This window comes from Stegostoma tigrinum, chromosome 43 (genome assembly GCF_030684315.1).
Source record: "Stegostoma tigrinum isolate sSteTig4 chromosome 43, sSteTig4.hap1, whole genome shotgun sequence".
Classification (NCBI taxonomy): domain Eukaryota; kingdom Metazoa; phylum Chordata; class Chondrichthyes; order Orectolobiformes; family Stegostomatidae; genus Stegostoma; species Stegostoma tigrinum.
In genome coordinates, this window is record NC_081396.1 from 15,115,681 (window position 1) to 15,187,769 (window position 72,089).

Sequence of the window (72,089 nt, forward strand, 5' to 3'; positions counted from 1 at the left end):
TGGATCCTTCAGAGCATTGAACTGCAGAGAGCCCATGTCCATAGCTCCCTTAAAAGTGTTTAACAGAATGGGCAAAGTGATTACAAAGGCTGATGACATGCTTGTCTTCGTCGGTCGGGAAATTTAAGCTTAAAGTTGGCAAGAGAAATCGCAAATGTTGAAGAGTTTGATCAGGCCAAATTTGGAGCTCTGTGCACATTTTAGCTCATTGGTCGTTAGGAAAGATATGGAGGTTTTACAGAGAGTGTGGAAGTGTTTCAGCAGGATGTTGGGAAGACTGGAGCGTATCAGCGATCAGGAGATGTTGGACAAACTTGGATTGTTGAGTTCAAGCATCAGAAGTGAAGAAGGCGAAGTGATTAGAACATTTAACATGATGAGAGCCATGGATAAAGAGGATAGTCACATTCTCCGCAGGGTGGAAATGTCAAATACTAAGGGAATAGGTTTGGGTTGAGAGGCAGAAAGTTCGAAGGAGAAGTGTGAGGCAAGTGTTTTCACACAGTAAGTAGTAGGTATTTGTAATCTGCTGCCAGGGGAGCTGGCATGAGCAGATATGCGAGCAGTGTTTTAAAGGCATTGAGACAGATGCCGGATCAGGCAGAGAACAGAGGGATGTGGACCATATGTAGGCAGACAGGAGGTCATTTAGAATAACATCATGGTTGGCACAGACATGCTGTGCTGAAAAGCCAATTCCTGTACCCAACACTTCTCTGTTCTCTGTTCAGATCATACCGTTTTATGGCATCAGGCCCCAATGTATTACTCTGTCTATTTTCCATCTCTTACTCCTTGCACCTACTTCATGTGATGTTCCCTCTTCTGCCTCTGTCAATGTTAGGAATTTTCATGCCTTGCCCGTCTTCCATATTCCCGATTGGATGCCTGTTCGTGGGTCTGCCTGAAAGCCTCGAACACGTTGCTGTCATTTCTGCTCTGATCAACTCCTGTGCCAGCACCTTGGAGCCACATATTGACCTCTGTGATGAGTACAGTTCATGGATAGCCACAGAATCATAGAGCCACACAGAATGGAAACACTCCCTTCTGTTCAACCAGTCCATGCTAAACATAGTTCCACCTGCCTGCTCCTGGCCCATATGCTTCCAAACCTTTCAAGTCAATTTTGTATGCAGCTTTGGAAATCACCATGGATCACATATTACTTAAATTTCTGCGTGAGCCGATAGTGAGGGGCTTTGTCAAATATTTTATTTCAATCCGTGTCCTTTACAAACTAATTCCCCCGGCGTCTGACCTACCACGTGCATCTTCTGACAGTTGTCTGAAGTAAATTCCATCATCCCTATGTATTCATCCAAATGCCTTTTATATATTGTAATTATGCCCACATCCACCATTTCCACTGGAAGGTCATACCCCAGGCGAACTACCTTCTGTGCAAAAGCTGCTCCTCATATATTTTCGCTTCATCTCACCTGAAAAAAGGCATCCCTCTCCGTCTGAGAGTACCCCTTCGAAGGGAAAGATTACCGACCATTAAAACTATCTATATTCATCATGATTAATGAACCTCTATAACCTCACTTCTCAACATTTTATAATGCAGTTTAAAAAGCCCCAGCCTAACCAGCTTATATTTCTAATTCAATCCTGGCAACATCTCAGTACATCTCTTCCAAACCCTCTCCAACTCCACATTATCCTTATTAAAACTGGGCAACCAGAACTGGACACACTACTCCAGAAGAAGCCTCACCAACGTCCTGTACAAGGTCACATGATATCGCAACTGCCCACTCAAAAAAAAACTGAGCAATGAAGACAAGTGTGCTAAATGCCTTCCAACTATCCTAAGGACCAGTGACGCAAACTGCAAATAATTATGCACCTGAGCCACTGCCCAAGGCCGTGCCATTATTTATATCAGTTTGTCCAGCCATGTTTTTTGTACCCAAATGCAATCCCTTGCATTGCTACCAAATGCGCTTCATCTGACATTTTGAAGCCCATCGACGCATTTGATCAAATTGCCTTTGCTATCTTTGAAAATCTTCTTTACTGTATTCGATACCACCAAAGTTGGTGCCATTTGCAAGCATACTAACAATGCCTTCTATATCCTCATCGAAATCGTTTATACGAATGAGAAGAGAGCTTGGGATTTAGGTAGATGCTTTTTTGAAAGTGGCATCACTCTTCGATAGGGCATTTAATAAGACATTTAACACGCCTGCCTTTATTGCTCAGACCATTGAGTTGAGGAGTTGGGATGTCATGTTGTGATTGTACAGGATGTTGGTGAGGCTATTTCTGATTACCCTGCTGTAGGAATGATATTATTACATTGGTGATGGCTCAGAAAAGATTTGCCAGGATGCGGGGATTTGAGTGAAAAGGAGGTGCTGGTCGGCTGAGACGTTTTCATTGCAGCATTGGAGATTAATGGGTGCCTTCGAGAGGTTGATGCAAGCATGAAGAGAATTGTGAAGGTGAACAGCAAAGGCCCTTTCTCGAGGATAAGGGAGTAGAAAACTAGATAGCGTATTTTTCAGAAGAGAAGAGAAAAATTTAAAAAGGATGTGGTCGATGCAGATACAGTTGGAACATTATGAAGTCGTTTAGACAGCTACATGAATGGGAAAGGAGTAGAGGAATGTGGGCCAAATGCAAAAAGTGGGATGAGGTTATTTTGGGAAACTTGTTCGAAATGAACGAGTTGGGCTGAAGTGACTGTTTCCATGCTGTATGACTCTATGACTCCAGCTCGTTTAAACACTCAATGTCTCACCTCAAGATTATGTCTCCCTCCCAAATTTACCATTTCCATGCTGGGTGAGAGTGAGGACTCCAGCTGTCCCCCTCATCCATGTCTCTTATCGTTGTAACAGATCGCCCATCACCCTCTGACACTCCAGTGAAAACAGTTAAGTTTGTACAAAGTTTCCTCGTAGCATGAAATCCATTCCAGGCGTCGTCTCCCGGATCAGTGTGAGGTGATGCATTTTTGGAGATGAAATGAAACAGGAAAGTATACATTAATTGTCAAGTCCCAGTCAAACATTGATATGCAGAGGGAGCTTGGGCTCCACGTCATATTGTCCCAAAAGCGAAAAAACCAAGTGGATAAAGCAGTGAAGAAGACGTATGTAACAGGTCTTAATCAATTAAAGTATTGAGTATCAAAGTTGGAAAGCAATGTTGTAGTTCTATAAGGCTTTGCTGAAATCACATTTGGAGCGTTGTGTGCAGTTCTGGCCACCAAATGATAGGAAGGATGTGGAGGCTTTGGCGAGTATGCAAAAGAGTTTTACTAGGACTCCATCTGCCAGTTCTCTGCCCAACTTCCCAACTTATCCATGTGCTGCTGTATCCTTTCATGATCTTTGTTACCATCCAAAACTTCATCAACTTTGTCATTGTCTGTAAACCTATTTGCCAGTCCAGTGACATTTTCATCCAAATCAGTGATATTTGAAGATTATAAACATCGAAGGTCCTGGCTCTGTAATTCTGCTTTCTCTTCAGAGATGTTGCCAGACCTGGAGAGTACTTCCAGCAATTTCTGTCTTTGTTTCTGATTTCCATCATTTGGAGTTATTTATGTTTTGTTCGAAAAAAATCCATCCGAAGATTGTATACAATGTTCAAGAAAAAGTGGGTGACAAATAATGAAGAGGATGATCTTTAAATGATGAAACATGCAGATAGGACACTCTACTTCCAAGGGTGCAAACAGTTTGTTGCTGGGACGGAATACTTTGGCAATGAATTGAGTTTGGACAGAATGGGATTGTTTCCCTTCGGAGCAGAGGAGACTGAGTGAGGACATGATTGCAATGTTAGAAATTATGAGGGGCTTAAAGAGAAATGAAATCTTCCCCTAGTAGTGGGATCACTGCCGAGGGCCGTAACATTTAGGAAAGGGGTGGGAGAGGAAGAAGGGATGTGAGTATAATATTTTCACCCAGGCAATGGTGGTAACCAGGAGCATACTGTTTGGGAGGGTGGTAGGGGCAATGCATTGACTAGCATTTAGGTCATATCTCTGTGGACTCGTGTGAAGCCAAGGCACACCAAGCAGCAAGCCTAGAGCTGGACAATTGGGTCAGAAATCCTAGATGCTTGTTATTGATGGGTGCACATGCTGTGTATGTGGGACTTTTCTCTGTGAGATGGACCTCTTTTGCCTCTGTGACGCTAAGTTGGACCTGTTCTTCATGGGAGAAGGAGGCATACTGATCTGCGACAGGATTTCGAAACAATGAGAGGACTGGACTGAGTAGGTGATGACAACTGATCCCTGCTTGAGAATGAGGAGCAAGAAGGCAGAGACTGAATTCATCTGTCAAAGAGGCTCAGGCGAAATGAGTGTTTTCCTCACACAGCAGGATATTACGATCTGGAGGGAACTGCCTATAATTCTAGGGAAGGCAGCTTCACAGAATCGATGCCAGAAGGCAGCGGAAATTTGTTTAAAAATACGTGCATGGTTGCAGGAATAAAGCAGAGCCCCGGCACCATGTAATCCTGTCGGTTCAAAGAGCAGGTGCTGCTCCTGCTGGCCGAACTGCCTCATTCCACGCAGCAACACCACTGCGACTCAGTCATTGTTTGATTTACAAATTCTCTTCAAATATACAGGGTCGTTCTTTGATCTGAGTGCGCGGTCTCCAAACTCATTTATTCTGACACGGTGAAATTTTGTTTCACACGTTTGCGTTCCTTTAACGACGTTACTGCAATTGTGTCTGTGCATTCAGGACGTAAGGCTTTAATAAGTTTACATGTTCACAGTTGTTGTGATCTTTGTGCTGAGATATGATGTGACCCGGAACAATAATCAATGGGATTATACCAAGCCTGAACGTTAATTCGAAATTCACTCAAGGTTTTCGCCTGTAATTTTTAACTTGAAAAGGGAGCCAGGCGACAGAACTTGAGTATAGAATTTACCACGGTGCCAGGTGTTTCCTGTTGATTCAACAGAAAGGCAAGGCGCACAGCGACGGTTCACTGGTTCTGCAGACTGTGAACTGTTTTCACACACTGAGCCTTCTATAAATCTTGCCGAATTCCAAGGTATAATCTACACTGAAATATGCTGCCACAGGTTTTCAGGGAATACGCCGTGTCTCACCTAATGCACATCAAGGAGAGGGAATGCCCAGCATTTTCCAGGCAGCCTGTCTGCTCGTGCATTTAACTTCTCTCTGAAAGATCAGATTTCCTCAGTTCGTTGGCATGTTTCCCTCAATCGCAAGACGACCAAAATGCAGCCTGAAATTCAGCACAATATCTGTGAAACATTGCTCTGGGAAAGTCACGTCGACGGATGAGCAAATCAGCTCAAATTAAACTGGGATTTGGTTGGTAATGTGAATGAACATCACCGGACACACTAAAGTAGTTCCAGATCAGTAACCATGGGAATGCAGTCAAAATTCTGAGCTGGTTGGAAGTCTGAATTAAGAATAGATAAGGCTGCAGAAGCTTGGGGGGATACATGGAGTTAACGCTTCCTGACTATTGACTGTGAATCAGAACTAAAGAGGAATAGGATAGTTCTGGTTTGTATGTCAGTCATCCATGATGTGCGATGGAAAGATATGGCGAGTGTAACCAGAGCAAAACATCAACACAGATTTTCTAGCAGAAATGAAGGGATGTGGATGCTAAATCTGTATCAAGGATAAGTGTGACTATTAAGAAGTTACTCATCAAACCACCAACATTTTCAAACACATCACTTATGTATAGTTCGGACAACTGAGGTCTGAGCACTGATCCTCGTGGAACAACACTGGTCGCAGGCCTTCAGTGAAACAAAAAAAAAGGAACACACTTCCACAAATTCCCAATGCCTTCGTTGACCCAACCATTTTACATGACATACAACGTGTTCTACACCTGAACAAAAAGCGGTTACCTGGTGTCAGGTAATTGGACACGTTGAATCTTGTTTCAGTCTCTCAGTATTTGTAGTGTCCACAGTCAGTGTGCAAAGATGCGCACATCTTTTCTTACATTAACGGCAGGTTGAAGCCAAACATGTCAAGCATTGTCTCAACTGCGTACTCTCAATCAGCAGTAATGTGATTAAAGGGGTAGTTAACAGTACATATACAGCAGTGCTTACACAGCAATAAACTTCACAGTGATGCCCAGTTTGAGTTTTCCTGGGGCACATGGCTCTCAGCCAAGCACAAAGATTGTCCAGCTGTTTGCCTGTGTGAAGTGAAAGGCAGAGTGATTTAACCCTCTCTGTATTGCCTGGGCGTGTGCCCCAAAAAGCCTCATGAAGCTCCACGCCATTCAGGACAAATGAGCTCGTATTATTGGCCCCACATCCACATCCATCCACTGCCTCCACCAACACTCAATAAAAGGAGTGTACTATTGTCAAACTACACTCCGCAAATTCAGCAACGCTCTTCATCCAGAAGCTCAGGGAGCTTTATTGCAAATCACACTATGGCAAATGGAGGAATTTCAAATTAATTACGAAAAACAAGAGCTGAGCTCTGACCACCAATCAGCTGTCATATTGGTCTGCTAAACAGACCGAGGGAATGATGTCTGGCATACTTATTCAGTCTTGTCCATTCCTGAAGCTCGAGCTGTAACACTGGAAAGCAATGGTCTTTCAACAGATCTTTGAATTTGCTGAGCAAGGTGAATTCGGAGTGAATAGCATTCCTGGGCAAGCTTGGGAATTCTAAGTCGCATAAAAAATGTTTAAACACATGAACAAACCACTGTGTTTGTCTGTCCAATTGTTTTGCAGAGGATAGTTTAAAGGGGAATGGTAACTGAAGCAAAGTTGGCTGAGCATGTTACATTCAAACTAACCTTCACGTAGACAAATACAAAATAGCAGCAGGGCTGGGTTATTTGATCCGACATTCTGTTCCATCACCCAGTGTGTGAGAGCAATGGGTTTATATAAGCAAGGTATCATGTTTGCTCATACTAACAGGGATCACCTCAGTGTGAAAGGATTGAACAGAATGGAAGTTTTAAAATGTATCTGATGTATCACCTTGTGTCACTTTGCGGGTGGCCATGCTGAAGATGTGGCACTGCTAGACCTAATACAAGGGAATGTAGATGTTCAAGTGATCGAACTGTCTCTGGCCGAGCATTTTGGGGACCATGTCCATGAATCTATAAGTTTCAAAGAAATGATGGAAAGGGACAAGGATAATGCAGAAATTTAAGTTCTTCAGGTGAAGTAAGGATAACTTCAATATTAGTAGCCAGGGTGTGGAGCTACTTGACTTGGAGCAGCTACTTGTCGGCAAGATTTCATATGGAAAATGGGAGTCTCTTAAAAGTCATGCAATGAGCATTTATGGTCAGCGTGTTTTCTATGACTATGGGTCAACAGGATATTAGTCTCGGGAACCCTGGAGTTCAAAGGATTTCAGTTTGACAAAGAAAAATATGGAACAATGTGTTTGGTGCAGAGCATTGAAAATAAAGGACAGACCCTACAAAGGAGAGAAAAGAGTGTGTGTGTTTTCTGGAAAAAAAAAAGGAATTAAGAGGCCATAGAGAGGGGGGTGACATATCCCTGGCAGAGAAGAATAAGAAAATCATATGGATCTACCACCCGCCACACCCCAGCATTTCATACGTATATAGTTTGGAAGAGGGGAGGAGTGCAGTCGATGAGAGAGCAAACGTGCAATCTGTGTGTGAAGCCAGAGGACGTGGTTGAGGTGTTAAATGAATATTCCTCATCTGTATTCAGAAAGGCAAGGAAATTAGAGCTTTCGTTTGGGATGGCGAGGTTCTGGAACATGTTCAGATTAGTGAGGAATAGGTGATTAATACTGTGGCAGTCATGAAGGTGGATAAATCCCAGGGCCTGATGCTTTGTATCCAAAAGCTGCTATTCGATGCAGGAGAGGAAATTTCTGGGGAGATACACTGAATATTTTGTCGGCTGGAGGTGAAGTGCTAAATGACTGGAGGATAGATAATGTTGTTCCTTGTTAAAGACAGCAGGGAGAGGTGAGATAATAGCTGTCAAATTAGTCTGATGCCAGGAGCAGGGAAAGTGTTGGAACAAATTCTGGGCAAAAGAATGAATAAACATTTCCAAAAGCAGGGATTGATCAAGGATTGCCAACATTAATGTGGAAGAGGGCAATCCTCTCTGATTAATTTTCCTGAGTCTTTTGGAAAGTGGATTAAAGAAATTCATGACAGCATTGCAGTTGATGTGGATTACATATACATCACTGAGACCTTTGACAAGATCCCACATGGAAAGCTGGTACCAAAGGTAAGATCCAGTATGATCCAAAGTTGGAAAAATTGATTCGATGTTGGCTTTCAAATTGGAGGCAAAGAGTGATTGTGGATGTTATTTTTATGATTCGAAGCTTGTTGCAAATGACTTACCACAGGTGTCGGTGTTCGAATCCTTCCTGTTTGTTATGTAAATTTACACATTCGATATGCCGTAGAAGGTGTAATTCATAAGTTACAAAATTACTCAAAAGTTGATGGTGTTATTGATCGTGAGGAGTATGGTCTCAGGCTACAGTCTGACTGTCATCACCTGGCAAATGGGGCAGTACATTGGAAGATATAATTTAATCCTGACAAGTGAGTCATTAGGCATTTTGAATGGCTCAGTAAAGGAAGGATATAAAAAATAAATGCTCAGGCCGTGTGGAGAAAAGAGGAACAAAGGTATTTTGTTGTACAGGTTCTCAGATCGCTGAAAGTGTCAGCACAGGTAGCCGGGTTTGAAAAGAAGACATACAGAATGTTTTCCTTCATTAGATGGGGTGTAGAATAGGTGAGGAAGGAAGTGTTTGTATTACCTTATAAAACAGTGTTTCGGCCACAGATGGTACACTGCCAGTCACCACACTATCTGGAGGGCGTGACTGCATGTAAACACTGTTTTAAAATACTAGTCGGCATCACTCTGCATCGCAAACCAGATGTCCAGCCAACTGAGTTAACTGTTTCCCGCATCAGCTGACTTTACTTGGGACCTCCACCATTTAAAGCTTAGGCGTGGTTATCCTCCTGTTAAACTCACCACTTATCGTCTCACTCTCTTTCATAGGATAGTCCCTAATGTTCCTCTTAGGCTTTATCTGTTACCTTCAACTTCCATAGAGTTCATGTAGATGCTTTCATGATGGGAAAGCTTGGCATCTCTTCACAAATGTGTTCAATGACAGTGCTGTATATTTGAGAAATCCACTTGCTCATCACCCTCTGAGTTTAGAAAGCAGTCCTCTCCACTGACCGTAATTTCCGACCCCATGCCCCAAGAGAGTGACGCTTTCTTTTGGATACCCTTAAGGAGATGGAACTTCAGATCCAGCCTTTATGTCCAGCCCTGGCATAATTAGACACGTTTCAATAAGGTCATCTCTCATTCTCCCGAACAAAACACTTCAGCTACATTCTCTGCAATGTCCTGGACAGATTCAGTGAAAAAAAAAACAGACCCTTGCTCTTGTACTGAAGCCCTTGTTGAATGAAGACAAATTTACCACACACCTTTCTATTCAAACATACTTTCTTGCTTTCATTACTGGCCTACAGGGTCACCCACATCACGTTGTTCCTCTCCACTTCAAAACTCTGAAATATTTATACAACATTCTGATATGGTGTCCTCTTTCTTCACCCCTCAATGTCGCTAATTTCGTACTAATCCAAATTAGACTGCATCTTTCATGTATTTGCACACTGACTCAGCTTATCTGGATGGTCTTGAAACCTCTTTGGTGGTCCTCATCAGTAAAAGTGACAATGTCACACTTGATTCCCTCATCCAAATCGTTGATCTACATTGTGAACAGTTAAGGTCAAAAGCTGATATCTCATTTCACCACTTATCACAGTTTTCCATTGAAAGTACGTTATTTTCCTGTCTACGAAGCACATCTCTGTCTTGTCCAGGAAATTATCTGCCTTCGTGAGAACTTTCATTTTGAACACCAACCTGTTATTTGAGGATTTATCAACAGCATTCTAAAATACGAAAACATTACCAAGCCTATTTAACAAAATAGTGAACAACTCAAAAACTGTAGCGTTCTCAAGCAAGGCTCCAATCCCTTCCAACTTGGGTATTATCACATGATACACAGTGGGCAAAGTGCTCCCGTAACACTGCACTTAACTCCACAGTCTATACGCCCCTGACTGCCCTTTCCACGATTTTAAAACAGTTGGGTTGCATTTCTTTCACAGTCAGACACGAGGATTTTCTCACAATCGGCCAACCTTCTGAAATATGGCAGACCAAACATCCACCGAATGCATTGCCCCCTCCTGTAGTGCCCAAAAATGCAAATTATCAGGCCCTCAGGCTTTATTCACATTTATATTTTAATGATGTAATACCCTAGGCGCCATGGCATCAAACACTGCAGGTTTAACACACACCAGGTGTACCAGCAGATGTCATAGGATTCCAACATGTGGCAAATCTGAATGATTCTGGATTATGATTGTATCGGACCGTATTGGAGCAAAGTCAAAGTTATTTGCAACTGGAGCCGATTTCACACTGAAATAGAGAGAGCAATCATTTCCTCAAAAATTTTGATCAACAAATTCCATCAAATGGCCTTGATTACTCAAATATTGAAAGGGAACACGAGGAGAATCTGTTCAAACAGAGAGTGAGTGAGATGTGGCAATCACAATCTAAAGTAATGATACAATCTGATTTTTGGGGATCTGTTCAAGTTCATTTGGAAAGTTACTTGAAGAGCCAATATTTTCAGAATTAATGAAAGGTGAAGTTAAAGCAAAACTAGGCAGACAATGGAGTAAGTAACCATTCTAGCAACATCGAGGTAGAGATTAAAACGTTGATGTTTTGAAATCAATACGGCACTGTTCGGGATCATGGTAGCTTTTGTGCTGTGGACAGGATGGGCAGGAGCAGATGGTGAGTATTCCCAGGAGCAAGGGAAAAGGGAGCACTGGTTATGATACATGGAGAGTGAAGATGCAGAATGGGTGTTCATGATTGGTGCGATGAGATCAACATGAGTCTGCACTGCTGAGACCAACGCCGACAGCATACCAACACTGAGGGGAGGAAGAGGATGAATTGTAATCCAAAGGAAGGACTGAGATACTGCTTTGAAGTTGTTGTACTCTATTTTGTGTCCTGAAGAGTGTAAAGAGCAGAAGCAGAAATTGAGATGTTTCTCCAGCTGCCCGAGGAGATGATGATTTGCACAGTCTTTACAAAGACCCTGAAACCTCTTGTGATCGTGTGATTCTATGATATAGATCCCGCTGTAGGCACTCGCTTCTAAGCCACAGTCTTAAACGTCATTGATCTCTCGAGATAATCTGGTGCTTGGAACCCTCTTTCAGTGTGCCCATTCATGGTCACATCACTTCTCATTGGTGGAGAAGACGTGAGTCCATTTCACAGTGAGCAAACATCAAAATATAGTGGTTGTTGGAGAGAAACACGGGCCTCTGCACAAACCGTGGTCAAGGAACTAAGTCTTACAGAAATCGAGGTGCCATTTGATTCGTTAACTGCTGCTCAGTATCTGTGAAACAGCACTCAACTCATGTACAGATTTAACCTGCTAACAGCAGCTGGGAAGATGTTTGTAACACTCCTGAACGTGCTTCTTCTGCAGCTATTGAACTGTGAGTTATGGTCTATTGAATATATTCCCTTTAATACTTATCGGCTAACCATTGCTGAGATGTATAAGCCATATTAACATAACGATCAGTCCGTGCAAGAGAAAATATTGACACAAATAACAATAAAAAATATGCTCTTTTCATCTTTCTCTGACTGTTTATGCAACAATTGATGGGACTTCGCAGCTCCCCATCCTTCAACTCCCCGATCCTTAAGCTTTAGCTGTTTCTTTACAGCCTGCACAGCTGAAAACTTACTGTGACAATTTGTGTCAGTTTAGAAACTGTTCCCGTCGCTGGTTTAGCAGCGTGTGTAGCGGGGAATGCTGCAGAACAATATCTAACTGATTTATTAGCTATTGTTTGAAAGAACGTAAAATAGAAATAGATTTTCTTTTGAATTTCTAGATTCTTGATGTGAGGTGAATTTTGGTCAGTATTTCTGCCCTGTAGATTCCACCAAAACTTTCTAGGTTTTCCTGCATTTATACTGAGCCTTTCCCTTCCTCAGTGAAACAGAGAAACTGTGTGAGAATTTGGTGCATTTTGATGTTGAGATAATTCTGCACTTTTGGAAAAGAGATAGGCTTTTTTTTTCAGAGCACATGGTTACAACCATTGTTCTGCTAAGGGAAACAGTCAGCTTCGTATCTTGGAATAAACACTGACCCCGAAAAGTGAACACTGCTTTCTGCCCACAGATGCTACCAGAACTGTTGCCTTTTTCCAGCAATTTCTGTTTTTGATTCTGATTTTCAGCGTTGACTACTCATTTTGTTTCTGTTAGCCGTTTTGGTAATTTTCCGAATCTGGTGTGAAGGTTGTTACTGTTCCGGGCAATATCGTCAATATTCTGAGCCTGTTTTGGAACAGTTGTTGCTGAGCGTTCAGTCAGATAATCAGATAAGCTTCTTTTCCAAAAGACTTCTTTCCTTTATTTCAAAAATGTGCTTTTTTCCATGCAAGATCTTTACAGGCATACATCATCACGAAAGCAGTTTGGTTCTGTTCTGTAGCGTGTGAAGGAATAAGAAGTGAGTTAACTGCAACAAGCAAACAAACCAACGACATTTCTTCCATTTATAAGATTTTATTTACATTTATTTGAGCAAACAGGCAGGTCCAAGAGCAGAACGGGCCCCAATCTAACTTTGGCAGAAAGGCTTCAGACAGCGGTGTGTCCCAATGCGCATTGGCTGCAGCTGCCCCAAGCTTAAGCGCATCCCTCAGTCTGTCGGCTTGGGCGTTGGAATGTTCCAGGCTGTCATACTGGGTCGGGCCAACTGCCTCGTCTGGAAGACCAACAGCTTTCGGGAAGACCAAAGAGCGTCTTTCACCGACTTGGTGGTCCTCAGGCGCAGTTGATGTTTGTCTCAGTGTGTGTCCTAGGGAACAGATTGCAAGGAACAGAGCCTTGTGTCACGCAGCTACTTTGGATGGGCTCTGAAAAATGCCACTGCATCTTTCTCCAGGCATCATTTGCAAAGACACATTCCTGAGGATATGTGTGACCCTCTCTACCACGGACACACACACCCCGCTCCCAATGCCAAGCAGCTGCTTCCAGCGCAGCGTGGATTAGCGCACTGAGTCCAAGCGTCCATGAAGTTAGTGACTTTGTCAGCACCAGCAAACGATGCCTTTGCGCTCTTTGGAAACTTCTAGTGATGAGGAATCCTGTGAAATGAGTTGGAGTGTCTGCCCAGGGATGAACCCGACAGGATCCATCCTGTCTTTTTCCCGCAGAGTATTGTGAACATGAACAGATGTGTATAAACGACCTTATTATGGCGCTGTTCACTCAGCGGTGAGTTTTTGCTCACATTGCTGGAAATGGGTTTGAAGAATTGCCTTTCTGTGTCGGGGCAAGGCTGCTGTAAACTCAGGCTCGACTGACAATAATATAATTTTCAGGACATATTCATGCAATGAAAATTTATATCGATTTTAAAAATGTCCCCCATTCTGTAGTGAGGGTTGTGCCAAACTTAGAGGTCTTTTGAACAGAAATTTTCAGGCAGTTTACACGCCTTTTCTTGATTTGATTTTCATTTCGCCCATTGCATTACCGCGTAATGTAAGCAAACAATAAAAAAAAATTCAATGTCGTTAAGAAAATTGAAACAGCTTGATGCGTTTTCTGTAACATTCGAGTGCAGAAGATTCTGAGCGAACAGTGGACTCAATGTCTGTAAAACACGAGCCAAGGCGGTGTTTAAAATCGATTGAGCTCACACAAGCACAGACATTTCTCTCAGGTTGTGTTTATCGCCAGGGCTGCTTGACCGTGTTGTCATGTAAGTAACAGGAGTGTTATTTTCAGTCACTTGTCCTGTATTCATAATTAGTACAAACGTGTTGATGTGGAACTGTTATGTTTCTATAGGCATTAGTCAATAATACAACTGTTCCGAAAACTGAAATATCTTGACTGAATCTTTCACTCAATTTAATCGTAATGACGAATCATATACGTGCCAATTAATATGAGGAAATTCATCCTGCTATTTTGTTTTATTTTGTTGGAAAATATGGGGACATCTGATTTCACCTGGTGGTGATGTGAATTCAGCTACATTTGCATTTACTACCTACATTCGCAGTACGTGAGGAAGAGAATTAGTGTCTTATTCAAACTTCAGTCAATGATCAGCAATGTCTCTCTCTCTCTCTCTCTCTCTCTCTCTCTCACACACACACACACACACACACACACACACACACACACACACACACACACACACACACACACACACACACACACACACACACACACAGACGTGTTATATATCAGAGAGAGAATGAGAGGTCGTTTCTGGTCGAAAATTTCATTCAGATTTTTAATAGTCGAAACCTGCCTAGCGTTGTTTTAATTGACCCCTGCCAACTGCAGTTAACATATCCATGGTCAGGGTAATTACCAACGTGTAGATCCCTGTCGCACTTCTACGTGATAGTTCTGTGAGTATTTGCGAGTTAAGAGCTAGAATCCCGAATTTTGCGAATTATTTTCCTGAAGCGTACTGGAGGTGTTAAGTCAGCCTTTCGAGAGTGAATGCCCTCCACAGAGTTACTAGTGCTGTTATATTTGGCTCATTAATTTACCCTCAAGTGCTGGAACTAATCATTCTGCTAGTAACTGCACAATGTATCTGGGAGGTTGAATTTATATCGTGTCCTTTGAATTTCAGTTGCCCTCAGTTCTGTCTAAGATATGAGCCAGCGGATTAAAAAATGCACAGCAAACTTGATCGCTTTGCTGGGTAGCTGCGTTTCACATTGTAGAAATTTGAAGAGGTTAAAACCATTTTACAAATTGTTTTATGCATCAAGAAAGGACTTTTATTCAAATACATTAACATCAATTTTGTAGAGTGTAGGTCACAGTGTCGTACCTTAAAGAAACACAGAGGATCTTGGAAATCCTCAGCAGATCCAGCAGAATCCATAAGGAGAGAAGCACCGTTAACATTTCGAGTCTGGTGCGACTATTCTTCAGAACTGAAGAACAGACGGAAAAGTGTCATACCAGACTCGCTACATTAACATTGTTTCTCTCTCCACAGGCCCTGCTAGCTCTGCTGTGTTTCTCTAGCGTTCTCTGAATTTGTTTCAGATTTCCAGCTTCCAAAATAATTTTCTTTCAGCCTGGTGTCTTACTTGTTTTGGGCCATTTTTGTGAAGGGTCTTATAGTGTTGTACTTGATAATATTTATAAACCAGACAGAGAAATCATGATATCCTTGGAGGTAAATTAAGTTTAAACCTTTTGGGATCACTTCACTCAGACCAGACGACAACTAACGTGATTGTGAATAACTTCTTTCATTATGTGAATAACTTTTTTAAAGAGTTGGAGAGGAGCATGAAATATGAATTAGGAAGTTTCCCAAACCATTTCAATATTCACCTCATACCGAGGTTATGAACAATTGACCCCTCGCTACAATGTTGCCCTGTTATAAATGTACACTTTCAAGAAGAAACAGTTGGGAGGAGAGCTTTCAAGAAGCAATGTTTAACTTTTTTTTATTTGCTTGTGACTTTAATTCTTTGTCATCGATATTATTCTACTAAGTGGGTATAATTTAAAGTCCATTCAGTATGTTTTCACTTTAATTAACGAAGAAAATCATGGAAAACAATCCATCAATAAATTAGACAATTTCTACATTTAAATTAATTTTATGTTTCATGTTAATTCACAATTAGAAGTGTCAACTTTTCTGCATTTCTTTCAATGCCAGTAATTTGTTTCTTCATCTTCCAGTCATGATTGTCATTTAACTCAATTCCAGAAATATCAATTGAAATGTGATTATATTTTGAAATTGAAATAAGTGGTGCAATATAAAGAAAAAATCCTGTCCCTCATGTATAGATGAAGCGGACTGGAAATGAACTTTCCATTTCTCTCGTTATACTAAATCAGCTTGATCTCAGTAGCAATTTGTGGAAGAATAGAGTATTTCAGACCGAAATGTGCAGAACCCAGTTAATAGACCAACTCTCGGCTCTTTCTATATTGAAAATTGTGTCCTCCACAACATTGCAAAACAATGATCATGTAAGATAGTAAATTTAGAAAAAAAGTGTTCAAATATGCTCGCATGCTCTGAAACAATCAGAATTATTCTGCAATAATATCACGTTTAGAGTCGCAAGCAAAATTTCTTGAATAGAGTTAGTTTGTAACCGTGCTGCATCAGTTACTGTGTTTAGAACGATGCCACTGATCTAGCATGCTTTTATTGCTTGAGAAAACTGCCCAGATTGTGACAAATATGAAAATTCGGACATATTGCATTGAGATCAAAAGCCCATCTTGAACAATATTGTGCAGAGAGTTTCAAAACATATGCAACGTTGTTACTCTCGTCTTTTTTCCTGCTAAATCAACAGAGCTCTTGCAATTTTAAATATCTTGGCATATGTACAACAGTGTAGGAAACAATAGTTTCAAATTCTCACCACCGTGGTCAATTACTCAGCAGTATATGGGAAAACAGTTGATACGATGAGTGGGGGAATGAAGAAAAAAAAAACAAACAGGGTGACAAAAAGGAAAGACTGAAATTTTATTGGATGAAGAAGGAGAATATCCCAGTGTACGCCCAGACTACAAGATGTTGATTTAGATTTTTATCGTTCATTTTCCACGAAAAACTACACTCTGTAAAATTAAAACAAAAATACGAATAAATACCCAGCACTGAATTGAACGGACGCTGCTCACACATATGAACGAGGTAAAATGATGGGTCAAGTCGATGAATGTAAGAGGGAGGGAGGCGATGGTCTGGTTGCATTATCTCTGGACTGAGAATCTGTGAACACATCTGACACATGGTCCTTCTTGTCTGAATGCGTGACAATTGAAGTAAAATTATTCTGAGATTGAAAGCAGCCAGTTCTATATTTATACAATATTTAAAAATTGCATGCGAAGGAATTCGCAGGAAGGTAAAAATGATCGAAGATTGACACACACAGAAATTGCAACTGAATTTAAATTGAATATGTGTTTTGATTCCTGTATCATTTGGGTAGGAGTACAATATGTTATGAATGACCATCATTAAAACTGTAAGCTCAGAATGTACTTGAAACTTTAAAAAGTGCTAAACGGGGTCGACACCATTCTGTCTCTAGTGCAGCTGGACGTGGTAATGCATGCTCAGCAAGTGATAATTTGAGGGGAAATAAGCTAAGGAAATGGAATTAATTGAGCAGGTTGTTCAAAGAGGTAGCACGGGCACCTTCAACCAAATTATGTCCTGGCTTTGTTTTGACCACTAGAATTACTTTTCAACAGCTACATTTTAAAATATCCATTTTGAACCATGGTAAAGGCGCACGTCCTGGAACTGTTAGAGTTTTGTAATATTTTGCTGCTCGGTAGCCGGGCCAGCAGGATAAAACCTAATGCTTAAGCTGGTAAATGCAACACTCTTTAAAAAGGATCATACTTTCTGGATTTATTTGGTGACTAGTTACTGAGAATCTGTGTTTATTTCATTATCATTTAATGAGCAAAAATCTTAAACTCTTGCATTGTTTTAATGGGGCGCCTTGCATTGGCCCCATTGGGAAATATTACTGCACTCTGCAGGTGCCATAACGGTGTTGAGTCAGTAAGAGTAGTGCAGCAATGAGCAGAACAGTCAGTAATTTTGTGAAACCTTCACATTGCGAACACACAGAGTCTTTCACCAAGGCCCCAACGCTTTAGATTTGTCAGTGGGCCCTCCTGTGTGAAAACAATTCGGCTAAATTTAGGGAAAAGAAATGACCATATTTGTTTGCAGCAGAAATTATATTTCCTGTTTTATATGTATTGTTTAAAATGATGATTGCACATTTTGAGATATCATTTATTTCGAGAAGTAAGAAAAATTCCTACCCCAAATTTATTTGTATCTGTTGAATTTATTTCTCAGTGTTGCATTGATTCTTGACTCTTTATTCTTATCCCTGTATTTCAGGCAGACTTGTTGACACTCAGGCTGCGAGCACAGGTAATGACATTATCATATGGAGTAGAATTCGTGTATTCTGGTGTGTCTGTTCGAACTCCATGTTGTGTTGTTACTGTGCGTGCATTAATGTTCATGTGTTAACCAGCTGTCGGTGCATAACTGAAGAAGGATGACGTACTCCCTTCCTGGAGGCGACAGTGTGAGCGATATCTCCATTCACACTGCTGTTCTCAGGCAGCGAGATGAATGAGGGTTGGTGGAGAGGAGAGAGGGAACGATCAGCTCTCACTCACGCTGCTATTCCGAAATAGAGAGACAATGAATGTGGAAATGTGAGAGATCAGGTAAACACAGTACTACTGTTGGAAACGCATTTAAAGCATTTCAATGACGTATGAGCAGTGACATCATGGTTACATCACTACACCTCCAACAGTATTTCTCGGTGTGCTGGACGGATGTTCCGTTTCAAGTCATTATGTTCCCGGTCGGGCCCTTGGTGTTTTCTCGTCAGTCAGTGCAGGCCACTATGGAAGCCCGAGCATTTCTGTCCCACCCCGCTCTGCTTTCCTGAATGCAAAATATTTTTTGGGCACTTGTCTGGATAGGTGCAGCTTCAAAAGCACTCACCAAGCTTAACAACATCCAGGATAAAGCAGCCCGCTCCCTCCACCACCAACGTTCATGAGCATCAGTGTGTCCCATTTACAAGATGCAGTGCAGAAATTCACCAAGGCATCTGAGACAGCACCTTCAAAACATCCAACCACTTCTATCTCGAAGGACAAGGGCAGCAGCTACACGGGATAACCATCACCTGCAGTTCCCCCTCTAAACCAGTCAGCCTCCTGCTTTGGGAATATATTCATTGATCAGCATTGCGGATTACACTCTCAGAAGACGTTGTGGGTCCACCTACAGCACATGGATTACAACAGTTCGAGAAGACAGCTCACGCCAACCTTCTCAAAGGGGCAACTAGGGTCGGGTGATTAATGCTGGGCCCAGCCAGAAACACCCATGTCCCCTTGAGGGGATAATGAAAACCTTCTCAGTGTCCTGTTTGGAATAATATTTCTCTGAACATCGCTGCCTGTGAGTGAGCACCTCTTTAAAAAAAAACTTCCCCTTTCACCATTTACCGTAAGTTTTCTGAGTGACATTGTGGCCAAGTGCATTCGTATTATCCTCTCATAACTATTGCATTGTGAACGAGGGAAGTGTGCTGTGGCGAGAGTTTTCATGTTTATACATTGTGAGCCTTAATTTCTCTTCCTGCAATTTACAGAGACGGTGAGACTGAGGCTTGAGAATGGGGGCAGTCCTTGCGCTGGACGAGTGGAAGTTCACTACTCTGGGCTGTGGGGGACTGTGATTGATTATAACTGGGACCTGGCCGATGCTAATGTTGTTTGTCGGGAGCTGGGCTGTGGGACCGCGCTCTCTGCCCCTCACAGTGCTCATTTCGGACAAGGAACTGGGCCTGTTGCGACAGGGAAAGTTTTGTGCACCGGGACCGAGCGTGCTCTGCGGGACTGTTCATCAGCGAAATGGGGTCACTACACCAATCCACACGCCAATGATGCTGGTGTCATCTGCTCAGGTAATTATCGAATGCTGTTTCTATGTAGTTGTTTCACAACCAGGTACTGTCTGAAGCCAGAAAGGCACATGATAGCAGAATGACAACCACCCAGTAGTTGTTAACATCATAACAACAGAATCACCGATTTGTTCGATATCGTTATATAATATGCTATATAATTGAAGCTAAGAGGCAGAGGTGGGAGCCTGTTAATCTTCACAGTTTTCAGTGGAAGGCACATTGAGAGAGCTGTACTGCTGGAATTATCACCGATCCCAAACAATGAATAATAAAATATTACACTGCATTGGCTGGCAGAATCACTTTGTATAATTTATCATCGGAAAAAAAAAACTCTTTCTCTCAGAGCGGCTCAGGGTCAAGAGTCTGGGGCTGAATATAAATGAGGCCGACAGGGCACCAACCGTACACAGATTGGTGGAATATGACACTTGTGAATGTGATAAATGTGTCAGTAATCAGATGAATATTTATCAGTCAATAATGTGCGTTAAAATTGTTGTATTTTCTTATGATTCTTCACTTTTTTATTTGTTCCAGAGCACAGAGCTCCGAGGTTGGGACCTGCAAATTCCCAGGGCTCAGGCAGGCTGGAGGTCCAGTTCGGTGACACCTGGAAATCAGTGTGTGGTCTTGACTGGGATTTGAAAAACGCCCATGTGGTCTGTGCACAGCTTCATTGTGGAGTGGCTGCGTCTGTGTCAAGCTCTGCTCATTCTGGAGGCAGTACTCTGCTCATGGCTAATGAGATCTTTAAATGTGCAGGCAATGAGAATCAACTGGGGAAGTGCCGCAGGTCTTCATCCACTCACCAGGATTGCAGTGGACACAACAATGTCACCCTGACATGTTCTGGTGAGTGTAGACTTATTGAAAAAAAGAAAAAAAAACACTTTAATGTTTAGCAACGTGATTGAACTGCGAGTTGTGCCATTGCTCTAAAGGTGCTGTATCTAAACTAAAGTTTATAGGATTTCAATGTCGTCAGGCACTGAGTGCAATGCTCTCAAAACGCTTCATCATGGGCATCATTTCTACTAATATATTCCAAACCCAACATGGCGCCTGAAGGTGCCCCTTTTTGTTCCCTGAACTTTCATGTTGGTTTGAGTTTATCTTGCCTTAATGTCCCTGTGTATTTGACAATAGTGCCCGTATTATACGTTGCCTGATTCAGTGTCATTTCAATGCACACCAAAGATCTAGCCATAAATCTTAACATTTGTGCCCATTACTCCTCCGATAATCAGCTAACTGGAGCAATTTTTTTCCTCACCTGCCTTGTTTGAAGTCACATTCTTATCTAAGTCTATCTCTGCCAGCCCCATTGATCCAGTAATTACTGCTCCAATACAATCGTGTCAAAAAAGAAGGCTTTTTGCTCGCCTTTTCGAGTATTCCTCATCTGCACCCCCCCAAAAGCCAATGACACCCTTTGCGAATTGCGTGGTGCTCTTGATCATAGTATCTGCAGCATTTGGAAAGCGGACATTCGGACCAACAGCGCCACACCGACTCTCTGAAGAGCATTCTGCCCTATTCCTGTTTTACCCATGTCTAATCCCCATCACTGATACATCCCCAGACACATTGGACAACATAGCTTGGCCAACCCACCTAGACTGTAACTGTGGAAGGAAGCCAGAGCAGACAGAGGAAACCACCCAGACACATGGAGAAGGTCTAAACTCCACACAGAGAGCCACCCGAGAGTAGAAAATAGCCCAGGTGCCTGTGGGTATGTGGCAGCAGAGCTAACCACTGAGCCCCCGTGCCATCCAATCAGAGGGTCTGCGATTCGGCATCATAGACACATGTACAAAATACCCCGCAACAGCTTTCTTTGTAATATGCCCTCGCACAGCTCACTGATACCAGCTGTTGTCCACTCCCCTCTTCAGTCGCAATGACTGAGACAACTCTTCCCAGAATCCTTCTCATCATTGCCTTCAGTTGTACTCAATTCTTTTCTATCAGCTGAAAGAGAACTGTATAACAATCATCATACCATCTTGCTTCTGCTTAATTATTTATATTTGTAAATTTCAGTTGAATTTTTGATTAATCTTCTGTCAAGTTTTCTGTCAACTTCAAGCATCAGAGCTCTTGAAATGTTAGGCGCTTCTCTCTAAGTGCATTTATTCAAAAAGTGAATCAGGAATAAGAGAAAGCCTTCAAATATATCTCACAAGTCATTTTCCAGGCTGCCAAAATATATCGACTCCCACATTTCTTCATATTAATTTCGATTTGCCACTTCTCAATGTGTTCTGCTGCCGTTTGCATGGCCTACTAAAATTGTTCGCTGCCGTAATTAATAGTTTGAACACATTAATATCTAGTATCATGAGCTAACTTTGAATTGCTACTTTGCATCCGAATGCAAACTTGGAAATGTCCATGCACCATAATACAAGGACCTCAGATACAGAGCTTATATAATTGATTGTCTTATTATGTGATGTAAGATTTAAAGAGCCCCCCCATTTCAAATTTTATGACGGTTTGCACAACTGAGTTAGAAATATTTCTCCAATATATTTTACGAGTTGAATTGAAAAGCACGATACACAAGAAGCAGAAGGGAGTACAAGAGTAGAGCTGAATGTCCAGATTCTGAGGAAAGATAACAGTGGGCTCGAATAGAGAATAAGTATTGACATTGTGGCAATTACTTTCTACAACCAGCATCCAATGAAATGCATATTATTCCACAACATTTCTTTGAACATTAAAAATATCTGAATTATCTGAATCTAAACTGCAGGACAGATTTTCTTTTACATTCGGGTGCAGATGATTCTGAGCAAACAGTGAGTTTGGTGCCTGTAAACCACGAGTCGATACTGTGTTTATCATTGGTTGAACTCACTTAAACACAAATATTTCTCTCACATTGTACTTATAGCATGGGTTGCTTGACCGCGGAGTGTTGTCAGTAACAGGAGTGCTATTTGAAGTCATGCGTCCTCCATTCGCAATTTGCAAAAACATATTGATGCAGAACTGATATGTTTCGACAGATTTGGGTTAATATGATACCTCATGTGAGAACCATATTACTGAAATATCCTGACTGAAAATTTGCTCAATTTATTTTTAATGATGAATGGGTCACAAGACAATGACTGTGAGGAGATTAATTCTGCGACACTATTTCTGTTTGTTTGTTAACATGTCGATATCTAGTTTCGCCAGCATTACTGAAAACCCAAACTAGCGGTGCTGATCTGAACTCAGGGACCACTGCAATTCATTTACGTGAGAAAGAGAATTACAGGCTCTTGTACTGAAGTTATAAACAACTGACTCTTTGATACATTATTTTTCTGTTATAAATGTATACTTTCAGTCAATGACAACAAGATAATTCCATTCAGGATGGGGAGGTTTGGTGGCAGAGTTTCCATATGCTGTGCACCTTTGCAGGTGGTGTGGTTGACGCTCTGTGAGTCTGTCTGAAGGAGCTTAGCAGTGCTATTGCAGTTAACTCTGGTGGTGCTATTTCCTTGGCTGAACGTTGGTCGTGAATGCGTTAAGCTTTTTTTGTGCCAATGGACCAGATGTGCATCAAGCCAGTTTCTTCGTTCCCGCTGTTTTCTTTTTAACCAGTTCAAGGCAACACGTTAAGTAATGTTTCTTTGATAAACCTGGATAGTGTATTGTGAAGAGTGAGCATCGTTTGGGAGTCGGAAAATGAATTATGTAGAAAATCCAGCGACTCTTCACCAAATGTAGCTGAAGGATAAACATCATAACTAAGATTCTGATAAACACTGCTGAGTGGTGAGATGTTAACAGTGTTCATTTACATATAAATACATATCATTGCGTTAAGTACGTTTCCTTGAGCGCGTTTCAATCTGCAGTCCTACTTACTCAATCGTCAATGAGATATCAACGTTCCTTCCTCTTTCACTCTCCGTTTGACAAGAGGAAAACGTGTAAAGACACACACACACACACACACACAAAAGATTCAGTTTCTTTTGGGACATAACTTCAGTCAGTTTCTCAATATTGAAAAACTCCATGTCAGTGTTTTAATTAATTCATGCCAACAGCAGTTAAAATATTCAAGATCAGTGAATTTCCTACGTGTGGATCCCTTCTGTATTTATCCTTGATCGTTCTGTTAGTAATCCCAATGAGTGAAATATTTCCATGAAGCATTTTGCAATGGTTAATTCAGTCTTTTGAGAACGAAATGCCAGGACAGAGTTACTAATGCTCGCAAACGTGGTCCATTAATTTACACCCCATTTGCTGGAACCAATTACGTTGATAGTAACTGCACTTTATACACAGAATACTGAATTTATAGTGCTTCATTTGAATTAGAGTTTCTCGCTGTTGTGTCTAAGGTATGTGCCAGTAGGGAGAAAAAGGACCTGCAGAGCAACTTTGTTCACTTTCCTCCATAACTGTCCCTTTGTAAAAAAACGAGAATAAGTTACAAACTGTTTGATGCAAGGGGAACAGAGTTTTATTTAAACATATTAACGTCAATTTTGTAGAGTTTGGAAAACAGAATGGTACCTTAAAGAAACATGAGAGGATTCTGGAGAAATTCAAAAGATGTGGCAGTATCTATAAAGAGAAAAGCACAGTTAACATTTCGAGTCTTGTATGGTTATACTTCAGAGTTGGAGAACAGACAAAAAATGTTTCATATCAGACTCGGAACATTAACATTGTTTTTGTCATCACAGATACTGCTCGGCTTCCTGGGTTTCTTTAGTGTTCTCTGCATTTGTTTTAGATTTCCAGCCTCCAGAGTATTTTTCGTTTGGCTTGCCATCTTATCTGTTTTGTACGATTTTTGTGGAGGAGGTGACGTGGCTGCAGCAGACAACAGCAGCCAAGTAGGACAGAAATCATGAAATCCTTGGAAAAAATTAATATCAAACCTTTTGGGTTCACTTGGGGAGTAATGCAAGAATAATTTCTCACAGAAGGGGAAATTGTTCAGAACAATTGAAAGAAAGATTTGAAAACGTTCTGAACCAGAATTATGTGAATGATTATAAATGCGGAGAATGTCTAACCTTTCAGGCATACTAGTATTCCAGAAGTAGACGTCTCGTTTCACAGAAAAGGAACAGAGAAGAAACTACGAGAAGAAATCGAGAGATTTGTTAGAGAAGCAAAATTTCTCTGGGTGTGGGACTCCTGCACACAATTTTATTTCATCGCATGCATTGGAATCTCTCCAGTTGTGAAACGGTTAGACAAATTGGTTTGTTTCACACAATATTTATTTAGCCTAAAGTAACAACATTCTCAGATCAGATAACAAATATTATGATGAGGGCTGGTTTTATTCATTACGTTGATACAGGTTTTAGTTGAGCAGTTGGAGAAAGGCATGAAATATGAAGTTGGAAATCGCATAAATATTTCGATATTCACCTCGTACTGAAGTTATGAACAACTGGCTCTTTGATACATTATTTTTCTGTTATAAATGTATACTTCCAAGAAGGAACAAACGAATTATGGAAATTTCAGTTAAATTGAGTTTACATTTTGAAATCTAAATAAACCTCACAATTGAAAAAAATGTTACTGTCCCCAGTGTGTAGCTGAAGCAGACTGGAAATGAACTTGTCATCTTACAGGTCACACCGATTCAGCTGGTTGTAGGCAGCAATCTGTTTAAGAAACGAGTATTTCAGGGTGAAATGTATAGAACTGAATGAATTATATCGACTGTCAGCTCATTCTACATTGAAAATTATGTCCGCCACACCATTGCAAAAAAAAAATGTGAGATAGCACATTTTAAAACGTGAGCTGAAGCGCGTGCATGTTCCGAAACGGTCAGATTGTTTCTGTGATAATATCCAATACAGTGTTGCAAAGGAAAATTGCTCGAGCAGTGTTAGTTTGTGACAGTGCTCTAGTCAGCTACTGTGCTGAAAATGATGCCACTGTTCTGAAGTGGATTAACTGCTTACAAAACTGCCCTGTCAGTGAAGAACACCAGATGTTTGATACATCACATAGAGGTCAACAGCCTATATCTTGTGCAGAGAGTTTCAAATGTAATAACTACCTCTTCTACATACAATCTTTACAGAGTGGAAGCAGGTCCTTTGGTCCAACAGGTCCACAGTGACCCTTGGAGCATCGCACCCAAACTCATTCCCCCATAGCCCATACACCCTTGAACACTTTGGACAATTTGGCATGGCCAATCCACCTAGCCTGCACACGTTTAGACTGTGGGAGGAAACTGGAGCTCCCGGAGGAAACCCATGCAGACACGGGGAGAATGTGCAAACTCCACACAGACAGTCAGCCAAGAGTGGAATCGAATCCGGGTCCCTGGCGCTGTGAGGTTGTAGAGCAAACCACTGAGCCACTGTGCCAACCATTCTATGCGTTTATTTCGACTAAATCAACAGACCTCTTGCAATTTTAATTATCTTAATGTGCATAGAACAGTACAAGAATCAATAGTTTCAGATTCTCAGTAGCACAGTAATTATTCAGCATTATAAGGGAGAAGTGGGTGGTCTAATGAAGTGAAAGACCAAAGGCTGAGAAAGAGGAAAGACAGACATTTTATTGGATGAAGAAGAACAACATGCCAATTCATGCACCAGTCTATAAGGCAGTGTTTAGATTATTGTTGTTCATATTCCACAACTAACTACATTATGAAATTTTAAAAAGAGCGAGTAATAAACATTCAGCAATAAATTGAACGGACAATGCGTACATCATTAACAAGTAAAGGATGTGTCAGTTCAGAGAATGCGTGTTACAAGAGAATCTGTGCAGAAGGGACTCAACAAATAGAAGTGAAATGATTTCGAGATTGAAAACAACCAAGTAAATGCTTCTACATTATTTAACAGTTGTCTGGGAAAGCATTCGCAGGAAATTAAAAATCAGCAAAATTAATCACAGAATCGAAGCAATTGCAACTGAATTTAAATTAAATATGTATTTGGATTCCTGCAACATTTGTGTAGGAGTACAATATGTTATCAATTAACTTCATTAACAGCACAAGCTCAGAATGCAGTTGATGCTTGAAAAAAATGCAAAACGGGTTCATCACCATCCTGTCCCCAGTGCAGTTGTCGTGGGTAATGGACACTGGGAAAGTGACCACTTGAGGGGAATGAGGAAAAGAAATGGAACCAATTGAGCAGTTTGTTCAAACAGGCAGCACAGGCACCTTCAAGGGAATGATATCCTTCCTTTGTTTTGACCACGAGAATTGCGGTTTTTTTATTTTTGGCACTTACATTTCAAATGATCCATAGTGAAACTTGGTAATGCAGCATGCCCTGGGATTGGGAGATTTAGAAATCCTGCCAGATATTATTGATAACTGATCTTGCTGCTGCCGTGTAGCCAGGGGAAGACGATAAAATCTAGTGCCCATTGAAACACTTACAAAGAATTGTACTTTCTGGATTTATTATCAGACAATGTACTGTGAATCGTTGTTTATTTCAGTGTTGTTAATCGAGCAAAAGTCTTAAAACCCTGCAAAGATTTAATGCCGCAGCTTGCTCTTACCACGCTGGAAAATATTACTGCTCTCTCCGGGGATACTAATGATGTTGAGTAGGCCAGCAATGCATTACTGAGCAGAACAATCAGTAATTTTGTGAAGCCTTCACGCTGCCAACACATGCATCCTAAAGTCCCTCGCCAAGATGCCAGTAATTTGGTTTGTCAGTGCAACTGTCTGGGTGAAAACAATTCGGTTAAATTCAGGAAAAATGACAAAAAAAACATATTTGTTTGCAGCAGAAATTATATTTCCTGATTTGTATGTATTGCATAAAATGATAATTTCTCATTTCTAGATATCACTTATTTTCATAAGTAATGCAAATTCTTACCCCCAGTTTAATTGTATCTGTTGGATTTATATCTAAGTATTACATTGATTCTTGACCCTTTATTCTTATCCTTGTATTTCAGGCAGACTTGTGGACACTCAGGCTGAGAGCACAGGTAATTGAATGCCATTATCATATGGAGCAGAATCCCTGTATCCTGATGTGTCTGTTCGAACAACATGTTGTGGACTCAATGCACATGCATTAATGTTCATGAGTTAACCAGCTGTCAACACAAGTGAAGGGAAATGCCGTCATTCTGTCACATGACCACGCATCCCACAATATTTCTGGCTGTGCTGGATGGATGTACCGCCTCATTTTATTATGTTCCCAGGGCGAACATTTCGTGTCTTATCGCAAATCAGTGCAGAGCACGATAGAAAGCAGGTTGTTCCTGGCCTTTCGGGACTCTGGTCTCGAGGAATCGTGGAAATGGTATTGCATCCCACTTCAGTTTGCACCGTCAGCTGGTTAACACATGAACCTTAATGCAAGCTCAATTCCTGTGGCTTTCCTGAAGTTAAAGTATTTTCTGAACACTTGCCTGGATGGTTGCAGCTCAAGAAGCTCAACACCATTCAGGACAAAACAGCCGACTTGACTGGCAATATATCGAGTCCTTCCACCACCAAAGCTCAGCAGCAGCGGTGTGCATGATCGACAAGATGCACTGCAGAAACTCAGAAACTCTGACAAACACCCGAACACTTCCATCCAGAAAGACAAGGGCAGCAGCTACATGGGATAACCACCAGCTGCAATTTCCCCTTCTTAACCACTCGGTGTCCTGCCTTGGAAAAACATTGCTCGGCCAGAATCTTAGCGTTCCCTCCTGAAAGACGTTGTGGGTTTACTTACATTACGTGAACGACAGCAGTTTTTGAAACCAGCATACCAAAGTCTTCTCAAGGAGGGCAATGAGGGACAGTTAAAGAATTCTGGTCCAGGCAGCGACGCCCATGCCGAACGAATCAATAATAAAAATGTTCTCTCATTGGCCCATTTAGAGCAAATGTTCCCTTTGAAAAATTTCTCTGACCTCCCCTCACTGTGAGTGAGCGCCACTTTACATAGTGCCTCTTCCCCATTCAACATGTGCATTCTTTTTTCTGAGTTATATTGTGGCAGAGTACCTCTGTATCAACCCCTCACAGCCATGACAAGATGATCGGGAATATGCAATATGATAGGAGTTTTCATGTTTACATGTTGTGAACCTTATTTGCTATTGCTGTATTTTACAGAGACTGTGAGACTGAGACTTGAAAATGGGGGCAGTCCTTGCGCTGGCCGAGTGGAAATTCATTACAATGGGCTGTGGGGGACTGTGCACAGTAATTACTGGGGTATGCGAGACGCTACAGTTGTATGTCGGGAGCTGAACTGTGGAAGTGCAGTCTCTGCCCCTCGCTTTGCCCACTTTGGAGCAGGATCCGGACCCATTGTGACGAGAAAGGTTTGGTGCAACGGGACCGAGCGTGCTCTGCGGGACTGTGCATCAGTGGAATGGGGTCATTACACCTATTCACACGCCAATGATGCTGGTGTCATCTGCTCAGGTAATTGTATGACTGCCGTTTCTGTGTAGTTGCATCACAACCTGGCAGTCTGAAACCAGAAAGGGATATGATAATGGAATTACAACTGTTCAAATAACTGCGAACATCATAATAATAGAATGTCTGATTTATTCAATATAAGTATTCAATGTGTTGAATACGTGATGGTAACGGCTGAGGTGATTACTCATTTCTCTTTACCCTCAAGTGAAGAGGCAGAATAGGTGACCAATGTGATTCCACTTGAAGCCACATTGTTAGAACTGCAGTACTGCAACGACCAGATATATGACTCAATGAATAATAAGATTCTACACTGTGTAGTGTAGCTGAGTAAATTTGTGTCATTTATCTGCAGGCTAAAATCTCTTTCTCTTGGGCCAGATGAGGGTGAGCATTTTGTGGGTGAACATAAATGAGGTCAACAGGTTACGAACCCTACACAGACTGGTGGAACATTACACAAGGGAATGTGACAAATCTATCAGTAATCAGATACATGTTCATCAGGCAATGATGTGAGTTATAATTGTCATAATTTCTAATGATTCAGTGCTTTTTTTTCAGAACACAGATCACCGAGGTTGGTCCCAGGAAATTCCCAATGCGCTGGCAGGCTGGAGGTCCAGTTCGGTGACACCTGGAAAACAGTGTGTGGTCTTGACTGGGATTTGAAAAACGCCAATGTGGTCTGTGCACAGCTTCATTGTGGAGTGGCCGTGTCAGTTTCAAGCTCTGCTCCTTCGGGAGACAGTACTCTGCTCGTGGCTAATGAGGTCTTTAAATGTGCGGGCAATGAGACTCATCTGGGGAAGTGCCCTCATTCTTCATCCATTCTCCAGGATTGCAGTGGACACAACAATGTCACCCTGATATGTTCTGGTGAGTATGGACTTTTTGAAAAAGAAACACATTTCGCTTTATTGTTTGTGAATCGAAAGACGCTGCCATTCCTGTCTTTGTTCGAACAGTTCAACTCTAAGTTCAGACTTGTAGCTTCTACTCAAGTCATGCACTAAGTACGATGTGATAAATTTAATATTGACGGTTGTATTAGAAATAAATTTTCTTCGAGCTTGTAAGGTGTCCAGACTCAACATATATTATTGTCTATATTGTCTAAAAGTCGATTATCACAATAATAGTAAGCACAAGGTAACGTAGGTACATTGAAGTGAAGTGAATATTGGGCAATCAATTTTATGTTAAGCCTGCCTAATTTTTCTTTGTTACCTTCCGTAACCCGATAATATTTTGAACACTGTTTCCAAATTGTTTGAAATTATCGAGCACCGCATTTTCCAACAACGTCATCAGCAGGCATGTGAACATCACAACACCTCATCGTCTGGCATGCATCAGCCTAATCATCTTTCCAATGTCACATTTTAAACCTAATATGGCGTCTGAAAGCGATCCTTTTCCTTCCCTCACTTGTCACGTTGGTTTGAATTTAGCTTGCCCTGTGCATTTTACAAAAGTGCCAATATATCAGTTGCCCACTTCAGTATTATCCCAATGCAAACCACAACTCTTGCAGTAAACCTGAACATTTGTGGACATTACTCCTCCGATGATCACCTAATGGGAGTATTTTTTCCTCAGCTGCTGTGTTCAAGCAAGTCACATTCTGGCATAAATCTATCTCAACCAATTCCACTGCTTCAAGACCAACAATTGCTGGTCCAATACAAAAATGTCGAAAAAAGAAGCCTGTTTGCATATGTTGACGAGTATTACTCATCTGTAGCTCCTCAGGGAGGGTGAAGTTCATTGTGAATTGTGTGGTGTACATGAATCATAGAATCCCTACTGTGCCAAGAAGGCCCAACAAGTCCACAACTACTCACCAACGATCATCCCATGGCTAACCCACATGATTTACTCATCTGTTGACTCTATGGAAAACTTTGCACAACAACGCCCTACAGGCTGCACATGTTTGGGCTATGGGAGGTAACCAGAGCCCCCAAAGAAAACCGAAGCAGACTCGTGCAGAAGAGGCAATTTTCACACAGGCAGCCACCTGAGACTGGTACCGACCCCGGGTGCCTGGTGCTGTCAGGTAACAGAGCTAACGACTGAGCCGCTTGGTCACAATTTCACAGGGTCTGTGATTTGGCATCATAGACACATGCGCAGAATACACCACTGCAGCGCCCTCTGTTGCTTGCCCTTGCACAGATCACTGAAGAAAACTCATCTGCTCTCCCCTCCGTGGTCGCAGTGCGTGAGATAACACCTCTCAGAATCCTTCTCGACATCACTCTCAGATGTAAACAATTCTTTTCTATTGATCTAAAGAAAAGTGGATAACAGTTGGCATAACGTTTCTGCTTCTGCCCGAATTAACTCTCTTTACAAGTTTAAGTTGAAGTTCCATTTCTGACAACTCTGTCAAGTTTTATGTCAACTTCAAGCAGCTGAGCTCTTGAAGTGCCCCTCCATCTAGTGCACGAAGTCAGAAAATGAATAGTGAAAAAGTGAAAGCCTTCAAATATATTTTACACAGTATTTTCCAACGGGCCAAAGTGTGTCCACTACACCATCCCCCCAACACCACTTTGCATTAATTTCCATCTGTCACTTGTCTATCCGTTCTGCTCTCCTCTGTATGGCCTACTAAAATTGCTTGCTGCCATAATTAAAGAGTTCAACACATAAATATCGAGCATCACAAGTAAACTTTGAACTGTTATTTTGCATCTTAATGCAAAACTGGAAATGTCCATGCCTCATTCTACAAAAACCTCAAACACACAGCTTGAAATCGAATTCCTTCGTATGGGATATAAGATTTAAAGAGTTCCCTCTTCCGAGTTTCTGGTGTTATAGAGCACTTGAATTACTTATCCTTTTGCAATAAATTTTATGACTTCAAGTGAAAAAATAGGAAATACAAGATGAAGAAGGGATCACAAGATTAAGATGACATATCCACACTCTGGGGAAAAATAACAGTGGACTTTATTGGAGAATAAATATTGACTTTGGGACAATTGGATATCACATCCTGGATTCGACGCTTTGCTTAGAGTTTTAGGCACCTTATTCGACAAAATGTTGGAAACATCTCATTTGTCTCAACCAAAACAGCTGGACAGATGTCGTATTAGATTCGTGTGCAGAGGATTCTGGGCGGTGTCTTCTAAACACCAGCCATTACTATGTTTGCCATCGACAGAATTCACGCAAGGACGGGCATTTCTCTCAGATAGTACTTACAGCATAACTTGCTTAACAGTGGTGTGAGGCGAGTAATTGAAATGTTACATTAAGTCACTTGACCTGCACTCATGTTTTGTGTAAACATATTGATGCATAACTGATACGCTGCTCCAGGTATTGGTTAACAACCAGAACCATTCCAAAAGTCTTATTACTGAAATATCTTGACTGAAACGTTTGCTTAATTTATTCATAACAATGAATGGGTTACCAGACAATTAATGGGAGGGAATTAATCCTGTGACTCTATTTCTGTTTGCTCAAAAATACACGGATATTTTGTGTTGCCAGCATTATTGAAAATCCAAACTAGCCGTGGTGATTTGAATTCAGGAAAATTGCATTTCATTGAAATAGGAACATCCCCAATCTGTGAGGAAGAGATCTACAGAACCTTGTCAAGCTTCAATCAATGAGAACAATGTCATTCCAGTCAGGATGGGGACTTGCTGGTGGTGGAATTTCCATTTTCTGTGCACCTTTGCAGGTGGTGTCGTTGCCACTTTGTTAGTTTGCCTGAAGGAGGTCAGCTGATTTATTGCAGCTAAATGTGATGGTGCCCCTTCCATGGTTGAGCGTTGGTCTTGAATGCATTGAGTTTTTGAGCTATTGGATGGGATACATATCAAACTGATTTCTTCATCCCAGGTACTGTCCAGCATCTGAAAGTTTTGTTGCCATTCAGTGCAACAAGTTAAAGCTGTGTTTCTTTGATAAACTCGGACTGTGTATTGTTGACAATGAGCAAGTTTTGGGAGCCACAAGATTACCAATGTCGAAAACCCAGCAGCTGTGCTCCACTTATAGGGGAAGTATAGATACGTTGGATGAAATTGTGATTATCACTATGCCACGGTAGGATGTGAACAGTTCTCGTTTACATGTCAATCCCTCTCTATGTGCTAATACGGTTTCATAGCCTCTTTTCAAACTTTACTCAATATTCAATGAGATATGAAGTGTTCTTTGTTTTGCCCTCTGCGAGATATATGTATGTATGTGTTTGTGTTTCTTGTGTTTATATATCGATTTGTGGAGTTCCTTTTGTTAACCAGTTGGACAGGTGCATGAGATGAGCTTGGAAGTTATGTAGACCATTTCAATTTTCAACTCAAAACAAAGCTATGTACAACTGATTCCTTGATGCAGTACTTCTCTGTTATAAATTTCTGGTTAGAAGAAGGAACGAATGGGATAAGCACTTTCAGGAAGAAATGCTCAAGTCAATTTTTTATCTTCTTCTATGAGTTGAAATCTTTATTCACAAAATTATCCTGCTACTCGAGTACAATTCGATATCCATTCGGTTTGTTGTTGATTTCAAATTAATGGTGAAAGTCATATAAAACCAGATATTGTTGCATTAGTGTTTATCTACAATTTTTGTATAATTCCATGTTATTTAAAATTCGAAGGTGACAACTGTTCTGCATTTCTTTCACGGGCTGTAATTTGCTTCTTTACGTTTCCGTCACAATTGAATTTTAATTCAATTATGGAGAAATCAATCAAATTGTGTTTATGCTTCGGAATCTAAATAAACAGTACAATTATTTTTTATTAGCAAAGCTCTTGCTCCCCTGTGCAACTGAAGCAGACCGGAAATGAACTTGGCACTTTGCCAGGTATACCGAGTCTGCTTGATGTAGCCAGCAATGTGCATTAGAACAGAATATGTTGGAGTTGAATGTGTAGAATTCGGTGATTACACCGACTCTCAGCTCATTCCACATTGAAAATTATGTCTTCTGAAACGTCGAAATAGAATTATCATGTGAGGTAGTACTTGTGTGTCTGAGAACAACCAGATTTATTCTGTAATCACACCCAGTCTCGAGGCACAAACAAAATTGCTTGAGTGGTCTTAGTCTGTAACAGTGCTGTAGCCAGGTACTGTGTTCAAAATAATGCCGCCGATCTGACGTGAGTTTATTGGTTTAAAAACTGCTTAGTTAATCAGGAACATCAAAAGTCTCATGTGTCGCACTGAGGTGACCACCCTGTCTTGTAAAATATTACGCAGAGAGTTTCAAAAGTCGTTTAACGTCTTTCCAATATATTTGGCTACTAAATCAACAGAGATTTTGCAATATTAATTAACTTGACGTATTTTAACAGTTTAGGAAACAATAGTTTCAAATTCCCACAAACGTGGTTAATTATTCAGCAGCATACGGGAGAACAGGCAATAAAACTCGTGGTTTAATGAACTGAAAAAGTACAAGCGGAGAAAGAGGAATGATTGAAATTTCATTGGATAAAGATGGTCAATGTCCCAATGCATGCACCAGCCTGCAAGTCATTGTTCTAGATTTTTGCTGTTAATTTTCCATGACTAACTACCGAAAAAAAAGAAATATGCATTCAGCATTGAAATGAAGTGCGTTCCCCACACACGATAAACAGATAAAAACATGTTTTAGTCGGTGGTTGCATGTTATAAGACAATCTGTACAGCAAGGAGTGAATGAATCCCAGCTGGTGCTGAGAGACCGTCTGTGAACTAATCTGGCTGACGGCCGTTCTTGGCTCAATGCGTGGAAACGGAAGAGAAATGTTTCCAATATTGAAAACAACCGACTGCATGTTTCCACGTTATTTAAAAAATTGTATTGGAAAAAATTCACAGGAAATTGTATATTATCGAAGTTTATCATGCAGTTGGAGAAACGTTAAAGTGATTTAAATTTAAATTATGTTTTCGTTCCTGCATCGGCTTGGGATAGGAGTGCAATATATTATCATTGAACATCATTAACAAAGCAAGCTCAGAATGCAGTTGAGACATCAAAAATCGAATTCATCGCCGCCCTGCACCCAGTATCGGTGAAGGTGATAGCCCACACTCAGAGTGATAATTTCAGGGCAATGAAGAAAGGAAATGGATCTAATTAAGCAATTTGTTCAAAGAGATAGCACAGGCACCTTGGGCGGAATGCCGTCGACCCCTTGTTTTGACCACTAGAATTTTTTTGGTAGTTATGTACTGAACTATCCATTTTGAAGCAGGATAAAACCACGTCTTGGAATTGCAGAAACTGAGAATTCCTGTGAGATATTGTAATGACTAAGGAGAAAACAGGATAAAACTTAATGTTTAAGGTGCCAAACGCAACACTTAAAAGGAATCGTATTACTGCATTTATTTGCTAATTAGTTACTGTGAATTGTTCTTCGCTGCAATATTTTTCTGTATGCATTGCTTAAAATGATAATTTCACATTGGCAGACATCGCTCATTTCACTACGCATTGACAATTCTTAACCCCCATTTATTTGTATGTGTTGTGTTTATTTCTAAGTGTTGCATTGATTCCTAACACTTTAATCTAATCCATCTATTTCAGGTAGAGTTGTCAACACTCAGGCCGAGAGCAAAGGTAACTCTATGTCATTAACATATGCAGTAGAATCCCGATATTCTGGCGCATCTGCTTGAGTCTCATGTTGTGATGGTAATGTGCATGAATTAATGTTCATGAATTAACCAGCTGTCTGCAAATAACTGAAGGTGGATGCAATACTCCTGAAGGTCTCTATTTTCAGGATTGCTGGAGATGAGAGAGTGAACGACAATCTACTCTCAGACTGTTGTTCTCAGGTAGCGAGAAAATGAATGAGGGTTCACGATCTGTCCTCAATGTCTTCCTCCTGAGGAAGTGAATGAAGGTTCCTGGTCAGGACAGATGAAGGATCAGCTCTCGCTCATACTGCTGTTCTTAGATGGAGACAATGAATGGGGAGAGTGTGAAACACCAGCTAAACATACAGTGCTGCTGTCGGAAACGTATTTAAATAACTTCAATCAGGCTATTCCTGGCCTGTCCCTCTCACCTTCCCAGAAGTTGAAATATTTACTGAATGCCTGCCTGGATGTGTGCAGCTCCAACATCTTTCAAGAAGCTTGACACCATTCAGGACAAAGTAGCCCGCTTCACTGGCACCACAGTGAGTTATTGCACTCCCGATGCTCGGTCACAGCAGTGTGTACCATCGACGAGGTGCACTGCGGAAATTCAAACGGCTCCTGAGTCGGTAACAACGCAACACCCGATCACCCCCATTGAGAAGGACAAAGGCATAAGATGCGTAGGATGGCTACCATCTGCTGAGGACTTACAAGCAACCAGCTTCTAAAGCACTCAGTATCCTGTCTTGCGAATATATTGCTTGGTAAGAATCCTCGAATTCCCTCCAAAAAGGCGTTGTCAGTCAATTCATAGCAGCTGAACTGCAGCGGTTCAAGAATCCAGCCAATTCTCACCTTCTCTCGGAGGCAACTGGGGACTGGTGATGAACTCTGGCCTAGGCAGAGATGCCCTTGTCCTATAAATGAATAATAACTTAAAAAAATCTCACATTGGCACAGTTAGAGTAAATGCTTCATTCGAAAGATTTCTCTGAGCATCGGTCTCTGCAAGTGAACACCACTTTATGAAAAGACCCTTACCCTTTCACCAAATACAGTCCGCTTTCTGAATGACATGGTGGCAGTGTGCATTTGTACCATACCCTCGCAACTATTGAATGGTGAACGGGGGATGTGGGCTGTGATGCGAGTTTCCATGTTTAAACACTGTGAACCTTAGTCGGTATTCCCGTTTTTTACAGAGTCGGTGAGCCTGAGACTTGAGAATGGAGACAGTCCTTGCGCTGGCCGAGTGGAGATTCATTACAAGGGCCTGTGGGGGGCTGTAGATGATTATAACTGGGACCTGCCTGATGCTAATGTTGTCTGTCGGGAGCTGGACTGTGGGGCTGCGGTCTCTGCACTGGGAGGGTCTCACTTTGGACCAGGATCCGGACCCATTGTGATAGGAAACGTTTGGTGCAGTGGGACTGAGCATGCTCTGCGGGACTGTCCATCAGTGGAATGGGGTTACGACAACCGCTCTGCTCCACACACCAATGATTCTGGTGTCATCTGTTCAGGTAAAAGCCGATTGCTATTTCTATGGAATTCCATCACAACGCGGTATCACAGCAGAATGACAAACGTCCAATATTTATGGATATCATTACAACGGGATTACAGGTTTATTCCGTTTACACAACGTGTTGAATGTTTGACGATAAATGCAGAGATGGTTGCCTGTCAGTCCTTACCCTCCGGTGATGGGACAGAAGAGGTGATATCACTTAAAGCCACATTGATAGAGCTGCAGGGCTGGAACCATCAGGTATATCACCCAAATGAATAATATGATTCTACACTGCGTAGTGTAGCAGAGTCACTTTGGATCAGCTATCTGCAGGCTGAAAATCTCTTTGTGGCAGACCAGCTGTTGGTCAGGAATCGGGGGCGAACAGAAATGAGGTCGACAGGGCACCAACACCGCAGAGATTGTTGGGAAGCTACACACGCAAATGTGATAAATCTGTCAGTAATCAAACGAATATCTACCCGTCAATAATGCGAGTTATAATTGTTGCAATTCCTGACGATTGAGTGCATTTTGTTTCTCTCCAGAGCACAGGGTTCCAAGGTTGGTACATATAAATTCCCCATGCTCTGGCAGGCTGGAGGTCAAGTTCGGCGACACCTGGAAAACCGTGTGCAGCCTGGAATGGGATTTAAAAAACGCCAATGTGATCTGTGCACAGCTTCATTGTGGAGTAGCTGTGTCTGTTTCAAGCTCTGCTCATTCGGGAGACAGTACTGTGCCGATGGGTAATGAGGTCTTTAAATGTGCGGGCAACGAGACTCAACTGGGGAAGTGCCCTCGGTCTTCATCCATTCACCAGAATTGCAGTGGACTCAACAATGTCACCCTGACATGTTCTGGTGAGTACACACTTAATGGAAAATAAATAATTTCACTTTAAGTCGTCCAACGTGATTGCGATGGCACTCCTAACATTACTTTGATGGTGTCAAGTCGAAACCGATCCTTGTAGTTTCTCATGGCATTGTGCACGAAATGCAATGAGATAAAATATATTGAAATACACATTCTTTGAAATGTTTGTATTTGTTTTGGAAAAAAGGGTTTCTTCAAGTTGGTAAACTGTCTCAATACATTTGACCATCTAAATTATTTAAAAGCCATTCGTTCACAGTAATATTAAGCACTGTTCAATGTAGATCGATTAAAGTGATCTTCAGGCAATTAAATTTACATCTGTTCGATAAACTTTTTAAAAGTCCCAGCTGCGAATCTATATTTCAAGAAAGTTTTCAAAATATTTGAAATTATTGAACATCTCTCTTTCTGATAAATTCTTCAGCAACGATTCCAATTCACAATGGGTCGTCAACTGTCATGTATCATCCTGCGGGTCATTTGTCAGCAATCATATTCTGAACCTGACATGAAACCCAAAGACTATCTTTTTGGTTCTTTTAGCTTTCACATTGGTTTGAATTTATCTTGCATAAATGTCAGAGTGCCCTTTACAATAGTATCTATATTGTCAGATGTCTGTTTCGCTGTCATTCCAACATGCACGACACCTGTTGCCCCAATCTGCAACATTTGTGCCCCTTACGCTTTCTAGAACTCGTCCCAGTTCACGGGAACAGTTTTTCTTTCTCTTTTCGTGTCTTCTACAAGTTAGTCATATTCTCCTTGACCTCTACCTGCTGCAGCTTCATTGCTTCAACACGAACCACAGCTACTTCAATCCAAACTTCACAAAGATAAATGCCTGCTGGTATTTCTATTCGAGGAGTCTTCATCTGCACTTGCTCAAGGACTACGGCACTCTTTCTGAATTATATGCTTCACGTAATTGGACATGATGCTTTTCTGTCGACCTAAACACAACTGAATAGCAATCATACAGTTTCTACTTCTGCAACAATTAACACTTTTTAGAAATTTAAGGTGCATTGCTGGTCATATTGCCAAGTTTCCTGTCAATCTCAAGCGTCTCAGCTCTTGCAGCCCTCGGTCGTTTGGTAAAGGCACACTTATTCGTAATGTGAAACATGAAATGTTGTAGCCTCTGAACGCATGTTGCACGTCATTTTCCAGGCTGTCAAAACATACTCTGACATTTCTTTGTATTAAGTTCCATGTATCAGATCTGCAATCCCTTGTGTGTGTAACTAATGTTGTTAACTGCCACAATTAATGGTTTGAACACATCGGTATGTGACACCATCAGATAATTTTGAAAGTCTACACTGTCACTAAATGCCAACTTGAAAACTCCATGCCGCATTGTAATCAAAAGTCAATCCCCTGCCTGTGAAGGCTTTCCTGATTATGTTGTGTAAATTGTAATCAACCCTCCTTTTTCTGATTTTCTAACGATTTTGAACAATTCAACGACTCAGCTTTCTTCAAAACATTTGATTGATTGAAATCGAAAAGAAAACGAAGCATGGAAAGCAGAACGGAACGCAAGATTACGGCCAAATTTCTAGATTCTGAAACGGCTCGATTGGAGAATAATTGTCGACCCGCCAGCTTCTGGTGCACTGTTTGGGATTTGCTCCCCTAGATACTCTGCATCGTATTTTATAAAATGCCTTTCAACATTGAAAATATTTCAAATATCAAAAGCATATAGACTCTTTTGTTGTCCACATTTAAGTAAGTTGCCTTCATACATTAAATATTGATAACTTTTGCCAATGTCGTCGCACTGGACTGCTGCATTCATATCTGGAATGGCTCAGTCTTCTGAACGGCTGGATGTGCTGCATTACGTTGCCAAAAGCGTTAGTTCATTACTCCTACAATCTGAAGTTGCGGCGGAAGTCCTAGCATTCTTAAGTCGCCCTGTACCTGACAAGAGGAAACCACCAGGTTAAATCACCCACAGGTCGCCTCTGTTTAAAGGGAGAGCAGCCTTATGATCTTCGCAGGGAACATCTGAACAGTCACAAATGTCTCTGCAGAAACTGCACACATTGTTAACACTTTTTAAAGACGTTGACATGAGTTTAGGGCAAGGAATTTTTAAAGAAAGCCACGCTTCCTCCCGACTATAAAACTAGTGAATGAAATTCTCGCTTTGCAAAAACAAATTCTACTCATCATCTTATTCTGTCACAAGTGTTTTGGAAATCATAATCTCCCCTTTGAACAGCAACAAACAGTTTCTATTTTTCTCAGAATGGTGACAGATTCTAAAACTCCATTCAGAAGAATTTGTGCAGAATGGGATTCTCATTTTAATCAAGAAAAAACTTAGTAGATTTTGGTTGGAAGATTGAGTTCAGGTTGAAGGGTAAGGAGTGAAGGGGCAGATGTTGAAACAGACGAGGGAACTCTCACTCTGAACCATGATCTTCTTCACTGCTCAACTTTGCTTGAAGGAGTAAATGCGTACTTAGACTTCTGATCTGCTAAACTGGAAAGAGGCCTCAGAGAAAAAGAGTTTTCTACAGCTGATGTAATTTTGACAGGAGAATATCCAACAGCGTTTGAAGTCAAATGAGGAGTGAGCGTATGCCAGTATGCTGTGGAACTCAATATTAATTCCAGAAAATGTGACATAAGACCATAAGACCATAAGATATAGGAGTGGAAATAAGGGCATTCGGCCCATCAAGTCCACTCCGCCATTTAAATCATGACTTATGGGCATTTAAACTCCACTTCCCTGCACTCTCCCCGTAGCCCTTGATTCCTTCTGAGATCAAGAATTTGTCGATTTCTGCCTTGAAGGCATCCAACGTCCCGGCCTCTACTGCACTCTGCGGCAATGAATTCCACAAGCCCACCACTCTCTGGCTGAAGAAATGTCATCTCATTTCAGTTTTAAATTTACCCCCTCTAATTTTAAGGCTGTGCCCACGGGTCCTAGTCTCCCCGCCTAACGAAAACAACTTCCTAGCGTCCACCCTTTCTAAACCATACATTATCTTGTAAGTTTCTATAAGATCTCCCCTCAACCTCCTAAACTCTAATGAGTACAATCTCAGGATCCTCAGCCATTCATCATACGTTAAACCTACTATTCCAGGGATCATCCATGTGAATCTCCGCTGGACATGCTCCAGGGCTAGTAAGTCATTCCTGAGGTGTGGGGCCCAAAATTGGACACAGTATTCTAAATGAGGCCTAATTAGAGCCTTATAAAGCCTCAGAAGCACATCGCTGCTTTTATATTCCAACCCTCTTGAGATAAATGACAACATTACGGACTCTACCTGCAAGTTAACCTTTAGAGAATCCTGGACCAACACTCCCAGATCCCTTTGTACTTCTGATTTGCGAATTTTCTCACCGTTTAGAAAATAGTCCATGCCTGTATTCTTTTTTCCAAAGTGCAAAACCTCACATTACTCACATTGCGAACACCACAGAACAGAAGGCTACCCATTTTCAGATGCTGATGGTGTGATGCAATGCAATGACTCATGTCGAGATAAAGAAGTCATTGGAGACCTTTAGCATTTTGTTTTGATGGGAATATGTGTTTGACAGTGCAGTCACTCGATTAGCCGGAACTAGTTACGGATAAGCCATTTCAAATCTAATATCATGGGTCGGAATGTGTAAGCAAGGGGGTAGTTTGTCAGTCTGGGTGGGGTAGGGTGCGCAGGAATATGAGAAATAGATGCACTGAGATTCTAATGAAACGATGGTGAGGGAATTATTATTGAAATGCTCGGACGTATCAATCGGATATTGGCAATTTGCACCATTCAAAGAACATTCAAAAACAGTAAAGTTGGAAGCACAGAGTAAATCCTCACCAATGTTGCCTGTGACGATGTATAATAAATTAGGCATAACGGATCTCGACTAATCATGAAGCATTTGAATTTCCAGCTTCTGACATCATCGGACAGCTTCCCAGAAATCGTCATGGACTGTTTATAGGACACTTCATTTTGCCATTGTTCCATATTGAAGACACGTGTTGCTCCCCTCTTTTTCCAAATGTTTGGAAGAGAAGGTTGATGACACAGATTAAAATTTCTCTGAGAAAATACTGGACAATACTGGATAAGCTATGCTGAATGATTTTGTTAAAAATGTTACATTTTCCTTTGATTGATTGTTAATTTTGAATGTCTCTATTCAATTTAGCCGTTGATCCAAATGCATTTTGCGTTGCAGATGAAAATTGGTGGCCAAGGCTGGTGAATGGCGGAAGCCGCTGTGATGGCCGAGTTGAAATTTACTACAATGGAAGCTGGGGCAGACCGCTGCACACCCTGTGGGATCTGAATGCGGCTCATGTTGTGTGCAGACAATTGGGATGCAATTATGCCTTTGAAACGCATAAGTCTTCAAAGTACAGTGAGAGTGATGGACGTCTGAGAGTGTATGGCATTCAGTGTCTAGGACAGGAGTGACAGCTCCGGGACTGTAAGATCTCCAGTCCATTGAATTCATCCGTCACTGACAGCAGTGATATAGGAGTCATCTGCTCAGGTGAGTAGATGATTTACACTTCAGCCTTCTGAGAAGTGTCAAAACAGATCTGTCTGCCGAGTATGTACATCATTTGTTCTTCAGTGTCACTCAGAACAATTATTTAACTCCAGTGTGACAGCAGGCGTGGACCTGATGGATGATTGTGAGGAACTGAGAATTCTTTTGCAAGACAGAATCTACAAGCATTTTATGTCCCAAAATTAAAATGGACACAGGTCCATCAGAGTGTGATTAGCATGGGGAGCAGTTAAAGGCTTGATGAGAATGGTGTGCTTCAATGACCATTCTTCAATCCACAGAGATTTTGACCTTTCGAGGCATTGGCTTGATCTTGTGCAGCGCTGAGGAGACTAAAAAAAGCCGAATGAAGTTCACACTCACGCACACTAGACGGCTTTTGTGTAAAACAGTGGTCTTGCGATAATTATCATGGGAAACAGCGACAGTGATGTTATATGAGGAGCGGGGAGTCAATGGTGGGTAGTATGGTCACGGGCTCGTGAGAAGACTGTGAAGATAAGACACTGCAACATAAATTTTGAAATGTGGAGGGAACAATTGCCACGTGGCCAACTTAGATGATCAGCTTCACTGAAGGTGGAAAATGAGACATAATGTAGCTCAAGGATAAATATTTGGTTTGAGCTGAAATTTTCATAGAGTGCTGGATGGATGACTGGTCAGGAAACTACGGAATTACACAAATGGTTAAGAAATGAACGCACGATGACTGATCAGTAAGTTCCTTTGATGAAAAGTAAATTGTTGTTTTGGTAAATAGTGTGTAGGATAGCCTTAGATTACAGTAGGGCGTGGAAAAGTGATCATACAGGTATTCAGGTGGTGGATGGAATTCAACCCATTGAAGAGTAAGGTGGCTTATTTAAGCATGGGGAACACGGGAATGTACAATCCAAATAGTGTATTGAACTTCACTTTGGCCAAAGATAGATCAATGATTATGGCTCTTGAATCCACATTAATGGAGTGACCGGTGTGTAATGGGGAGGAGTTTACCAGGATTTACATTGGGCTAGAAAACTTTAACTTTAGAGATGGGAGAGTCTGTCTTTGTTTTCTGAGATTGAGGAGTCGGGCATTTGTGAGATGCATAATATTATGACGGCCGTCCGTAGGGTAGACAGCAAGAAACCTTCCCCTTTTTAAGCTATGGATGACTAAGTTGCATTGGGATAATGCAAAGTGTTGAGTTTCAGGAGAGATGCAAGGGTATTTATTTTCACACAAAGGGTGCTGGGAAACTGGAACTCACTGCATTTATGGGTGGGAGAGGCAGAAAGCCTCCTAAAATGCGAATGGTTTTGGATATGCAATTGTGATGCCATGGAATATAAGGCTAACCCACGTGCTGGGAATTGGGATTAGAAAAGCCATGTGTTTGTTTTTGTCCTGAACTATTCAACGAGCTGGCACTCCTTTTCTTTGCTGAAGCCCTCTGTGACTATGACTCTACAAATCTGGTTTCTCCTGCCGAAAGCCAAATATTAAATGACCTTCCCATTCCTATATTTCCACCACTACAGTTGCCCAAACACCGATACCTCTCACTACAATGAATGCACTGCCTTTCATGCACAATCTGTTAAGATATCACATCACTTTTCTCATGCCCTCACACTCCCTGTTTCTCTATCTCACCTCCAACTCTCTTACCTCTTCAGCATTTGGTACATGTGATATTGCTGGTCAGGATATGGGTTTTGTACAAAGAGGTCGTTACGAATTTACAGACGGCCTCGTTGTTTACCATCACGACCATTTCCAACATTGCAGTATAAGCTCTCGCCAAGCAAGCTGTCAAAAGCTAAAACATAGCGTTCACAATTTTAACTGTTACAGCTGATCAGGAGGAAATTTTCATGCCCATACCATCTATTTGCGCCATCTTAACATTTGTAAACTTAACCTTTAATTCAATTGATATACAGTCGAGAACTTCATCCTGTTGCCTGGAGTAACTATTGCTCAGCCACTTCCTTCACTCATGCTACCTTCTGGCAACTTGAAGACATTAAGGACCCTGCTCTAAATGACCTACCTCAGACTGTGTCCGCTGACCAGTTTGCCCTGCATTCCATCCCAGTAAATGTTGTTGATAAATTCACATGATTGTTACCAAATAATTTCTGAGTTAATGTATCTATTATGACATTTCCACTTAACTAATCAAATCCATTGTTGACAATGTCTTAATATCCTGTAAATTCAGAACTTGTGGATCTCATCGAGATGCAGCAAGTCTGGCCTTTCGTTTGTTCTGAATTTAATAGATCCAACACAAGCACTGGGAATACAATTTAACCAAACTACAATATCGATGATTCCCTCTGAAACCTCCCTTCCTCTCAAACTGTCTTTGGCTCACCCTGAACTGCTAAAATTTGACCATCTTTTGGAAAGCTCAACAAGATATTGTTGAGTATCTTATTGTGAATATTGGGGTGGTGTCGCTCCTGTCTGTGTGTTCCAACATTTTATTCTGGTATACATGTCAGCTGTAAACTTTGGAGTTGAAGGAAGTATGAGGCAGGATTTGCATCAGTCGAAGATAATGTTAAGGATGGTAGAAAATGGCAGTAAACGTGTCAAGTCGTGTGTTCGGATATTGGTGCAGCAAGATTTCTTTTTAAACATTTATTAGTTTTGCATTGTTGTTAAAAAAATGATTTAATTGCTTAATGTTGTCAGATATTCAGTTTCAGGCTTCTATTGCATCTCACAGAAAAAGGTAAAACTTACTTTACCTGAATCAGTGTGCTATTCTGGATTGAACGAAGAAGGAAGTGTGTATTGAATGTATAATCATCTGCTTTGTTGTCTAACAGAACATATCCAGTTACGGTTGTCAGATGGTGGAAGCCATTGTGCTGGTCGAGTGGAGATTTACTACAAAGGGACATGGGGATCTGTTTGTGATGACTCCTGGGATGTGATGGGCGCTGAGGTGGTTTGCAGACAATTGGGTTGTGGAAATGCACTGGATATGACATTTCCTTCCTCCAATGGGTTGGGCTCAGGCCCAGTTTGGTTGAAACATGTGAAGTGTTCCGGAAACGAATCATTTCTCTGGGAATGTCCTTCAGCACAACTGGGTGAACAAGACGACTGTTCTCATAAAGAGGATGTGAGAATCATGTGCTCAGGTGAGGCCACTCTCAGTGTTGTTATTCTCCAACAATGTTATGGATGAGGCTTCATGTGGGCTGCTGTACCGTGAATTTGGGAGTATGTACAACATAGACAGCAAACGAACCTCATGGTCCATGGCATATCCACGCTGCACGAGTGATTGAAGCTATTATTTCATCTACATTAATGTGTCTTGCCATGAATATATTCTCCGACCAAATATACGTCAAATTAAGTGTTAAGGCAGAACATATGCTCCAGAATAAATAGTCGGAGAGAAGCAAATATTTCCCAAAATGTCCACCAGGATTTTTGTTTTAATTTACTAATTATGACCCTGAGTTTCGTAAACAGAAATGTGATTCCTGTCTGTACATCGCTGGGCCACACTGTGTTTCTATATAAAGTCGATGCTTAGTTTGCAATGAGTGCATGTCTTTTTGTCCTTTCAGCCACATTTCATCAAGTTAGGATGAGATAAATTAAAATATTATCACACTTAGGTCGCCATACTGCCCAGTTATTACCATGTACTTGTCTTTTGTGCGACCTTACTGGTCTGTAATCATACTCCTTAATTTGTTGCAGATCAAAATGTTTGCAATTGCCTTCGGGTCACCAAGTCCAATTTATTCCCTCCAATATTAAAGAGCCACGATATCCACACCAGTCCCACGAGGTTATCACTTACACTCTGACCAATTTGACAGACTATTTTAACCTCAGTCTTCCTGCTTGCTGCCCGGTTCTTCTCTCCACAAATTTGCATACTCAATCCTTTCATGATTCTCGTTTGACTTAGCTGAATGGCTTTTGAAGCTCCATGAACGATGCATCTTCTGCTGCTTCTATTTTGTACGTGTGTAACTTCTGCCATTCGTTCAATAAGGTACCTCAGGAAACATATTCATTGACAAGACCTGCGTTGAATGCCAGAGGACTTAAAAAAATCAATTCATACAGATAACAAAGTGTAAAGCTGTATGATCACGTCCCTTTGTAGTAAATCTCCACTCTACCTGCACAACGGCTTCCACCATCTGACAGCTGTAACTGGATATGTTGTGGCCTAGGCCCGAAACATCAGCTTTTCTGCTCCTAAGATGCTGCTTGGCCTGCTGTGTTCATCCAGCTCTACACTTTGTTATCTCGGGTTCTCCAGCATCTGCAGTTTCTATTATCTCTATTCATATAGATGCCTGTATTTGTATGAACAGAACACAAGGAAATGCGGCTGGTGAATGGAAAACATCGCTGTGAGGGGAGAGTGGAAGTGTTCTACAATGAGACCTGGGGGACAGTGTGCTCGGAAAGTCTGGATAATCGCGATGCGGAAGTGATTTGTAAACAGTTGCACTGCGGTACCCTCCAGTCCATTGAACATGAAGCTCAGGTATTCGGAGCAGGAACAGGGCCGATTTGGCTTGATGAGATAAACTGTCTTACAGGCGAGTCGACCCTGTGGGAATGTCAGAGAAATCCGTGGGGACAACACAACTGTGAGCACAGGGAAGATGCCGGTGTTGTTTGTTCAGGTAACTCAACAAACGCTCTCAATGGTCAGGTGTGATTTGAAGCACAGATTTCTAGTGGAGTCACCGTGTTTTCCCTCTTAACAGGGAATGATGTGACGAAGGATCAGCTCCATAGTTCAAATTCCTGCCATCGACAATCAGGTGTGAAATCATCTTAAATGTGCATTCTCTCAGAGCAATGTTTCTGTTTTCTACTGCATTTAATAATAATCCATTCTGTGCCACAGATTTGCAACATAGCGTGCACCTGGATGGAGAGAACAGCAACTGTTCAGGGAGAGTGGAAATCATGTGCGATGAACGCTGGGGCACATTGTGTGGGGATTCCTGGGATATAACTGATGCCAATGTTGTCTGCAGACAGCTGAGATGCGGTTTCGCTCTGTCAGTTCACGGAAGGTCTGCTGTCTCCCAGGCTAAAAGTGTGATCTGGCAGAATGACGTGAAATGTAAGGGAAGTGAATCCTCTCTGTTCGACTGTCTCTCCCCAGGGCCAGCACAAAGTGAATGTAATCACAAGGAAGTTGCCAGTGTGATCTGCTCTGGTAAGCACCTTGCTGTCTCGCGCCCCTCGTTGATCATTAATGTCGCAAATTAGTGCCAGTACTTCTGTCTCTGAATTAAATTTCATCTTCATAAATATTTGTACAATTTCTTCCACAGGATCCGAATTGTTGACGACTTCGCCTTCATCTCCACCTGCGGGTATTAATGATGATACTACTATCAATGTTCATATTGGCATTATGTCCCTGATTAATGACATTGATGCTGATGGCAATCTCATGAATTTGAAGTTAATGTCTGCGTTTTCTCTTTGATGAATTCTTTATAGTTATACAAGGCAGCCTCTAACTATGTTAAATTTCTCTATAATCTCTTACTTAAGGACACGAAAGTAAATCTATTTCCATACCTGTTGTCGCCTGTTTAACTTTGGGAGTTCTGTTAATCTTTGATTTGATCTCACTCCTGGTGGTCATGCAGCGAAAACTACAAATGAAAGGTGAGCCTCACATTTCCGAATTGAGCCAGCACTCTGTCTGTTTTCTGCTTCCTTATGGTGTCAGAGCTGTCGATTAATATTGCACTTTTCCATTTCTTGGCCTGGATGGTGACGAGTTTGAATCCGTTTCTGGATGTTTTATCTCTTCAAGGACCTTTACTCATCGAAACGCCAGCTATAAATTTTAGATAAAGATACAATACTATAACAATTACTTATTCAAGCTAAAAGTAAAACAAGATTTTGCATCAAATATTCATCAGTTCCCTTTGTACCTGTGGAGAGAGACAGAATTAACGTTTAACGTGGTGTGCTTCCAAATTATTGTCAACGAGAAGGGAATGTAAAGTTTTAATAATTATCCTTAATTAACCTGTACATGATATCCCAGAACAAATTCTTGATTGTAACAATGTGTCTTTAAATTTCATTGAGAGGCCCACCCACTGCCTGTAATTATTTATCCATCAGTTAGTTTCCCTTTACAATTCTTTAGTTTCTGGGTGATGATACCAGGAACTGAGGTTTGTGAGAGTATTAAATAACTTCTAAATGAATTTTCAGTCATCCAACAACTGGTTTCCCTCGATTGGTCAGATAAAACATCTTTATATTTTCCACGACGATCAACACGAATAATCATCAATTTCTATACTTTTTACTTTGTCTTAAGTTTAGTTTATACAGAGCAATAAAAGTATAACCTTCTTCTAACAAAAACAGCCTCAAGTCCCTCAGCCTTTCCTCGTAAGACCTTCCCTCCATACCAGGCAACATCCTGGTAAATCGCCTCTGCAACCTTTCCAATGCTTCCACATCCTTCCTATAATGCGGCGACCAGAACTGTACGCAATACTCCAAGTGCGGCTGCAATAGAGTTTTGTACAGATGCAACATGACCTCATGGCTCCAAAACTCAATCCCTCTACCAATAAAACCTAACACACCGTATGCCTTCTTAACAACCCTATCAACCTGGGTTGCAACTTTCAGGAATCTATGCACGTGGACCCCAAGATCCCTCTGCTCGTCCACACTACCAAGAATCTTACCATTATCCCAGTACTCTGCACCTGTACACTTACTTTCAGCAACTAGTTCATGAGGACAGCCAGGTGTCTCAATTTACAACCCAACAATTATCTGCCTTCCTACTTTCACCATATTATCCAGTAAAGTCACAGACTTCTTGTGTAATGAAAGTTGATGTTAAGACTCAGTTTGTTTCGAGCAAAATACCTTCAGCACTGGTTATTTAAATTGTTATTCATTGGATAAACACATGGATGATAACGGAATAGTGTAGGTTAGGTGGGCTTCAGATTGATTTCAAAGGTCGGCACATCATCGAGGGCCGAAGGGCCTGTACTGCGCTTTATGTTCTATATGCAATTCATTTGTGGCTATCCATGTCAATAATGTTCTCCTCATTCGCTTGCCTCACATTATTATTTCCAACTAATGTCCACAATTAAACATTTTTGAATTACAACTTTCGAAGACGAATAAATATTGCTGTCATTCAAACATTTGTTTTTAATCCAGCATACCGTGATTTGTAATCTTCTCACAGCGGTCAGGGTTTTTTCTACTTATTGTCCATAATCTGTTTTTTTAAAAAAATGACCATTATTCCTCATCTTACTCAATTTTACAGCCATTGTTATTTAACCTCTCATAAGGCATTGTGGGCAGATTTGTTTTTTGAATGAACATCTCGAATCTGCATCTGGAAGTGACTATTCCTAATCTGACCAGAGCTGGAAATATGATTCTAAACCAACAACATCTCAGTTTCTATGTTCAACAGAATAAGTTTCACATAATGACCAGATATGACAATTCCCGATTTTCTACGCGGGCGCTGCCCTTACTGCTCAGTCAATGTTGTGCCAATATCTTCTCCTGACTTGCATGAGCTAGAGGAGTTTCACACGAATGTTGCTTCAGATATAAACGCAGAGTTGTTGCGAGTATTCAGCTACAAATGCTGACCTGTCTATACTTCCTTCAACAGATCTTTATACTCGTGGCAGAGGCTCAAGTCTTGGTTTGTACCAAGGAATTTATGAAGAAATTGAGAATATTCCCTCTGGCAAGAAGACGGATCAGGAACATGGGCGAGGTATATATTTCCTTCTTCAGAGTGAGTCACTACTGGATAAATGTGGCTTCACTTCAATTTCAATGACCAGTGAACTGATTGAACATGATTAATGTGAAATGTCTGGCCTCGTGTGAAAGAACCCAGCATAGCGAATGAATTTCAGTCTTTTTTAGAGTGAGAAAGAACAAGAATTTGATAATTCCCACTTCCCTTTATTCCTGATCGATTATTTCTGGCATTTGTTACTAAATACGAAAATAACTATCCTTTTAAAAACGGCACTGTTTTCGCTCTGACTCATTCAGGTATCTGAACAACAAATTACTGATTGATTGTACAATAATATAAATTTTCTACTCGACTCTCAGCTCCACAGCACGGAGAATTGCAAAGGGAATTGAGGAATTAATATGCAAACGAACGTGAGCAATAACAGAAGTGCAAATGATACAGACGAATGCCCTTCTGTCCGTTGAGTCTACATTGGTTGTAATGCCAGCAATTATAAAGTAACGAGATGTTTTACTTCTATAATGTAAGAACAGTCGACAGTTATCCAAAATTTTGACACAGTTCAAGTTTACCAAAAGTGTAAGAATCCCAAAGTGAGGATAGCCTACCGAGCCTGGTGATAGGGAAGAGAATAGAACTAACGTAAAAACGGGAATTTTTGTTCTTGGCATACACATCTTTGCAATGAAACTGAGAAGGAACATTACATGATCATAACTGATTAATTAAATTGATTGATTAAATTTTCGAACTGAGAATGCCACTGGGAAAAAAAACAATAAAAAAGAAGTATTCTCAGGAATGACACATAAACATAATCAGAAGAATGACCTTTAACAGATTCACGAAATAAGCATATTGTCACAGAAATAATCACACTGAAAAGTGAACCAGACACAATGAAGAAAATTGCTGGGAATCTGAACACTTTCACTTCACTCCATTGAATATTCTGAATTAATGTTTGAAATCACAAATTACGGTATTAGCTGTACCGTGTGAGAAAGTGTTTGTTGGATGTGAGGCGTAAAGTTTGTTTCCCATCTCCCATCGCAGTGGTTTGGCATTTCACTTAAGCTGGAACCACCCCATTCTGTGTATTGAATGTTTTCCCGTAATGGGCTCTGTTGATAACACAATAATTGCTACAGTCACATGAAAGGATATTGGTTCCTATTTTTATGCTATAATTAAGAACATAAAACAGTCAACCATAGCCCATAAATCTAGGAGATTTGGAAGCAAAATTCGGTCATTTGGGCCATCCAGTCTCTTCTGCCATTCTTTAATGGTTGTTATATCTCGCAACATCTTTCATCTGGCTTCTCCCTGGAAGTACTTATCCCGCTTATCACTAAATAAACTCTCTGTCGCTGTCTTAAAGTTATTCAACGTCTTTGTCTCCATAGTCTTCTGTGTCAATGAGCTCCACAGACCAATGAGTTTCATCAACCTCTGGCTGAACAAATTTCACCTCAATAAAATTCCAAAGGATCATGACTTTGCTCGGAGACTAAACCTGACAATACCTCTCCGTATTTTGTTTTTTTTTCAAGTAATTTGTGCATCCATTGATTCACTCAATCGCATTGAATACTACACCGGCCACAGCTTGAGTGATAATAACCCTGGATCAGAAAATCCTGAGGCGATCTCCAACACTGTTCCAGGTTTGTATGTGTGCACTTTCTGTCAGCTCACTTCTATCCTTCACACTCACTGACCTTCTAAATTTAAAGATGGCAACTCTCACAAGACTGAGGACGAGCCTGTCACCATTGGCTGTTTCATCAGCAGTGTCAGTTAAAAAGAAAGTCGCTGGTTTGGTATCACATGGTCATGGACAATGTTCAGCAAGTCCCGGTTTGTGAAAAATAGCCACCTACCTATTTCAATCCCATTTAATACCACATGACCCATAGCCTGGTTTGGCTTAGAATCGAAATTGCCAATGAGTGCTTCTTAAATATAATTTGCCTCTTTTGCCCAACACCGTTGCTGATGATGAGTCCAGCTTCCAAGTGAAAATAATTTTCCTCGCATCCTCTCTAAGTCTTCGCACCATTCCCCAAAACCCATGATCATTGATTTCTGCACCATAGAGAGAAGTTACATTCTGTCTGCTCCACCAATGTCCTTCATAATTTCATGCAGCACAACCCCATCCACATCTTGGTGTCCTCAGATCCAATGAAAATTTATGAATTGAGGAAGAGGAGATTCCCTTCAGTTTCTTGAAACTGTTTTGTTATTTGATGCGATTATGGCTGTCTGTTGTGTGTTTTAAATACAGATACCTACCTTTGGCCCATATCCATTAATACATAGAGCATAGAACATAGAACAGTACAGCACAGAACAGGCCCTTCAGCCCACGATGTTGTGCCGACCATTGATCCTCATGTATGCACCCTCAAATTTCTGCGACCATATGCATGTCCAGCAGTCTCTTAAATGGCCCCAATGACCTTGCTTCCACAACTGCTGCTGGCAACGCATTCCATGCTCTCACAACTCTCTGTGTAAAGAACCCGCCTCTGATCTCCCCTCTGTACTTTCCTCCAACCAACATAAAACTATGATCCCTTGTGTTAGCCATTTCTGCCCTGGGAAATAATCTCTGGCTATCAACTCTATCTACGCCTCTCATTATCTTGTATACCTCAATTAAGTCCCCTCTCCTCCTCCTTTTCTCCAATGAAAAGAGTCCGAGCTCAGTCAACCTCTCTTCATAAGATAAGCCCTCCAGTCCAGGCAGCATCCTGGTAAACCTCCTCTGAACCCTCTCCAAAGCATCCACAACTTTCCTATAATAGGGCGACCAGAACTGGACGCAGTATTCCAAGTGTGATCTAACCAAAGTTTTACAGAGCTGCAACAAGATCTCACGACTCTTAAACTCAATCCCCCTGTTAATGAAAGCCAAAACACCATATGCTTTCTTAACAACACTGTCCACTTGGGTGGCCATTTTAAGGGATCTATGTATCTGCACACCAAGATCCCTCTGTTCCTCCACACTGACAAGAATCTTATCCTTAATCCTGTACTCAGCTTTCAAAGTCGACCTTCCAAAATGCATCACCTCGCATTTATCCAGTTGAACTCCATTTGCCACTTCTCAGCCCATCTCTACATCCTGTCAATGTCCCGCTGCCGCCTACAACAGCCCTCTATACTGTCAACGACACCTCCAACCTTCGTGTCGTCTGCAAACTTGCTGATCCATCCTTCAATCCCCTCATCCAAGTCATTAATAAAAATTACAAACAGTAGAGGCCCAAGGGCAGAGCCCTGTGGAACACCACTCACCACTGACTTGCAGGCAGAACATTTTCCTTCTACTACCACTCGCTGTCTTCTGTTGGCCAGCCAATTCTGTATCCAGACAGCTAAGTTCCCCTGTATCCCATTCCTCCTGACCTTCTGAATGAGCCTACCATGGGGAACCTTATCAAATGCCTTGCTGAAGTCCATATACACCACATCCACGGCTCGACCCTCATCAACTTTTCTAGTCACATCCTCAAAGAACTCGATAAAGTTTGTGAGGCATGACCTGCCCCTCACAAAGCCGTGTTGACTGCATTTAATCAAGCCATGCTCTTCCAGTTGGTCATAAATCCTATCCCTTAGAATCCTTTCTAACACCTTGCAGACGACAGACGTGAGACCTACTGGTCTGTAATTGCCGAGGATTTCCCTATTTCCTTTCTTGAAGAGAGGAATTACACTTGCCTCTCTCCAGTCCTCAGGTACGACTCCAGTGGAGAGCGAGGATGCAAAGATCTTCGTAAGTGGCGAAGCAATTGCATTTCTCGCTTCCCAAAGCAGCCGAGGACAAATCTGGACAATACCTTCGGTTAGCAAAAAAAAGTCCCATATTTAAAATTAATAATTGATTTTAACGTTAATTACTTTTCGAGGAAGACAATTCGAGACAAATCCCAGCCTTTCGTCTTCCATGGCATCTCCTCATCAGTCTGGCCGTAGCACAGAAAACTAGAATTTCCAACGATAGGAAATGTTTCATCTTTATCTATCTTTTTTTGCCTTAAATGTCTTGGAGAATTCGGTCAGATTCCATTAACCTTCTAATTTTTCGAGAAAAAGACCTACTGTGATGCTCATCTTTGCTCATGCCATGTCCCCAATATCTTCAGAACTTAAAAAAACCCTCCTAATCCCACGTTTCCACACTAGTGTTACATTACACTTGGAATCTCCTCTTCCAGCTCTTGGCGTTGTGTATTCCAGTTTATGTCTTTGATCACAATCTTTGCCTCCAAGGTCCAGTTCGTGATGAGTATGATGACATTGAGACTGAAGATGCTGAAACTCAGAATGGCCAGTTACAATTGGGCAGTGATGCTGATGAATCCCCCTCATTGACAAATGCTGACAGCAGCCTTTGCTCAGTTGGTGAGTAGGATTGCAACTGCTCTTACCGCAATTGCATTTACTCTTATCAGAAACAGCGTCCTGTGCATTAGCCCTGCTTTAATTTCTTTCCATTCTGTGACCAATGTGTATTTATTGAAAATCTAAGAACAGCATTCAGCTATATAAAAGGTTTGTCTCCATAAGCTGTCATTGTGAGAGAGCTGCATTATTGAACAGGGATCTCTATTTCAAGGCAGTGAAGAATCGATCCTTTCGGGAAAAAAAATGGCATCACTATCAATTCACTGCTGCATTTTGTCAGCTCATTGAATAGTCAAAACAATGTTTTCCAAATGATGAATTACAATTCTAATAAAAACTACTCTGTCAATCGATCACAAATTGCTTGACTGGAAACTGTAGAAGCTAGGGTTTTAAGTGTTTGTCATTTAAGCTGTTGCAGTCAGGGGACACTAAGTTTTAAAATGAAAAGAACATGGTTTGACGTGGTTGTTCTATGTAACCGTACATATAGTAATTCCTGACGTGGAATGATTGCCTCAGATTTGATCATTTACATGATAAAAACTCTGGGCATCTTCACCAACTGACTGTCCCATCAACTGCTCAGCCATTTTCAACATGTCCAAGAGGCCATTGGGACAAACTTACTCCAACTTTCCTAGCTTCTTTAGTGATTAACTTGCGGTATTCTATCTTTTATCACCCAGCTCCAAGTGAAGCCATGTTTCAGTTAATTACCTTTCGTGAGATCTGTCTTCCAAAATGTGTCGTTTACCACATTGCCAACGAAGCAACTGCATCTCCAGTAGTTCCTTTCCCTCTTTGACGTCACTTCATGCTAATCTCTGCTAAGCATGAAACAGCATAGTACATTTTCAACTTCTCTAATTTTGGTTTTATGCTTTAAAATATTTGAATATACCTTATTAATGTCAAAAGTGAATTCCTAAGTGATTTTAAAAATCAATACAAAACTGACTAAAGGGTCAATAAGAAGTGGGGGAGCACAACTGAGAAGGGAAAGGCTGGAAATTTAAATGGGATGTGAGGAAAATGCCTCTTCCCGGCCATTGGTATGTGTCTGACATTCGATGTCTGTGAGGTGTTTCAGGCGTGATCTCTCAAAACATCTAAAACTTAATTGCATGAACATTTGATGAGTTATAATATTGAAAGATATTGTCATGCTGCAGGAATGTGAGATGTGTATAAGTAGTAACATAGAACATGGCAGCACGCACTGGATGGGCCAACAGACCTTTCCTGTATTACATGGTTCGACGTTTATAATGCACAACTTTTGACATGGCCACATATTCGTCCTGAACATCTCACCCGCTATGTCCAGCTCTCAAAGAAGCTAAATTTTACTTCAATCATCTTAGCTCACGGCATTACATGCATTGGACGGTCTTTCAGTGCTACCTCTGATGCTGGTTTGGAAAATCCATCCTTTTCCCTTCTGATAACACTTGGGTCCATGGTACCTTCAGTATTGACATGGAGTGAAAGTGTGATACAAAATTTTACCACACAAAGATCAAACCAATCATAGCTTCCTCTTCTTGTGAATTCCAATATTTCTGATGCCAAGGAGCCAATAGTGTGCCCTAGTGGTTTGCAGAATTTAGAGATACATTGAGCTTTACGTAATATTGAAAATCATCATAGAAGACATGGCGTCTATTTATCAGTCCAAACAAAGAATGCTTGTGATGGGAATGTTCTAATTCATGAGGAAAACACTCCTCTATCGTTTCACAGAGATCACTGAAATTGTGTTACAAGAGCAAAATAAATTATTCACTTTTCTTTGTGTTGCAGTTTCTACCAACACTCGAGTTGCAAAGACAGGCATGCCAAAATCATTTACTTTTGGAGGGTCCTTCTCCGCTATAATTTTAAAATGTCACAGCCAGCATGCGCACAGTTAGCTCCCAGAAATCAGAAGGCGATAATTACTTGATAGTACGCTTATTGAGATTGTTGAATGTAGAATAAATATTGTCTGAGTGATCACATGCTCCCCTCACCTCTGTGACGGTACAAGATGGATTCCTTGTGTCTTTTGATTCGCACTGAGAATGCTGATGGAAACACACATCAATTCCCTCTTTTGAAATGTAACCCTTCCTCAGCCTGGTCTTGCAGAGGCAGGCATAGAATTTTCCTCCAATCCCTGGAGGGAGAGATTCAGCTGCGGGATGGCAGGTTGATTGGCTGTAAGTAGAGTCACAGGCTCGAGTAACATGAACTCAAGTGGTTTCAATTTACTTTCTTTTTCATTCCAGGTAAATTTTAGTGTCTATTTCATCACGGGACATGCTGAGACAGATAACATTGTGAGATGTCATCGACTATCAGTGACAAAATGCTGAATATTTTCTCCTCAAAATAAGCTGCATTTGATTGTCATTCATGAGTATTTACTTCGCATCGATATATTTGTACACTTTCCATTTTTTTTGATCTGGCGTTGTAATGACTTAAAAGTGGACATAAACAGAATGTAGATTAACTTTTATGCGTGTATTAATCATGTAATTCATTTCTTTGTTTGGATTAATTGATTCTGCATTGGACACAACAACCTTCTTGTTTATCAATTAAGTCTTTGAAAGAATTTGATGTGTAGTTGCTTTGTTTTATCATACCCGATGAAGGAGGGTTTAAAACCTATGATGAACCAGGAATCTTTCTGTCAGTGGTGACGCACAGTGTAAATTGAATTTCACTAATAAAAATGCAATGATTTCATGTTTGTTTTGGAATTCTGTGTCTCTATACAGACTTCAGTCCGGCAGTGAATGTGTGTAGGCATCAGGGAGTGGGGGTGTGATTGTAATTCTCTGTTTGTGAGAGCATGCACAATGGTCAGCGAGTTACTGAAAGTGGGTGTAATTATCTTTGATTGTGTAACTGTGTCTGTGACCGAATGTAATTGTGTTTGTGTGAGTATTTTGGAAGCCTTAATCCAGGAGTCAAGAACGCAGTAAATGCCAGAAATCTTGGAAACAATAAAGTACAGAGGGATCTCAGAGTACAGTTCAGCAGTTTGCAGAAAGTGGATAAGATGCCCAAGAAGTCTCATGGAATGCTTGCTATTATCAGTTGAGGCATCGAGTCTTTTTTTCAGTCGGGGTGCTTACTGTCACACTTTTGTTGTGTCACATGTGGAATATCTCGTACAGTTCTGGTTGGCACATTGGCAAAGACTGCAGAAACGTTTTCAGAGGATAGAATCCCTACAGTGTAGAAACAGGCCCTTTGGGCCAGCAGGTCTGCACTGACAGGCAGAGCATCCCACCCTGAACCAACCCCCTAATCTACACATCCCTGAAATCGATGGGCAACTTCCCATGGCCAATCCACCTACTCTGCACATCTTTGGACTGTGGGAGGAAACCGGAGCACACAGAGGAAACCCACACAGACACAGGGAGAACGTGCAAACTCCACACAGACAGTTGCCTGAAGGTGGAATTGAACCCAGGTCCCTGGCACTGTGAGGCAGCAGTGCCAACCACCGATCCACTGTGTCGCCCCTAAGTTTTTAATGGACGTTGCCTGTTTTGGGGGTATTAGCTGTGAGGAGAGCTTGGAAATACTTGGTTTGTTGTCACTTGAGTATTTGAGTCTGAGGGGCGACCTGGTAGAAGCACACAAATTGAAGAGATTCATGGATATAATGTATAGCCAAAGTTTTCTTTCTCAAGGGAGATATGCGAGGGCAAATGGGTTTAAGAGACATACTGGCAGATACATGAAGAACACGGAATAAAGACATATGACCACGTAGAAATGAAACATTTTGTTTGTTTAGAAATGTTCCAGATGTCCATTATTTTTGGGCCGAGGTACCTGTTTGCGTGTTAAACCGTTCTTCATTTTTTGATCAAATTAGTAGTGGGATTGCTGAGCTCTGTCTGCAACTTCCTGCCTGTGCTGTTTGTCAAACAAGTAATCCCGTATGGTAGCTTCACCAGGTTGATTTCTCATGGTTAGGTGTGTCGCCATATGGTCCAAATATGCAAACGTAGTAAGAACACCCAAAGTTTGACAGTTCAGAAAATTTACCATTGATGAAACGTAGCTGTGGGCTGCCCCAAGGTGTGGTACACCATGGTTCTGTAGTTACCGCTGCTGCCTTGTCAGCACCAGGGGCCTGCGTTCGATTCCACTCTCAGGTGATTTTTTTTTCATGTGGAGTTTGCACGTTCTCCCCGTGTCTGCATGGGTTTACTCCGGGGACTTCTGGTGTCCTCCCAGTTTCTAAAGATGTGCAGGCGAGATGGGTTGACCACGCTAATTTGCCCACACCGTTCAGAGATGTGTAGATTTTGTGGGTTATCTGGGGAAGTGCCCTGGTGGGATGTCCTGAGAGTCGGTGTGGACTTGTTGGGCCAAAGGGCCTGTTTCCACACTAGAGGGAATCTAAGTCTAAGACACCTAGCCTTTGATTTGTCACTTCTTAATTAATTCGTTCAAAATTCCCTGCAGGGCAGAGCTTGTCCTGTTGCCGCCCAACATAGTGATAAACACTTACAAACACTGAGACATGCAGAATGAAACACACATCAACTCGACCATCAGCGTTGTATTATTGTCAACGAAGGAGGGATAGACAGAGGGAAAAGGAGAAAGGGATTAACGCGATTCCACAGGATTCACTCTCAACCAACATAGACATACTTTCTGTGTCTCTTCTCATTTCTTTCTTTTATGCTGTCTCTTTTATTTACTTTTCTCTCTGTCTCTCTTTGCTGCCAATATTTGCTCTCAGAATATTGTCCCAAGCATCTGCCCCTCAGATATTGCGCACTTCCAAAATATTGTCCCCGTCCAATTTTGGCATCCACCCCGAAATTTGTGTCCATCCAAATATTATTCCCCCACCCTCAATCTGCAAGACACAGCCGATTAACAAACCTAACGCTGGCCCCACTCCATTCACTTTTGAATTCCTTCCAGACTTAAAATTTGAAAGAAGACATTAAAAATTGCGGTAAGTGCAATACAATTTATCATGTCCCCGAATTAGATGGTTTATTCAGAGTTTCCTGGATGCAGTTGCAATAGGAATACTCTACTTAATGTGTAGAATGTCAGAAATACTGCCCAAATGTGAATCATTTCCTCACTGCAAAGGGACCACATGCATTTCTAAACATGAACGTATTTCACTCTGAGGGAGCACTTAGGATGACTGTAATCCTTTCCACACAAGCAGAGTATGTTTGTACAAAAACAAAGTTGCCGGAAAAGCTCAGCAAGTCTGGCAGCTTCTGTGGAGGAGAAAACAGAGTGAACGTTTCAGGACCAGTGGCCCTTCCTCAGAGTATGTTTGTATTTCTTTCTGTGCAAATGTATGCATCTATGTCAGTGCAGCTTCTCTCTCTCTTTCTCTCTCTCTCTCTCTCTCTTTGTGTGTGTGTGCGTGTGTGTGTGTGTGTGTGTGTGTGTGTGTGAGAGAGAGAGTGTGTGTGTGTGTGTGAGAGAGAGAGTGTGTGTGTGTGTGTGTGAGAGAGAGAGTGTGTGTGTGTGTGTGTGAGAGAGAGTGTGTGTGTGTGTGTGTGTGTGTGTGTGTGTGTGTGTGTGTGTGAGAGAGAGAGAGTGTGTGTGTGTGTGTGTGTGTGTGAGAGAGTGTGTGTGTGTGTGTGTGTGTGTGTGTGTGTGTGTGTGTGTGTGTGTGTGTGTGTTCATATATGCATGTGGGGTTTACCTGTGTTATTTGTGTGTGTTTGTCTGCTTGTGTGTCAGGATGGTGTATGTATGCATGCCTGTGTGTTGATGCTGCTTTGAGTTGTTCTCGCTCTCTCACTCCATCTTTGTCGAAACTGCCGATGGTTTTCGCCCTCGCCCAGACTTTGCTGGTGGTGGTGGTGGTGGAGGCCAGCAGAGGGTGGCATTGTATCACTCTTAACACAAGGGAGCAATCGGGAGAGAGACTTTTCTGTCCATCTCATTTGCTCTCTGTCTGCCTTTTTCCCTCTGTCTCTGCCAGCCCACGCCCCCCAACCATCTCGGCCTCTCTCGCAGTTCACCTCCTCTATCTTCCTGAGGAACTTGAGCAGCAATGTCCTGGAGTTGAGATGACTGGCGTTCAACAACAATGACCATCTTCCTGGGTGCTTCTTGATCGCAACTTCCATCACTTTACTTATGAGCGAGAGTAGGCAAAGGCGGTGGGAATTGAATGGGTTGGATTTGTCCTGCTTTTATATGAGCAGGACATATCAGGCAATTTTGAACATTGTCGGGTGGGTGCCAGTGTTGCAACTGAATTGGAGCAGCTTGGCTTGGACAGTGGCAAATTCTGGAGCACAGGTCTTCAGCACTATTTCCATAATGTCGTCAGGTCCTTTGCAGTATGCGGTGTTTCCAACCATTTTTTCTGATATCACGAGGAGTGAATGGAATTGGCTAAAGGCTGGTATCTATAATGCTGAGAACGACTGGAGGAGGCTCAGATGTATCATACACTCTGCACTTCTGGCTGTCAGATGCTGTTAGCCTTAATAGTTCGAGAGGGTTTAATTATTATAGGAAAGATGTGGATGCTTTGGAGAGGGTTCAGAGGAGGTTTACCAGGATGCCGCCTGGACTGGAGGGCTTATCTTATGAAGAGAGGCTGACTGAGCTCGGACTCTTTTCATTGGAGAAAAGCAGGAGGAGAGGGGACCCCACTGAGGTATACAAGATAATGAGAGGCATAGATAGAGGTGATAGCCAGAGATTATTTCCCAGGGCAGAAATGGCTAACACGAGGGGTCATAGTTTTAAGCTGGTTGGTGGAAAGTCTCGAGGGGATGTCAGAGGCAGATTCTGTACGCAGAGAGTTGTGAGAGCATGGAATGCGTTGCCAGCAGCAGTTGTGGAAGCAAGGTCACTGGGGACATTTAAGAGACTGCTGGACATGCATATGGTCGCAGAAATTTGAGGGTGCATACATGAGGATCAATGGTCGGCACAACATCGTGGGCTGAAGGGCCTGTTCTGTGCTGTACTGTTCTATGTTCTATGTTTGCACTGATGCACTTGGCTCTTTCAACATTGAGGATGGGGATATTTGTGGAGATTCCTTAGAACATAGAACATAGAACAGTACAGCACAGAACAGGCCCTTCAGCCCACAATGTTGTGCCGACCATTGATCCTCATGTATGCACCCTCAAATTTCTGTGACCATATGCATGTCCAGCAGTCTCTTAAATGACCCCAATGACCTTGCTTTCACAACTGCTGCTGGCAACGCATTCCATGCTCTCACAACTCTCTGTGTAAAGAGCCCGCCTCTGACATCCCCTCTATACTTTCCTCCAACCAGCTTCTCCAGTAAGTTGTTGAAATGCCTACTAACATTCACGACGGAATATGGCAGGACTGCAGAACATTAACTTCGACTGGTGCTGAGCATTGTGCAGTCATAATCAAGCATCCCCACTTCGTGATTATGATGGAGTGAAGGTCTATGATGACGCATCTGAGATGTTTGGACTGTGGACACTATCCTGAGAAAGTCCTGCTGAGATGTCCTGGAGCTGAGATAATTGGCCTCGAACGATCATGACTGCTTTCCTGTCGGGCATGACCCCAACCACCAGCAAATTGTCCCCCGATGTCCAATGATTCCATTTTTGCGCGAGCCCCTTGATGTCACACTCTGTTGAATGCAGCCTTGATGTGAAGGGCTCTCACTCTTACCCCATTTCTGAAATTCACCTCTTTTGTCCATGGTTGAACCAAGGCTGTAATGAGCTCAGGAGTTGAGTAGCACTGGCAGAACCGAAACTGGGGGTGACTGGGTTATTTCTGAGCAGGCTCCGCTTGAAAGCACTGTTGATGACTTCTTCCATATTTCAATGAGATGGCACTTTCCTGATGATTTAGAGTAGACTGGTTTGGTGGGAATTGGCCAGGTTCGATTTGCCTTGCTTTTTGCTGGTGGGAAATTTTCCACCTTCTCAGATAGCTGCCAGTGTTGTAACTGTACTGTAATAGTTTGACGAGGGGAGAGGCAAGTTCTGCAGCACATGACTTCAGGACTACTGCTGGAATGTTATCAGGACTGGTTGCCTTTGCAGTAAGTAGTCTCGCCAAGCAGTTCTTGATATCACACAGACTGTATCAAATTGCCTGAAGGCTGGTAACTCTAATACTGGGGAGCACCAGCGGAGGCCAAGATACATCATCCATTCAGCACTTCTGGCTGATGGCTGTGCAGCAATTCAAGAGCTGCAGCACGAAGCCCAACTCAGTTACGTATCGAGAAATAGTAGGAACTGCCAGTGCTGGAGTCTGAGATAACAAAGTGCCGAGTTGAATGAACATAGCAGGCCAGGCAGCATCAGAGGAGCAGGAAAGCTGACATTTCGTATCAGGGCCCTTTCCATGGAAATGGAGAAGGGGAAGGGGACTCTGAAATAAGTAGTGAGAAGGGGAGGCGATGATGGAAGGTCCGTTCCTTTATCCACCTTCCATCAGTGTTTTCCCCCCGTTTCTTTTTATTTCAGAGTCTGCTTCCCCTCCCCTTTCTCAACAAGGGCCCAGACCTGAAACATCAGCTTTCCTGTTCCTCTAATGCTGCCTGGCCTGCTGTGTTAATCCAGCTTTACATCTTGATTTCTCGGGTATATATCGATCTATTGATATCTTAACAAACATATCCATCTCCATATGGAATAAACCATTACCCCAACAATAACAGAATGAAATTGGTCGCCGTTTTAAAATGTAGTATAATTGATTTTTCTTTGACTCTTCATCTCTGTGTCTCTCGAGGTCTTCCCATTGCTCCATTACTGGACTGTCCCGCAATCTCTGTTGGAAAGGTGAAGGATAACTGCCTGTTGATCTGCCATGACCACTGCTGCCAGATAAAGGGTGTTATGCTTGAAGAGGCCATATTTCTGGTGGGATAGAGTCATAATCGCCAGAAAGTTAATTGTGAGTAATGGAAAACAAAGCAAAAGAATGAAATTGCACACCTGGCCAGGACAAAGTTACCAGTTTGTAGAAGGAGGCGTTCAGATTTTTCCCCAATGATCTACTGCTTCCAGTGATGTATTTCAATTACATTAGGCAATGTGAGAAAAAGAGCTGCAGTGAAGTGGGAGAAATTAAATCCCAATAGCTGTACGTAAGTAGTCAAGAAAGTCAGGAATGGTGATTGGAAGTGGGCTATGGTTTGGCGCCCTTGGGCTGATAGATGAAAGTGAGAACAATGGGAGAATGGAGATGATGCATGTGGAATCAGCGCTACCATTAAAGCAATAGTGAAGATGAGTGGAAGCAATAGGATTTAACGTTGGGAAACTCTAGCAGCAAACCAGACCTTCAAGATAATCAGGTTAGAGTGAGTGTAGTAGCCATCACTAAGAAGAAGTTACGAGGAAATCTGAAAGGTCTGAGGTTTGATAAATGATCCAGAACAGTAAAAAGCTCTGGAGCAGATAGGGCAGGAGATTTCAGAAGCATTAGTAATGATCTTTTGAAAATCATTGGAGTCAGGAAGGGTCCCACGGGCCAAGGAAATGGCTAATGCAAAGCATCTCATCAAGAAAGAAGGAAGGCTGAGAGCCGTTCGATCTTTCTTGGGGTGGTCATCATTCTGTATCCTGGCTGATCTGATTGCTCCATGCTTCCTGATTAGCCTCCACGATGATAACATTTCGCCACACTTGATTGTCAAAAATCCATCTACCCTGACTTGAAAAAATCCAAATGCTTGCCCTCTGTCATCTTTTATTAAAAGAAAATCAACCTAGAGAAAAATAATCTTATCCATGCCCTAAGACACCTCAAACGTATGTCTACAAATTGTGATTCACAGCTATAAATTCTTCCACAGGAGGAAACATCCTCTTCACTTGTAACCTCAAAAGACCACATTTACATGTATCAATCAAGTCATCTCTTACTGTTCTAAACTCCAGCAGATGCAAACTTTTCTTTACAAGGCAACTTGCCCATTCAGAACTCCACTTTTCTGATCTTTGCACACTCTCAAACCATGCAATGTAATTCCTGCACTTATTTATTTTCAGGATGCTGCAAATCATAAAGTCATCAGAGTCACTCAGCACAGAAACAGATTCTTCGGTTCAACTCGGGCCTGCCTACCAGACATTCCAGCCTGACATAATCCCGCTTCCCAGCATTTGACTCATGTCCCTCTAAATCCTTCCCGTTCACAAACGCAGGTAAATGCCCGTTCAAAGTTGTAATTTTACCAGCCTCGAACATTTCCTCTGGTAGCTCATTACATGTACTCACAACCCTCTGTATGAAAAAGTTACAACACTTGTACTTTTGAAATCGTTCCCCTCTCAGCTTAATCCTATGCTGTCTTGTTTTGGACGCCCCTCACCCTCGGGTCAAGGCCTTGGCTGTTCAACCTACCCATGCTCTTCACGATTTCATAAACAGCTGTAAGGTCACAAATCAACCTCAGACAGTCCATGGAAGAAAAGCTCTAGCCTGTTCAGCCTCTCCCTACAACTCATACCTTTCAGTCACGAGTCCTCCAAATTCTAAAATTATGACATTCATAACCCAGCGTTATGTTACAATGCATTAGTGTCCAAAATATGTGAGCTAACACTGAATTCTGAAGATCAGCTCTGAGTTTGTAATGTGATGGTACATATATTCCTCTGTAACACTAATATTTTACGTTAAGACCACTGAAACAACTACTTAAAATAATTGGGAAAGGAGTATGTCATGGATGTGATTTTGCTCGCTGAGCTGGAAGGTTGTTGATGGAATTCCGGTTGGAATGTCATGCCAACCTTCCAGCTCAGCGAGCAAACTCACATCCAGAACCTCAATCTGAGCTACAAATCTTCTCAAAACTCGCTAGAAGTATGTCAGTTGCTTTCAGTTTTAAACAAAACTCAGAAGTTCTTTTAAAACAAATAAAGCTTCTTTGAATATTTTCATATTTGAATAATCTGAAAGATAATTTATTGATCTGAAACAAACTGTGAATTTTGATTCAAGGTGATATAATCCTGTGGGATAAATAAATCAGCTGATTAAGTATCAATTAGTCTGCAAATTTATTAATCAACACGTTTAATTTTTCCGTGCTATTTGAAGGTAGGCAGAAAGTTTTTATTCTGTACATTTATAAGTAGACAATGATAAAAAAAGTGACGGCCATGTATTTATAATGCACCCTTGTTAACCTGTTTTCTGCACCGTGTCATAATTGAAAGACATTTGACCACCAGAATTTAAACAAAAACTCCTTCATGTATTTCCGTGATGAGTGTGATAACTTATATTGCATTACTCCTTCCTAAATGATTTGGAAAATGTTCCTATTTATACATTGGGAGATATTTAAAATGATGACCTAATCTGAGAAAGGATTCTTGGTCACTTCAAATTCGCTGGGCATCGCCTCTTTAACCCCTCCCTACTCTCAAGATCATGCTCCTGTCTGCCAATAAAACCCAAAGTACGCCATGTTTCAATCTCTTCACATCCTGTATTCTGTCTTAGATTCAAAGTAATCATTCACTCAGATTTGGCAAGACTGATGTTTTGGTCCTCTCCACGATCCCTTCTTGGCTTCTGATGAAGTGGATCACCAACTTTCAAAGCAGACTCATCTGCGAACTATTGCACCATGTGATTTAGCCCATATTTATCCCAACACATTGTCATGTTGCAGGTGTTTACTCTCTCTGCTGGCAGGTCAGCTTTGGAAATTCGAATGCTGTCTTCCTACCTCTTTCTTGGACAAGCAACCAGGTTGTAATTATGCCATCCCACCTTTTCTATCCTCGTGCAGCTTTATTCTTTGGCTAACGTGAAGTTATCCAACATCAAACGTAGATGGGAAGAACTTTCAACACTTGCAATAAATCTATTCCATTCTTACAAAGACAACTTTACACATCAGTTCCATCCCATAGACTGTATGTCTTTCATTTGATCTGATTTCAAAATGAGGCGCCTGGATCATTGTAAAGGCTGGCACATGAATCAAAAATGGATTAGATTTCACATTCTGAATACAGAGGCATTCGTTGCCACTGTAGGGCATGTCAATATTATGAAAGAAAATGAAAATCGCAAAAAATGAAATAACAACCCTGTTCCTAATGGGATCTGTCCCAGGATACTGAAGGAGGGATGGGGAATTATTACAGAGGCGCCAGAGAGACCTTTACTGTACCTTTTAACCACATGCGAGGAGGAAGAAGTCGAGAGAAATGCCAATTTTATTTCCTTGTTTAAAAACGAAAGACAGATAAAATGGAAAATCATACGCCACTTCGCTGTTTCTCAGTGGTAGGGAAGGCATTCGGACAGATTCGTCGGCACAGGATTTAATCACATTTGGAGATTATGGACATTTGATTATGGACAGTTAGTATGACACTATGAAGGAGCTGTCCTGTCTGACAAACTGGATTAAGTGTTTGGAAGAAGTGACGTAGAAGATTGCTGAAGATAAGACATTGGAGCTTGTCTACAACACTTTTCTGAAGTATGTGACAAGATCCCCGTTCCCCTGCACCCCCACTCCCCGGCCTCCCTACCGCCCCCCCCCGCCCCGGCTCACCGAGGGTGGCTGGCATCAAAAATTAAACCACACAGAAACCACAGTATTGAGTTGGTAAGTTAGATACCAAATTGGAAAGAAAACAGAAGACAGAAGATACTTTTGTCAGGCTGTTTGTCTGATTGACTGGGTCGGCCGGGACCTTTGTCATGACAGCGCAATAAATTCAGGGATGACTTTGTCGACGTTTATAAAATAATGAGCAACATGGGGTGAATAGCAACTGTCTTTCCCTTGGCAGCTCAAAACTAGTGGAGAGATTTTTAAGTTGAGAAGAGAAAAAAATAAACAGGGGCATGGCAGATGCAGGTACAGTTGCATGACCTAAAAAGAAAAGCTTTTGCACAGGTAGAGGAATAGGAAATGTTTACTGGGATATCAGCGAAATGCAGGCAGGCGGGACCAATTTAGATGGGAAAATTGGTTGGCATGGACAGGTTTGAACGAAGGGTCTATTTCCAAGCTGTGTGATTGTATCTTCTTCAAATGTTCCATTTTCAGCTTTAACCTCTGTCCACCAATATTTGACATCGACGACCTCTGGAGAAAGTCGTCTCTAACAATCAACCTTGTCCATACCTGTCCGAATTCTAACAGACATTTATCAGATTGACCGTTAACTTCGGACACGCAAGTGAAAGCAATTCAAACTTGTCCAATGTTCCCTTCTGGCAAATGCATTCCAAATCCAGTCAACATTCTGTTCAACCTCTCTGGTAACTTTTCCAAAACCTCCACATCCTTCCTGTCATGTGGTGACCAGAATAGAATGCAACACTCCACGTGTGGCCTATGTAATGCTATATCCATGTGTTGTGTGACTTGCCAACTTTTACACTCGGTACTTCAACTAATGACGTCTCAAACTATTCATTCTCTTTACCGTTGTATTCACTTGCATTGACATTCTCAATAATTTATTACTTTGGCCCAAGATCCCTTGCAAATCAGTGCTCCCATGATTCCAGTCATTTATTACCTATTGCCCTCTTGCATTTGATCTTCAAGATTATACCACTTCTCACTTGCCTGGAGCAAAATCCATTTCTATTCTCAACTTTCCAGCTGATGTATATTCTTCTACATCCTTCGACAACTCTTATTACATGTCCTCAACTTCGGTAATTTTATTATCATCGGTAAATCTATGAACCAGACAACCGGCCGTTTCATTCAAATGAATTATATTTATGCCAGAAACACCAAAAGAAACCAACACTAATCGATCACAAATAATCGTGCAATGGGCCAAAATTAGAAAATAGGACCAGAAAAGTTAGGCACTTTTTTTTAACAGATGCAGATACGATGGCCTGAAGGGATCTTTCTCTGTATGTTGGACCTCAATGATGCTGAGTTATGACTGTTCTTCATGGGATAAGGAGGCGAAGAGATCTGGTAGCGGTTTAAAAGACAATAAGATGACTATGCATTGTTTTTGAGGAGAATCAGAACCCCCTCATGAATGGGTGAAGAACAAGAAAGCACAGATTTACGTGATCCGAAAAAAAGAAAGGACTAAGTGAGTTTTTTTTTTCACACAGAGGGATGTTAGGAAAAAGATGGGCGCAGCCTGGAAATATGGGGAAGGCCCAATCAAATTAATCGTTCGAAAGGGAATTGGATGTTCGTTGTTTTTAAAAATGTACAAGATTCTGAGGCCAAAGCAGGATAATTTCACAATTCTATCATGATTATTTGGAGATCGAGTACAGACAAGATTTACCAAATAGACTCATTCCACACTGTAACACCACCTGTGATCAAGTGATATATAGATTCTCTTTAAATGCACTGGGTCATTTTTTGATCCTAGCGCACGTTTGTTCTTATTGACTGGACTTCAAACACATGTGTTGTGATGCTGAAATTTTGTCGTATACCTTTGTGTGTTCTTGTGACAAGATTAGTGGAATTGTGTTTGACAATTCATAATTTAAGGTCTTTACGTATTTCGGGATTCCCAACTTCTGTGAATTTTCTTTGAGATGCTCTGTGCTGTGATGAAATTCTCCATTGAAAGATATCGAATTAGATTTTGGAATTTACTCTTTTTCCAACCAGAAGTATTTAATTTCAAAGTACAAAACTTGAGCACAGAATTTATCAAGGTGCCAGGTGTTTCCTGTTGATTCAACCGAAAGGCAATGTGCATAGTGATGGTCTTGTGGTTCTGCAAACTGAGAACTGTTTTTCGTACATCGAGCATTCTGTAAATCTTGCCGAATCCCACATTTTGATCTGCTGTAAAATATGCTTCTGTATGTTTCCAGACTACTCTCCTGCCTTCCTGGTGCAGTTTAAAGAGCGGGAATGTCAGATAAGTGTCGGTGTGTTGGTGTATTTACTTCTCTCTGAAAGATCAGATTTGCTCAGATAGTTGGCATGTTGCCCGGTATCAACCCATATATGGTGTACAATTCTGCAGCACATCCGTAAGTCATTGCTCAGGCACTATGATGTAGACAAATACAACTAAACAGCATAGATTAAACTGGATATTTCTGGTTTTGTGGATAAACACAAGTGAATACACTAAACTGGACCCTGGAATGTGACCAGAGAAACGCAATCAAAGTTCTGAGGATGTTGGAAGTCTGAATTAAGAACAGAAAAAAGCTGCAAAAAACCAGAAGAAACACAATTAATTAATTATGATTTAGTTGCTGAGAACTGAAGGGGTTTGAGTAGTATTGGTTCATGTACTGTTCAGCTAAGATAATCAGTGAAAGAAATGGCAAACGTAACTGGAGCAAAAGTCAAAGGGAAGCCTCACAGCAATAAAGGAGCGATGTGTATTTTAAACGGGCATACAGGATAAAGTGTTACTGTCAGGCATTCACTGAGCAGACCACCTACATTTCCATCCGAATCACTTACTTGTGTCACAAACAGCCGGGGACCCAGAATGAACCTTGTGGAACAACACTCATCACAGACATTCACAAATATTAAAAAAAAACACAACCTCCTTTTGCTTTCTCTGACCAAGCCAATTTTGTATCAAGCGCCATGTTTTCCACACGTCCACAAGAAGTGGAGAGTTAATTGGAAACACTGACCATTGTTTCACTTTCTCTGCACTTTTACTGTGTACAATCCATATGGAAATTGCGCGCGTGTCATCTCAAATAAATTGCAGGGCTAATCCAACCAGGTCACTGATTTTCTAAACAGCGCGCTCTCATTCAGGAATTATGTCATTGAGCAGATCATTAACAACACTGTGAAGTGGCCCTTCCAAAGTAGTAAATTGCAAACTCATGCCCGGTGTGAGTTCCCAATCAACATTAGCTCTAAATTAAACTTAGAGGATGCTGTAAACACTCAGGATGTCTCGCTGCATCCGTGCAGAGAGACAGCCAAACATGGAATTTTCCCAAAATGCCAGGATGTGTGGATTGTCAACAAAATCCTAGAAGCTTGACACCATCAATGGTAAAGCAGCATTCATGATTGGGGTGATATTCACAGACATTCACTGCTGACACTCAGGAACAGCAGTGCGCAGTATTTTCAAAAAATATGGAGAAATTCACCAAAGCCGCCCAGAACTTATCTTCTAAACCCATGACAAATTCTCTTCAGAAGGAGGAGGACAGGAATGCATGGGGTCACTGGACGTTCCCATCTATGTCATTCATCATCCTGCACTTGGACATAGACTGCCATTCACTCACTGCTGCTCCATTAATCCTCTGGATTTCCTTTCCTATTGGGATTGTGGATCTAGCTCTACACAGAGCATATGTACTGCAGAGTTGCAAGAAAGCAGCTCACAACCAAGTTCTCTAGGGGCAAATAGTGATGGGCATTTAAATGCTGGCCAAACTGGCGATACCCATAACATTTAAATAGTGATGTGAAGTTGGCTGCAGGGAAATTGTTTGCAGTACAGACCATGATCTGTATTTCCTTCACAACTGAATGTACCAGAAGATGTGATCTGTCCTTATTTCTGCTGCACATGTTCTAAAGGGCAAGGAAACAACTGTTCAAACTCCAAATTGGTGTGAATTTACCTTTCCTGTACTTTTGCATTCCTGGTGCATTTCTCTTAAACTGTCTTCAGAAAGACATGATCTTCAAAGTGATTCTTATCAGCCAATGGTTTCTGAGGTTCAAATTCCTCTTTTATGTTCACGATACCTTGGATCGATTGGAATGTGGGCTTTGAGGAGATGCAGTGACGAGGATGAAATGATACTGGGCCAGTAATCCGGAGGCTCTGGAACCTGATTACAAAGCATGCCATGGCAGATACTGGAACTTGAAACCAATTTCTTTAAATAACAACTGGCATCTGACCAGTTAATTATCTGAACTGAAGTATGTAATATCATTATCATTATTATTAGACAGCATCCTTCAAGCATTGACTTGGAACAGTTATTTGTAGGTAAGTCTACATTTGGAACATGGGAGTCTTTTGAAAGTAGTATAATGGGAATTCATCACCAGTGTACTTTTGTAAGAATGAAGGCAAGGATGCATAAGTCCAGGAAACAGTGTCAGTTGAGTGTTCTCGACATTTTGATAACTAAATGGATGGAATGATATGTCAGGGACAGCGAATGA

The 72,089-nt window shown here is 41.5% G+C and overlaps 1 protein-coding gene across 1 annotated transcript; it reads left to right on the top strand.

Annotated features, from left to right (window-relative positions):
• The first annotated feature begins 12,813 nt into the window (after nucleotides 1-12,813).
• Nucleotides 12,814-54,530, top strand: LOC132206802 (scavenger receptor cysteine-rich type 1 protein M130-like). Its single transcript, XM_059641848.1, has 25 exons — nucleotides 12,814-12,988; nucleotides 13,788-13,925; nucleotides 18,114-18,146; nucleotides 19,396-19,710; nucleotides 20,254-20,568; nucleotides 24,476-24,578; nucleotides 24,769-24,952; nucleotides 27,546-27,564; nucleotides 27,664-27,696; nucleotides 28,829-29,143; nucleotides 29,711-30,025; nucleotides 35,719-35,751; nucleotides 36,983-37,303; nucleotides 37,842-38,156; nucleotides 38,926-39,099; nucleotides 42,364-42,576; nucleotides 45,561-45,878; nucleotides 47,082-47,399; nucleotides 47,484-47,540; nucleotides 47,627-47,944; nucleotides 48,063-48,176; nucleotides 48,289-48,405; nucleotides 50,239-50,378; nucleotides 51,909-52,194; nucleotides 54,451-54,530. Exons 1-25 carry the CDS (start codon nucleotides 12,814-12,816, stop codon nucleotides 54,528-54,530), a joined length of 4,749 nt encoding a protein of 1,582 aa, XP_059497831.1.
• Nucleotides 54,531-72,089: the final 17,559 nt, after the last annotated feature.

Excerpts from the sequence above, each read along its gene's own strand:
- LOC132206802 (XM_059641848.1), top strand. The coding sequence starts at position 12,814 with ATGCGCATTGGCTGCAGCTGCCCCAAGCTTAAGCGCATCCCTCAGTCT. Across the intron at positions 47,400-47,483 it reads TGCCGGTGTTGTTTGTTCAG|GGAATGATGTGACGAAGGAT; the intron begins GTAACTCAACAA and ends CCCTCTTAACAG. Across the intron at positions 48,406-50,238 it reads GCGAAAACTACAAATGAAAG|ATATGACAATTCCCGATTTT; the intron begins GTGAGCCTCACA and ends CATAATGACCAG.